This window comes from Hibiscus syriacus, unplaced genomic scaffold, assembly GCF_006381635.1.
Source record: "Hibiscus syriacus cultivar Baekdansim isolate YM2019G1 unplaced genomic scaffold, ASM638163v2 tig00002684_pilon, whole genome shotgun sequence".
Classification (NCBI taxonomy): Eukaryota; Viridiplantae; Streptophyta; class Magnoliopsida; order Malvales; family Malvaceae; genus Hibiscus; species Hibiscus syriacus.
Window position 1 is genome coordinate 368981 of NW_024061939.1, and position 72089 is coordinate 441069.

The 72089-nt window shown below is 36.4% G+C and overlaps 2 protein-coding genes across 2 annotated transcripts; both read left to right on the top strand.

The window, feature by feature from the left end:
• Positions 1-9281: 9281 nt before the first annotated feature.
• LOC120148589 lies at positions 9282-13027 on the top strand. The gene is made up of 7 exons (XM_039161669.1): positions 9282-9781; positions 9920-10177; positions 10286-10777; positions 10819-11116; positions 11309-11493; positions 11635-12649; positions 12731-13027. The coding sequence occupies exons 1-7, from the start codon at positions 9282-9284 to the stop codon at positions 13025-13027; spliced, it is 3045 nt and encodes a 1014-aa protein (XP_039017600.1).
• An 8370-nt stretch (positions 13028-21397) lies between these two features.
• Positions 21398-37380, top strand: LOC120148598. The gene is made up of 16 exons (XM_039161678.1): positions 21398-21627; positions 22119-22150; positions 22376-22461; positions 22527-22675; positions 28471-28834; positions 28926-29306; positions 32064-32345; positions 32535-32712; positions 32811-33039; positions 33325-33464; positions 33667-33956; positions 34160-34372; positions 34454-34942; positions 35423-36088; positions 36240-36773; positions 36970-37380. Exons 1-16 carry the CDS (start codon positions 21398-21400, stop codon positions 37192-37194), a joined length of 4488 nt encoding a protein of 1495 aa, XP_039017609.1. The 3' UTR covers positions 37195-37380.
• The last annotated feature ends 34709 nt before the right edge of the window (positions 37381-72089 follow it).

Here is a 72089-nt window from a genome sequence, read left to right on the forward strand (position 1 = left end):
AAGTATCAACAAATTCTAGAACTACATCTTCCTTAGTGACATGGTCTCTAATGAAGTGATGTCTTATTTCAATGTGTTTAGTTCTAGAGTGTTGGATGGGATTTTTAGTGAGACAAATAGCACTAGTATTGTCACACTTGATAGGAATAGTACCTACTTCAATTCCATAATCAAAAAGTTGTTGTTTCATCCATAAAACTTGTGCACAACAACTACCAGCTGAAATGTATTCGACTTCAGTGGTAGATAATGCAACACAATTTTGTTTCTTTGAAAACCAAGAAATCAGCATATTTCCAAGGAATTGGCAAGTACCGGAGGTGCTTTTCCTATCTAATTTGCATCCTCCATAATCCGCATCAGAAAAAGCATGCAAGCTAAAACTAGAGTCTCTGGGATACCAAAGTCCTAAACTAGGAGTGTCCTTAAGGTATCTAAAGATTCTCTTAATAGCTAGTAAATGTGATTCTTTAGGACATGATTGAAACCTAGCACACAAGCAAACACTAAACATAATATCCGGTCTACTTGCGGTTAGATAAAGCAATGAGCCAATCATGGATCTATATAATTTAACATCCACACATTTACCTCCTTCATCTAAGTCAAGCTTTGTTGAAGAGCTCATTGGAGTGTTATGAGGTTTCCCATTTTCCAGTCCAAACTTCTTGAGCATATCTTTGACGTACTTAGCTTGATTAATGAAGATGCCATCTTTTCTTTGCTTGCTTTGGAGTCCCAAGAAAAATGAGAGCTCCCCCATCATGCTCATCTCAAACTCACTTTGCATTAGCTTAGAAAATTCTTGACAAAGAACATCATTAGTAGAACCAAATATTATATCATCAACATAAATTTGAACTACTAATAAATCTTTACCTTTTCTTTTTAAAAACAATGTAGTGTCAACCTTTCCTTTAAAAAAAACCTTTTTCAATTAAAAAATTTGACAATCTTTCATACCAAGCTCTAGGAGCTTGTTTTAAACCATAAAGAGCTTTTGTCAATTTTAAAACATGATCCGGAAAATTTGAATCTTCAAAACCTGGAGGTTGTTCCACGTACACTTATTCTTTTATAAAACCATTTAAAAATGCACTTTTAACATCCATTTGATATAATTTAAATTCATGAAAACATGCAAATGCTAATAACATTCTAATTGCTTCCATCCTAGCTACGGGAACGTATGTTTCATCATAGTCTATGCCTTCTTCTTGAGTATAGCCTTGAGCAACAAGTCTAGCCTTGTTCCTCACTATATTACCACTTTCATCAAGTTTATTTCTAAAAACCCATCTAGTACCTACATTAGATTTATTACTAGGCCTTTCAACTAATGTCCATACTTTACTTCTTTCAAATTGATTTAATTCTTCTTGCATAGCCATAATCCAATGTTCATCTTTTAATGCTTCTTTGATGTTCTTAGGCTCTATGCATGAAATAAATGCAACATAATTACAGATATTTCTAAGAGAAGATCGAGTAATTACCCCTTTTGATGGATCACCTATAATTTCACCATCCTTGACATAGTTTTACTCTCTTGGAAAAGATACTTCCCTTTCTTCAATGGTTGGATTCTCGAGGGGATCATGAGTTTCCTCATCTTTTGTTTCTTCTTTTGATGATGATTCTCCAACGTCATGTCTAACGTCATTTGCTTGTACAATACCTACATCATCATTAACAGAAGAATCCTTCCTCGGAAGGGGATTATCATCGAAAACAACATGTATAGACTCTTCTACAACTAAAGTTCTTTTATTAAATACACGATAAGCTTTAGAATTTAAGGAATAACCCAGAAAAATTCCTTCATCACGTTTAGCATCAAATTTACCAAGATTTTCTTTACCGTTGTTTAAAACAAAACATTTACATCCAAAAGGATGAAAATAGCTAATGTTAGGCTTTTTATTTTTAAGAATTTCATATGGAGTTTTCTTTAAAATTGGCCTAATCATTACTCGATTTACAACATAACAAGCGGTATTTGTGGCTTTCGCCCAAAAATATTTTGGCAAATTATTTTCACAAAGCATGGTTCTAGCCATTTCTTCTAAAGTTCGATTTTTCCTCTCAACAACTCCATTTTGTTGAGGGGTTCTAGGTGCTGAAAAATTGTGGCTAATACCATTAGAATTACAAAACTCAATAATCCAAGATTTTCAAATTCAGTTCCATGATCACTTCTAACACTAGTGATAGAGTAACCTTTTCATTTTGGATTATTTTTGAAAATGTGATGAAATTTTCTAATGCTTCATCTTTAGTACTTAAGAATAGAACCCAAGTGTATCTAGAATAGTCATCTACCAAGACAAATGCATATTGTTTTCCTCCCAAGCTAGTAGTTCTAGTTGGCCCAAAAAGATCTAAATGGATCAATTGTAATACTCTACTAGTTGATACATCATTAATAGATTTAAAAGAAACTCATTTTTGTTTTCCTTTAGCACAAGCATCACAGATTTTATCATTATCAAATTTAAGCTTAGGCAACCCTCGAACTAAATCACCTTGAATTAGCCGTTGCAAAACACTCATACTAGCATGTCCTAGTCTCCTATGCCACAACCAACTATCATGTTCATCCTTAGCAACTAGGCATAAATTAGTCATATCAATAGAATCTAAATGCACCATGTAAATGTTTCCTATTCTATGACCAATAAGCATAATCCGATTAGATGCAATGTCAATAACTTTACAACCATTAATTTCAAACAAGACATTGAATCCCTTATCGCATAATTGACTACTACTTAATAGATTATGCTTTAATCCATTCACATATAAAACATTTTTAATTTGTATGGAAGAGGTATTACCTATTGTACCAATACCTTCAATGTGACCTTTTGAATTATCACCAAAAGTCACTTCTCCTCCATTTTTGACGTTAAGCTCTATGAACCGGCTTTTGTCTTCGGTCATGTGTCTTGAGCATCCACTATCAAGGTACCATGAATTTGAATTTGTTTCCCGTGCCTTGTAGCAATGCTCCTTTCCCTACAAACATAGATTAATTTTTTATTTTTGGTACCCAAATTCTTTTGGGTCCATATTCATTAGTTTCCAAAATCCTAGTTCCCTTAGGTATCCATTGTGTAGGATATCTTTATCTTTAGTAGTAATGAGTCCTTTAGGAACCCATATACTTCTAAAGATTTTACCATTTAAGGTTCGTTGAGGATTTCTATGATTGTAGTTTCTAAAATCTTTTCTAACAAAGTTGGATTTTGAATTTTCTCCTTTTTCAAAACGTTTTGTTCCAACTTTATCAAAGAAGTTTTAAGATCATCAATTTTCTTTTGATGATCATCATTGACCTTTGAAAGTAAATTTTGCAAATCTAAATTTTCTTTTCAAACTCTTCTAGTTTGATTTGCAAATCTTTGATTTTACTTTCAAGATCATTGTTGGTTTTGGATATGAGTTTATTTTCATTTTTCAACTTTGAAACATCATTTTTATATTTTAAAAATAATTTCTCATAATCCGAAGCCAACCCATTATATTCCTCTAATAGCTCATCATAAGATAAATCATCAAAATCAGATGAGTTAGAGGTTACCTTAGAATCTTCCCCAAATGCCATTAAGCACAAGTTTGCTACTTCTTGTTCTTCTTCATCGGAACCTTCTTCATCGCTCCATGTAGCCACATGAGCCTTGTGCTTATTCTTTGATTGACCCTTCTTCTTCAATTGTGGGCAATCATATTTGACATGCCTGGTTTTTTGCATTCATAGCAAATGATCGGGTCCTTCTCTTTTGGTTCATCTTTGAGGCCTTCATTTCGTTTGAATTTTCTTCCTCGGTAAGGTCTCATCATTTTTCTGAACCGTTTGGCAAATAATGCCATTTCCTCGTCATCATCATCATCATTAGAATCACTCTCATCTTTTGTGGATTTGAGAGCAACTCCAATGTTTTTCTTCTTCTCCTTCTCCTTGGTGTCTCTTCAACTTTATCAAGGTCCACCTCATCTTCAAGCATCATTTCATGAGTGAGGAGTGAACCGATAAGTTCTTCAAGAGTTAAGGACGATATGTCCTTAGACTCGATGATTGCCGTCTTCTTTGATTGCCATGATTTTGGGAGGGAGTAGACTAACTTCCTCACAAGCTTTTCATTTGAGATGATCTCTCCATATGATTTGAGACCATTGACAATCGTTGAAAATCTATCCGTCATAGCTTTGATGTCTTCATTTGGTTTCATCCTGAATTTTCATAGATATGCGTTAGAATACTAATTTTGATTTCTTTACCTCATCGGTACCTTCATGTGTGACTTGAAGCTTGTCCCATATTTCTTTGGCGGTTGTACACGATGAAACTCTTCCGTATTCATCTGGTCCAAGAGCACAAAAGATAATATGGATGGCTTTGGAGTTGAGCTGGAACATTTTTGTATCTCCTTCACTCCACAACCTTGGATGAGTGATAGGCTTAATGTATCATTCTTCTACGGCATTCCATGCTCCCATGTCACTTGCTTGAATGAAGTACATCATTCTATTCTTCCAATAGGCGTAGTTAGCTCCATTGAAGAAAGGAGGCTTGTTGACGGGCATCGAATCGAGACCGGAGTCGAAGTTTGAAGTGGAGGCCATTGATGACTTTGTAATCGATGTAACTCTTCCCGGATCGACTCAAGAGGCGATTAAACCTTCAAATGAGTTAGGCTCTGATACCAATTGTTGAGTTAATCGAATGACGAAATTGGCCAAGAGGGGGGTGAATTGGCAATAAAAATTTTGTGGAAGCTTTTGCAGAAAATTGAAAGTATTTGCACAGCGATTTACAGTGGTTCGACTTTCTCAAACAAAGTCTACGTCCACTACCTTAGCTATCCACACTAAGGATTTTCCAACAAATTCACTAATTTGTTCTTTCTTTTGAGGCCAAAGAGATAACCTTACAATTCCCTCAAGAGTATACCCCAACTCTTGAGAACACTCTTTTCTCAAAGAGAAGATTACAAATTTGCAAACTTACAAGAAAACCTCACAAGGTAAGATGTTTGCACAATTATAGAACAAAGAAAAGAACACTCAAAGATGAATACAATTGAGCACAAAAAGTGTTCTTGAAAGCAAAATGAATATTGAATGAAAATAGGCTTGAAATGCTCAAACTTGAGGTTTGATGCTTTCTCTTTGATTCTCTCTTGATTCTAGTTGCTTGATGTTTCTTGTTTTTGATCAATGGCTTCTAAGCTTGCTTAAATACACCTTGGATCACTTCTGAACGTTGGGGATGATTAGAGAAGATATTATAGCCGTTTTAGTGTGAAAACATTTAATAAAACAGCTTGGAGCGTGGGGGGAATCGGTTCCCCTCATAGGGAATCGGTTCCCTAAGTGTAAAATTCAAATATTTCGACCGTTGTACAAGGGGGAATCGGTACCCCCTTGGGGGGAATCGGTTCCCTCCGAGCATTCTGGAAATCTCGGAGCCAAACCATTCAGGGGGGAATCGGTTCCTCCTATGGGGGGGAATCGGTTCCCTCTGAGCAATCTGTAATTTTTGGCTTTGAATTGGTTCGAAATACTTTGTAAAATTATTTTGAAATTGTTTTATGATTAAAACTTAATTTTACACTTAAGTAAGGATTAAAAATGATTTTTGAAATATTTGGAGTAATGTTTTGATATTCGAATAGTTATATCGAATATACTTAGAAAATCATTTGGAAAATCTTAAAATCCATTTAACTTAATTTGTTATATCGAAATATTAAAATGTTTCAACAAACCCCCTTTTGTTTTTTCTTATCATGCATTAAAGATTTTAGAAAACCATTTTTTCATATAAAAGATTAACCCTTAGAGGCGGAATGAAATCTGAAGATAGTCTCTTCTATTTAGAAATCCATGTATGATTAGAAGGGACTTTTCATGCACGTAACGTAGGTCAAGGCTTACGAATATGAAATAAAGGGATAAATAGGCCCAAACAAGTGTTTAAGGGTGATCAAACTAAGGATCAATTGGTTCTGATGTCTTCAATCTTGCCTTACCTTATTTGAATCTTTTTGCAATTTGTATTTTATTTTCTTTATTTTTCTGGATCCCTCTAGACTGCCAATTTTTGGGTTTTCACCCTAGAGTTCATCTTCATTCTTTAATATCTTGTATTTCTTGATCTTCTTGTTGAATATGGATCTTTGTACTTGATCAACCTTGTGGTTTGAGGATCATTGAGTCATTTTATTTGGAGTGACTATTTTCTTGTGCTTCATGTCCGCTTTATTGTTGAATCTTGAACTTCATTTTGATTTGAATACATTATTTGTTCTCTTTATTCAGAGACTTCGTCATTTCCATTTGAGCATCATTTATTTCTTGCACTTGGAACATCTATTGTTGCTTTCGACTTGATTTGCTTCTCTAGCACTTTATATTTGATCCACCTTACGATACCTTGTTATTTCCATTTATTTCACAGATACTTTTTTTTTTGTAATAAAATTTGGACTGATGGTGTTCACTCATGCGAGAAGATTTCCTTTACCTTTCCCCCTAATGTGGAGGGTGATCCTTGGTTAGGTTTGAATCAAAAGAAAAATATCATAGGCTCAAATGGGGACAAGGGATATATTTTCTCTTTTTTTGAAGGGATAATGAAACAAATCCGTTCATCATTTCATCACAAAAGTTCTTGCAAAAGAGGTATCCCGAGGGGGATATATATTCAGGATTAACTTTTATTTAAATGAAATTAATGTAATTAATACATGATATAATTATTTCAATCGTTCCCTTTATTTATTCGTCTTCTTGATTCGAGCATGCCCCAATTATTTGAGCTTATCTTGAGAAAGATGATCCATGATGCATTATCTCGATTCTCCTGCAGGAATGATTCACGTACAAATGTATGTCTTGTTCTCAAGGTTTAATTGAGGATGGTTTTGCGTTTAAGAAGGTGAGGGTGTGACTTTGAATTCATGTCTTTGGAGAAGGGTAGTGTTATGAAAAGATTGACCTACATGAAAAGGTAATAGTATGAACTTGGTGCCTCGGAAAAGATAAGAGTATGGCTTTGGGGACTCAGAGAGGGGTAACGTCAAGACAAATTATTTTGGTAAAGAATCGAGTGGTCGTATGTTTGGTTTTGGATGGGATACGAGAGGTCTAATCTTTTCACTTGACAAAGATCTATAATTCTTGAAGAGTTGATAGAATCTTTAACCCATTTGGTACTCAAAGAACAAAAAGATTAAAAATTGATCCATTGTTTATAACCTTAAAAGGTGACATAAGTTCAAGCATCAAACTCTTTATAAAATATTTAAGAAAACAAAGAAAGAATAAAAACACATTCAAACAAGACAATGCCAGTGCAATAAGGTTTCATGGTGGATGTAAGAACTTCTTCTTAATTCACGTCAGAATGTCTCATTACGCGTTAAAGGTCAATGCCCCTTGATCAATCAAATTCTGGACCTTGCTCTTCTATGCCCCATGAATCTTAATGGTATGCCCTAAACTTCATTTATGGTGTTAACATCACATCCATGTCTCTTAATTGATCTCTAAGTGCGAACAGGATGACTTCAATTTACTTTCAAGATTTTTGCAATGGAATCCTCTACGAATCATTCTCATACTCCAAGATTGATGTATGTGTAAATGATTAAATATCATTCAATGTATAATGTAGAGATACGAATACACATATGCAAATATGAGAGTGTAAATATAGGATGCAAAGATACAAAATGAAAATGTAAAAGGTGACAATTCTAATTAGTGACCAGCATTAGGAAGACCTTTGTCAAAACAAAAACTCTCCTCATATCAGATAGTCAAATTTCACGAGCTTCATTTTCTTCATGTCTCTGTCCTGGTCTCTTCTCAATATATATGATGTTGGTATTTTTGAATCGTCTATTACATTCGATGATGTCGACCCATAGTAATTGTTGGATCTTTAAACTTCTATTGCTACGAGATTTTCCAAGAGGAAAATGATCTTCAGCTCTCGTATAGGTCTTCTCAGTCTTGTTCCAGTTAGCATCTGACCCTTTGATATCATCTCGATTTTCATGCCTTTGATGAGAGTCATGGATCTGCTTTAAGCTCTTCCTTTTTCAGTTAACTCTTTTGTAGACCATCGATCATTTGGATTTGACTACCTAATTATGGAGTCCATGTGTCAATACGAAAACCATCCATTTTTTGTAACCACTTTTTTTGAATTAACACCTCTTCGTCATGGTGATGAGAATGGTATGATGATGCAAATGCAAGAAAGAAAGGAAATCAAAACAGAAGACAAGCTAGAACCTAATAAAATAATTAACAGAATAGTAATACCTACCCTTACATGCTGTCTACCCAAACATGGTTTAATAGGTCTTACCCATACATGATCTCTACCCCAATGCTTTTGTTTGGCAAATAAATTCTAACCGCGTTCTTTTCTAGTTCGCATGCTTTGCAAGAAATGTAAAACCTAATCGCATATTTTTCTAGTTATCATGCTTTTTACAAAAAGTGAATCTAAGGAAAGGTTAGAGTGAGTTTCCTCTTTTAAAATTTGTGTAGTAATTGATGAAACACACCGTGTGATTAATGTCCGAATATTGTCTGGAAATTCGATATCTTGGAGGGTATTGTCAATAAAACTCCAGTCAAGATGGTTGTGGGCGTTTTCTAAATCAATTTTAATTGCCATAAAACCTCTATTCCCTTTATTCAACTGCATGGTAATGTCACAGACCGCCAGCCCAAGACCGAGCCCAGTTCGTTCAAGGCTGCCAGAGACTATCTTTGCCACGTTTTGGGCCTTCTAGAAGACCCAGCAGAGCTGGCCCATCCACCTTGGAGAGAGAAGAGGCATGATAATTATTTGAAATTATCTTAGAGATAATTCCCACTAATTATTCTTTAATTTAGAGTTATAGATAGAGTAGGGCTCTTTTCTGACCGTTGATGTAATTTAATCTTAACCGTTGATTGTAGTGGGCTCCAACTATAAAAGGAGGCTCACCCCCACCTCATTTATACACTTCAGATTGAGGAATACAAGTTAGCATTCACTCTAAACTCTCTCTTCTCCATTTGAGCGCCCATCTCTTTATTTTTCCCATTTCCTTTGTTTTCGCAACGTTCTAAGCATTCTTGCTTAGTGGAGGTTTGGGTTACTTAGCCGATTTTCGACCTTGAAAATGACTATAGCCGTATGAGCTTACTAGCAACAGTCTAGGCCCGTGACAAGTGGTATTAGAGCCTGTTTTGCTGATTTTTGTTGATTCGAGATGGCACCACAACATGGCGAAGCGACGGGTTCCGATGGGAATGGAACTCGCAATACTGGAAAGAAGAGAGCACCCTCGAAAGATGTTCTCACATCTATCCAGGAGAAGGTTACCAGGCTCGAGGATTCCATGACGGAAGCCAAGGTAGTGTTGGATGTGCTGGAGTCCGTAGACCTTGAGAGGCTGGGATCATTGGATCTCGATAAGCTGGAGTCCTTGGAGAGTATCAGGGAGGAGGTTCAGGATTCACTCAATGAGTTAGATGTGAAGGCAACTGATCGAGGTGATTCCTTAGAAGCCATGGTGGTGGCTTTAAGGAAGGAAGTTGAGGAACTCAAGAGCAAGGGTTCTGATTTTGAGGTGGTCGAGCTAAAGAGGGAGGTCGAGTTGCTCAAGACCGAGTTGTTGGTGTGCAAAGCTACGTTCGGGAATAACATAGCCACAGTTGCACCCAAAGCCTTGGGTGACATCCCTAAGCCAGAGAAGTTCAAAAGAACCAGGTCCGCCTAGGATGTTGAGAATTTCCTTTGGGGGTTGGGCCAGTACTTTGCAGCCACAGGAATCACGGAGGATGCCAGGAAAGTAAGCATCGCTAGTGTTTACTTATCAGAGGTTACCCTCATGTGGTGGCGACACAGATGCAATGATGTGAAGTGTGGGAATGCTGCCATAGAGACCTGGGCAGAATTCCAAGTTGAGTTCAAAGAACAGTTCTACCCAGAGTATACTGAGGATGAGGCGCGGTCTAAGTTGAGGCGTCTCAAGCAAGAAGGGTCACTGAGGGAGCATGTTCAAAAGTTTGTCGAACTAATGCTCCAAGTCCTAAATTTGAGTGAAGAGGACGGGTTCTTCACCTTCATGGATGGGTTGAAACCATGGGCAAAGAACGAGCTAAGGCAACGAGGAGTTAAGGAACTCTCGGTTGCCTTGACGACGGCCGAGTCAATCATTGAGCTTGGCGTCAAGAAGGTGGACTCCAAACCGAAGATGAAGTTCTGAGGCAGCAGTAGTGATAGGGACAAGGCATCCAAATCCGATAAAGATTCGAGTGGCACTGGCAAGCCATCGAATGGTAAGCACTCGGATAAGAAAGACAAGCAAATTATACAGTGTTATAACTGCAAGGGCCAAGGGCATTTGGCGAGGGACTATCCGCAGAAGAATAAACTCTCGGCCATCAAGGAGAAAGATGGGGAAGAGAGTGAGACTCTAAAGCTTGGCTCCATCCTTAGCACCATGGAGGTCAAGAAAGGTCGGAAGAAGAAGGGGTTGATGTTCGTTGACATCACCCTTGCTGGCCAGAAATTGAGTGCACTAGTGGACACCGGTGCCTCAGAGTTGTTCATGTCAGAACCAGTTGCAAAGATACTTGGTCTTTATGTTGAGAAAGTAAGTGGTTCTATCAAGACCGTCAATGCCAAAGAGGTTCCGATTGCGGGGGTCGTAAAGGGAATTGAGTTAACTGTTGAGGTTGGTCCGGAACGGAAGCCATCAAGGTGATTCCTCTTGATGACTTCGACTTCATGCTTGGGTTAAGTTTCTTGGACCATATCAATGCCTTCCCAGTACCTTTTGCCGATTGCTTGTGCATCCTGGATCCAAAGCAACAGTGCATTGTTCCAGTGAGCCGAAGGCCCGGAGTAGGAGCCAAAGTTCTATCCGCAATTCAATTCTCGAAGGCGGCATGTAAGGAGGAACCATCCTTCTTAGATGTCTTGGTATGTGATGAGCCAGTCACAACCAAGGAAGTTCCCGACGTGGTGAGCCACGTGTTGGCAGAATTCCAAGATGTGATGCATACCGAGTTGCCTAAGAAGTTGCCTCCAAAGAGGGAGGTGGATCACTAGATTGAGCTTGTGCCAAATGCGGAGCCACCCGCTTGAGCTCCTTACCGAATGGCTCCACCCGAGTTGGAGGAGATGCGCAGATAGTTTAAGGATCTCCTCGATGCCAGTTACATCCAACCATCCAAGTCCTCCTATGCTACCCCAGGGCTGTTTCAAAAGAAGCACGATGGTTCTTTGCAGATGTGCATCGATTACCGGGCTTTGAATAAGCTCATGGTGAATAACAAGTACCCGATTCCTCTCATTGCAGACTTGTTCGATCAGCTTGGTGGTGCAAGGTGGTTCACTAAGTTAGATTTGCGATCGGGCTATTACCAAGTCAGGATAGTCGAGGGAGATGAACCGAAGACAGCCTGTGTGACTAGGTACGGTTCATATGAATACCTTGTGATGCCCTTTGGCCTCACGAATGCTCCAGCCACTTTTTGCACCCTGATGAACAAAGTATTGCAACCTTTTCTGGATTGATTCGTTGTTGTCTACCTTGACGGCATCATCATCTACAGTAAGACGTTGGAGGAGCATGTTGAACACTTGAAGCAAGTGTTTCTGGTGTTGCAAGAGAATGAGCTCTTTGTCAAAGAGGAGAAGTGCTCATTCGCCAAAACGGAGGTTCCTTTCCTTGGCCACATTATTGGAGGTGGCAAGATCTGGATGGATAGGGACAAGGTTCAAGCCATTGATGAATGGAAAGTGCCAACCAAGGTGACGGAGCTGAGATCATTCCTGGGGTTGGCCAACTATTACCGGAGGTTTGTCAAAAGTTACTCAAAAATCGTCGTCCATTTAACCGAGTTATTGAAGAAAGACAAGGCGTGGGATTGGGGCCCGAAGTGTCAAAGTCCCTTTGACGAAATCAAGCTTGCTATGACAAGCGAGCCAGTTTTGGTGTTGCCAGATCACACCAAGCCCTTTGAAGTATTCACTGATGCATCCGACGTTGCCATTGGTGGGGTCCTGATGCAAGAGGGACATCCGGTTGCTTATGAAAGTTGGAAACTCAATGAGACCGAAAGGAGATACACGGTCCATGAGAAAGAGATGACTGCAGTTGTGCACTGTTTGCGCACATGGCGACATTACTTACTTGGGTCCAAGTTCGTGGTGTTTACAGACAATGTTGCCAACAGTTACTTCTTAACCCAGAAGAAGTTGTCACCGAAGCAGGCTCGTTGGCAAGAGTTCCTTGCCGAGTTTGACTTGTCCTTGGAGAACAAACCTGGGAAAGTGAATTCCGTGGCCAATGCCTTAAGTCGAAGGTGTGACATGGAGTTTGTGAGTTTACCGACGGGACAAATGCGGGAGCGCATCAAAGAGGGGTTGTCACATAATCCGATAGCCCCTTCATTGATTGAGCTTGCCAATGAGGGCAAGACTAGAAAGTTTTGGCTAGATGGAGGCTTGTTGTATGCTCGAGGACACTGCCTCTATGTGCCACAATTTAAAGGATTGCGAAAGGAGCTCATGAGGGAATGCCATGATTCCAAGTGGACAGGACATCCGGGGATCCACCGGACTTTGGCCTTGATAGCGGAGCACTATTATTGGCCGCACATGGGCAATGATGTCGAGGCCTATGTAAAGACCTGTCTTGTGTGCTAGCAAGACAAGATAGAGCAGAGGAGACTAGCTGGATTATTGCAGCCTCTACCTATCCCCAAGAAACCATGGGAAAGTCTTTCCATGGATTTCATTATTGGTTTGCCTGTTTCCGACGGATTTTCTAGCATCATGGTCGTGGTGGATAGATTTTCCAAGTATGGGACCTTTATTCCAGCATCCAAAGTTTTTCCAGCCGAGGAGGCCGCTCGTCTTTTTCTCAAGTACGTGGTGAAGTACTGGGGTGTTCCAAAGATGATTATCAGTGATCGGGACACAAGGTTTACTGGGAGGTTCTAGAAGGAGTTGTTCAAGTTGATGGGATCAAGCTTGAACTTCTCGAAAAGTGTTCATCCACAAACGAATGGGCAAACCAAGAGAGTGAATGCACTCGTCGAGACCTACTTGAGGCACTATGTGAGTACCACACAACGTGACTGGCCAAAATTGTTGGATGTAGCCCAGTTTTCCTACAATTTGTAGAGGAGTGAAGCGACCAATCAGAGTCCATTTGAGATTATTATCGGGCAACAGCCGCTTACACCAAATGCGGTTGTGACCGGGTACCAAGGGCCGAATCCAACAGCATACCAATTTGCCAAGGAGTGGCAAGAACAACATGAACTAGCCCGAGCTTGTTTGCTCAAGGCCGGGAAGCGAACCAAGAAGTGGGCAGATCGAAAGAGTCGGGATGTAAACTTTGAGGTTGGTGACCTAGTCCTTGCCAAATTAAGTGGTATCATGCGCAACCCATATCACAAAGGGCTTGTACGAAGATACGAGGAGCCATTCAAAGTTTTGAAGCGGGTAGGCACCATGGCCTACAAATTAGAATTACCTTTGACCATCAAAGCTCATCCTGTGTTCCATGTGAGTTTGTTGAAGACATACCATCAAGATGAGGAGGAGCTAGATCGAGGCAAGTCACACCGAGCGCCAGTCGGGGTAAAGGTCTCATACGAGAGAGAAGTAGAAGCTATCCATGCAGAGAGAGCCGTTCATGGAGTGGGAAAATGACCAAGGCATGAATACCTTGTTCAGTGGAAGGGACTTCCAGAGAGTGAGGGAAGTTGGGAACCTTCCGAAGCCTTGTGGCAATTCCGAGATAAGATAGACCGGTTTCACTCTAGTCGCGCAACGAGGGCGTCGCTAGAACTAGTGGGGGAGAATGTCATAGACCGCTAGCCCAAGACCAAGCCCAGTTCGTTCAAGGCTGCCAGAGACTATCTTTGCCATGTTTTGGGCCTTCTAGAAGACCCAACAGAGCTGGCCCATCCACCTTGGAGAGAGAAGAGGCATGATAATTATTTGAAATTATCTTAGAGATAATTCCCACTAATTATTCTTTAATTTAGAGTTATAGATAGAGTAGGGCTCTTTTCTGACCGTTGATGTAATTTAATCTTAACCGTTGATTGTAGGGGGCTCCAACTATAAAAGGAGGCTCACCCCCACCTCATTTACACACTTCAGATTGAGGAATACAAGTTAGCATTCACTCTAAACTCTCTCTTCTCCATTTGAGCGCCCATCTCTTTAACGTTCTAAGCATTCTTGCTTAGTGGAGGTTTGGGTTACTTAGCTGATTTTCGACCTTGAAAACGACTAAGGTCGCACGAGCTTACTAGCAGTAGTCTAGGCCCGTGACAGTATGCATAAAATCTTGAGCTATAATGATGTTTTTTGTAATTAATTTCCTAAGAACGAATCTAGTTTAGTTTTGACAGACCCACGTGGGAAGCAAAGGTTTTAAACGATTAACAATGAGTTTTGTGACCACTTTATAAATAACCGAGCAAAGATAATCGGTCGAAATTGAGAGATAAATTTTGGGGCTTTTATCTTAGGTATTATAATGACAAGTAATGTACGGTTTAACGATTCTTCGAACATACCTCCAGCAAATAGATCCTTCACAAATCTCTGTACACTTTTATTGACGATTGACCAATTTCGTTGGTAAAACACAGCGTGTATATCGTTGGCCCCCGGTGCTTTGAAAGCACCCAATTAGAAAACTACTTGTTTAATTTCTTCATCTGAAACCTCTCGGTTAACTCCTTCCAAAGAAGCTGTTGAAACGTTAGGGAAACAACCCCTAGTTGTGTACTTGTAGCCGTAAATGCTTATGCTAGTGAAAAGTTCTTTATAAAAAGAGAAAATAACCTCAGTGACCAAAAATCCCATATAATATACGATTTTGACCAATTTTTTTTGATTTGCCAAAATGACCAACAAAATCGCAATGTGATTTCTAATTCGCAACGCGATCTCCAGTATCGCAAATTCGCGCTGCATTTCGCGTTGCGATAGGTGAAAATCGCGTTGCGATTTTCCATTTTGCGTTGCGATAGTTGAAAACCGCGTTGCGGTTTTCCATTTCGCGTTGCGATAGTTGAAAATCGCGTTGCGGTTTTCCATTTCGCGTTGCGATAGTTGAAAATCGCGTTGCAGTTTTCCATTTCACGTTGCGATAGTCTACAGTGTCGTTGCGATTTTCCATTTCGCGTTGCGATAGTCTACAGTGTCGTTGCGGTTTTCCATTTCGCGTTGCGATAGTTTTAAAAATGGTATTGCATTTGTTTCTTAAGAATTTTCTCTAAAAAGGTAGTATCCGCGCGGATGTGTCGAAGACACGTATTACCACGACCACGACCATGACCACGACCCGAGACGAGACGGCAGCGACGGCGCGCGAGAGTTTCCCTTGTTCTCTTTCACTCAACAAGGAAGTGCAAAATCTAAACCTTAAATACCATTCCCAATATTGTTTCCAAAACTATGTGGGATTGAGCATTCCCAATAGTAATATCACGGATCTTACAGTATCATATCAAACTATATCACATAAGAAAATCTATGAGGAAGAGATATTTATACAATGTTCAACTCATAAATTATTTTATCAATTCATAGATAATAGAGTCTCTTTAAATATTTTGAAAGATCATCAAGCATAACATTCAGGATCATTAGTCTCACTCAATTACTAATCACTACCTCTCCTTCAAGCACCTCACCATCCTCTCTCCACTCTTAAGTCTAATCATTGTACAACATAATTCATTAAACAAATTATCTTGATCTCGCTATCTTTTTATATATCAACACGTAATTATTTAAGTCGAATAAAATGCAAAGACTAAATATATAGAATTTGGCTTATCTTTGAATGTATAAAAAGCTGAAACTACTATAGGATTCACCATATTAATGAGTTGAACATTGTATAAATATACTCTATTATCTAAGTCTTGGTAATGCTCAATCCCACATAGTTTTGGAAACACTATTGAGAATGGTATTTAAGGTTTGGATTTTGCACTTCCTTGTTGAGTGAAAGAGAACAAGGGGGACTCTCGCGCGCCGCCGCCGCCACCGTCTCGTGGTCGTGGTTGTGGTAATACGTGTCTTCGACACGTCCGCGCGGATACTCTCTTTTTAGAGAAAATTCTTAAGTGAATTGAAAATCGCAACGACACTGTAGACTATCGCAACGCGAAATGGAAAATTGTAACGACACTGTAGACTATCGCAACGCGAAATGGAAAACCGCAACGTCACTGTAGACTATCGCAACGCGAAATGGAAAATCGCAACGACACTGTAGACTATCGCAACGCGAAATGGAAAACCGCAACGCGATTTTCAACTATCGCAACGCGAAATGCAGCGCGAATTTGCGATACTGGAGATCGCGTTGCGAATTAGAAATTGCATTGCGATTTTGTTGGTCATTTTGACAAATCTAAAAAAAATTGGTTAAAATCGTAAATTATATGGGATTTTTGGTCACTGATGTTATTTTCTCTTATAAAAATCGACAACCATTTGTTTCAACTAATCTTGATCAGAGCACCAGCTGCCATCTTGTGTTTTGAGTGCATGCACGTGATTAGTTCTTCTCATTTGCATGGTACATGCATGGAAGTATTTCATATTTTTGTTGCCTTGCGTAATCAATTATTGTAAGGATTTCTATAGCCATAAACGCTCCTCTTTTGCTAGTAATTCATTGATTTCTATTTTTAAGTCTGCTTCTAGTTGGATCAGGCGGTTCGAGTGAGCTCGACGGAGGGCTGTACCGGTTCCAATAAGTTGAGCCAATAATGTTTTTTTCTTTCTTTCTAATATGTCCAAATGCTAATGTGTTACATTCCTTCACCTTCATCGTAAAGCTCTCAATATTTTTAAGAACATCCTGCCCATCATCCCAATAATTTCGCAAAAATCTGCAAACGCTAGATGGGCTTGCCATGTCGATATAAAACGGAAGGGTGTATCTTCCGTTCATCCACTCAAATTTGGATTGTGAAGTAGAAGTGGACAATGGTCGAATCCCATATGGTTCAAATGTGAAACAGGGGTCATGGGGAATCAGGTAACCTAATCCTCATTAAAGAGGCGGCGATCTCAACGCTTCTATAGCCCCTCACATTTCCATGTGAACTCAGCTCCTCTAAATTCAATTTCCAATAACTGAAAGTCGAAAATGAACTCCTGAAATAACTTGCTCACTCCAGACCCTCGATTTGATCCTTCTTTCTGTTTGTCTCTCTAAATGATTGAGTTAAAACCACCACCCAGCAACCAAGGCTCTTCCTTCCCTGGATTCAGATCTCTTAATAGGCCTCAGATTTCTTTATGTTTTGTGGCGTGCGGGCTGGCATAAATGACTGTAAAGTGAATCCATGAATTCGATCCTTCATCTTGTGCTCGACCATGTACAAATTGAGAGGAGATTTTTAATATCTCAACCTGAACTGATGCATTCCGTAGGATCCATATGCCTCCACTGAACTCATTCGCTTTAATCTGGAAAGAATTCAAAAACCTAGTCTTAAGTTCACTTTGTCCGCATTGAATCCACTGATCCTTATCTCAAAGAGTGCATCTATTTTTTGTTGATTCTGACGCCAAATTCTTTAAAAATTTTCTTGAAAGAGGGACTAACAGACCCTTGATTGATCATTAAAAGGATTATGCAAGAACTCTTATAAAATTCTTTATATTTTTGGATTTAGTGTACTCTTTTTAGAAGTTGAAAGTAAACTTGTTTTAGGTTAACTACTTCAAATACCACTCACCTTTAACCTCGGGCTCTAAAATGCCACTGATGTTTCAATTTTGTCAAATTTATCATTGACATTTATGTTTCACTACAATTATGCCACCCCGTCGTTAATGGCTTAAAGACACGATGACATGGCATATTCGCACCGTGACATTGCTCCTACACCAAAATGACATCGTTTAGGAGCAACGATTTTGATGCTCAAAAAACCCAAAACGATGTCGTTTTCTTAGAATCATTTTATGAAAAATGAAAAATTGATTTCCAAAAGATTCAAACCAAAGTCCTTTTTTAACAAATACCAAACACCCAACCACCAAGCTAACTTTATAATGCCATGGATCCCGAGTTAGGAGTTTTGGGCTAACATGAGACGGTAAGTAAATTCCTTAACTTATAAGAACTTTGACCCAAATTGAGATGGAATTTGGCTTGAGTTAAGTCCGTTGGGGAATAAAAAGGGTGTTTTTAGTCTACAGTTAGAATCAGAGGGACCAGTGAAGTAATTTCCCCATTAAAGATTTCAAAAGCTGAAGATGTTTTAATTGTGGTGTTGTCATGTTGTCCCCTCCCACTTTTCTCAACTATTCCTTGTCTTTTTCTCTTCCCATTCTTCATCTTCTTCTACTTTCTTAGGGAGATAAAACAAAGGTGAAAATTTTATATTAGTTCCAGCATTTTTCAGCAAGCCAAGGTAAAGATTTAATTCAGCAACTTCAGAGCTTTAAATTAAGCCTTCCACTTCACCTTTTCACCATGGGAACCAAAAACATGTTTTGTGGGGTTTAGCAAACTGTTGAGTTTTAATATGTTTTCCAGGGGTTTATAGGCTTAAGAAATGTTTTTAAAGCCCCATAAATCTCTACACTCAACTAGTAATCCTTGCAATTGGTTTTGTTTAGTGAAAGAGGTTGGAGAGATCTCCAAAGCTAGGATGAAGGAAAAGCTTACCTTGGGTTAAGCTTTTGACGTTTCTAGTAGCTTAGAATCAACAGTTAACTCACTCTTGACTCATCTTTGCCACATGTAGATCATTTAGATAAGTTTGGTAAGTTGTATAAGCTTGAAGCATATTCATGGTAGTTTGCATCATTTATGTGTTTTCAGTATGTTAAAGACCTCTTTATGCCCCTTAAAATCAAATAAAACACTTAGTCATCAGTTTGGGACCTTAATGGGGTGTTTGGGGATGAAAGATAGGATTTTCATGCTCAAAATAGAGCACCAGTAGCATGATATCGATATTGTATAAACAATATCGATACTGTTCATCAGTCAAGCATAAATTAGGCAGATTTATAAGGGTAGTATCGATACTCATTCATTGTGTATCGATACCAGGGCAGGAGTGTCGATACTCCCCATATGGGAATTGATACTGGGGAAATTTTTAAAACATCAAACCTCAATTTGATATTGATACTCGGTCAAGTATCGATACCCCAGTACCAAAGTATCGATACTCAACCTAGAGTATCAATATTGCCTTAACCCAGCAGCCACGTCAGACAGGGGGTATCGATACCAATAGGTGGGTATAGATACTAGGGTTCATTATCGATACTGAAGAGTCAGTATCGATACCCACGAATATATTTTGTTAAAGAATTCAAGGAATAAGGGATCAGACCCGAGGTACCCTAAATACTTAGAATAACAACAACTAAGACTTCAAGCGATAACAATAATAATAATTATTAGAGCAATAGAAACATTAACAGCTAGGGTTACATAAAACTAGCATTGTTTAACACTCGGGAAAAAATCAGGACACCCTAGTTACTCATAGCAGAAGTACGACAGTCAGTGGATCTAAGTCAGCTCCATCACACTTGAGTAGACAACTGGGCGCCAGATACCCCAAGACTGGATGAAGTGGTTGGCGGGTGCAAGTTTCCATGGTGTTCAGAACTGGACCGGTTAGCGAACCGGCCATGCTATCGTTTCAGTGGTTTAACCGATCAAACCGGTCCAATCGGTCGGAAGAACCGGACGATCATAATTATTTAAAAAATTAAATAAAAATACCAAAAATATTTAATAAAAAATATTTTTTTTATATCACAATTCATATTCAAAGCAAGTCATAACATATATAAGTTAAAAACCATAAAATCAAGTGAAACAAAATGATTCAAATTAACTACAACATAATATTTAAGGTAAAACATATTAAATAATAAATATAATTATATAACTATAATTAAAAAATAAATTTGGGGCTAAAAAAATCATAACAAAATGATATTGTTTGGTTTAATTTTTTCAAAAAACAATCCCACATGACTAAGAAACATAGAAGATCATCTCAACTAACTTCTATAAATAATAAAGGTAATTTGGCATTCAAAATCATGGAGCCTTTTGGTAAGCATTGAGTAAACTATTCTTTCACTTCAATCAAGCTCGAATTTTAGACTTCAATCGAGCTTCTAATTTTTTTTTGAGTTCAAGCATTTTCGAGTTAAAGTTTCAATATTATATTTCGAGTTCGAGTTAAACTTCATAATTTTTAACGTGAGTTTGAATCGAGTTGAGCTTACTTTTAAATTTTTCAAGTTCGAGTCGAGCTCAGCAATACTCGAGTTCGACTTGGCTCGTTTAACAAACAACGTTGTTTGGTTTAATTTGTTTAAAAAAAATGAAATTGGCGGTTTTTTCCCAGTTTTTTCCCGGTTTTCAGCCGGTCCGGTTTGAACGGTTCAGCGGTTCTGGCCGGTTCACTAGTAGCGGTTCAACCGGTCTAGATTGAATCGGACTAGGCAACGATTCCCGGTTGAACCAGCCGGTCCGGTCCGGTTTTCAAAACATAGCAAGTTTCTGATGACAGAATTCCAGATTCCCATCAGGTAGGCTAGAGGGGTGTGAGCTCCAAGATGATAGAATCCTTCTGCCGTACCATGATGTCTACCAATGTTTAGCAAATTAGGTCTCAGTATCTTATGTCTTCGTATGTTTCGACCTGTGCTGATAGTCAACTCTTTAAATAGATGCATATAGTATAATACTAGTTTTTAGTGAGACACTGAGCTCGTAAGCTCAGTGTTCAGAATGTGTTTCAGTGCGTAGGTTCTTAGGGGCAGATCATGGGGAGTTATCGTCAGTAGGTATTTTAGTGCAACATATCAGACCAACAATGACTATTAGAGTATGTCTTGAGTCTTCTTTAGAGGGCATATACTATTTATGGACCATTTGTATATTCAGTCATAACTTTGATTTATACTGGTACTCTATTTATTTTGGATATATTTTAAGAGTTCCCCATTATTTTGTAAACTCAAATATTTGTTATGATTTCCCTTAATAGTATGGATGAACTATTTCAATTAATTGAAAAGTTATTTTTTAAAGAAATTTTTGGGTCACTATTTCGGTAGTCTCGTATGACATTGAAATCTATAGAACTTCGAGTTAAACTGGATTAGTGTCTTACATTTAATGGTATCAAAGTGTTTAGGTTTAGTCGTTCCTAGGACCCGTAGGTTAGAGTCAGTGAGCGTTTGTATATGTACGTGCCTCTAGGGAGTCAATAGTACTATAATAACTGGAATAATGACAATAAACCATTTTCTTTCAAATTTCATATAAGTTCTATGTCAGACAACCCAACTTATAGCCAAGATGGTAGAGACGAGAGTCATGCCTCAGCATCACTGAATATTAGTAAGAGATTCATTTCGGATACCTACGACCAAGGTGCCCTAGTAGATACAAGAGTTGAGGAGGTGACCTTTTTTAGGGACCTCACCTCTGTGCTTAGACAGATAGCTAGGTCTCTCCCTAGTTCATCAGCAGCACCACCTCCCCCTCTAGTACCCTCAACGTAGTCACTAGCCACACCCCATGTGCCCCCGATAGAGTGAATCCATAGATACAAGACAACTGAGTTCTTCGGTACTAAGGATGACGATTATATAACAACGAACCAATAGCTCACAGAGACGTTTAGTACCCTCCGAAAGTTGCATATCACCCCACTAGGTAATTTGAAGTGCATCACCTCCTTGCTTAAGGGTGACACAATAGATTGATGGGAGACACTTGAGTTAGTGATGGAGCTAGAGAGACCGACTTGGGAGTAGTTCCTCGCAGGGTTCAGAGATAAGTATATTAGATAGATCCACACTGATGATTTGATAGAGGAGTTCTTCCACTTGACTCTGGGTGATCTCTCAGTGATGGAGTACGAGCGCGAGTTTCTTCTTCTTAGTAAATATACTAGAGAGCTGGTTTCGATCGAGGAACGTCTATGTTACCGATTTAGAGAGAGCCTTCATGGTGATATTTTGACCCATCTCATAATTGATCATCCAGGGTATTTGCCCAGCTAAACCCACCAGATGAAGGTAGTTAAAAGAGCCTTAGATAGGCAGTCTAGGTAGTCTAGTGAGGCTACAGATAGATCAAGAGAGCCACTGAGCCAGCAAGGATATCGTAGACTCTGAAAAAGAGGATCAGAGATAGTCAGGGCTCTTCGAGACCCCCAGCAGTAAATATGAGGATGAATGGGTAGAGTTCAGATAGAGGGGTTAGTTATGATACCCAGAGGTGATCATTATCCCTTGATTCAGGAGCTAGTACCCACATCGCGCTCAAAGGTTTTACTCGTCCTGTTTGTGCTCAGTGTCAAAACATGCACGTAGGGACTTGTCAGCAGGTTTTGAGGGTTGCTACAGTTACAGCTCATTGGGTCACTTTGCCCGTGATTGTCTGAGAATCTAGAGGGAGACTCCAGCTCCTACTCAGAGGTATGTATCTTCAGTTCATGGAGGACGAGGACTGACTAGAGGTGGTAATACTACTTCGGGGCAGCAGAATTGTGTGACAGCTAGACCAGTGACTGGTGCAGAGCCTAGATTGACCTCCAGACAGTATGCCATATAAGCCCGAGATGAGGTTGACATAGAAGACATGATATTAGGCACATTTACCATCTTTTCTTTTCCAGTTACCGCGTTGATAGAAACTAGATCCACTCATTTTTACATCTGCTCACTCATTCTTACATCTGCTCTGACCTAGTACAAGAAAAAGAAATACTAGCAGAGATCTTAGAGATAGGTGTTTGAGTCCCAAGCCCCTTAAGGTTACACATCCTGGTGGATAAAATTTTTAGACGATGCCCAGTAAGGATTCAGGATCAGGCTTTTCCAACAGATCTGATAGAGTTACCCTTCAAGGAGTTCGATTTGATCTTAGGGAATAATTGACTAACCGAACACGATGTCAGTTTGAGGTGTAAAGCCATACGACTTAATCTTATAGCAGTTGATGGAACGAAGTTGATGATGACCAGTGAGAGACCCCGTCAGAGAAGAATAGTATCAATCTTGAAGGCCCAAAGAATGATCGACCGTAAGTGTGAGGCCTTTTTGGCTCATGTGGCCAACACCCAAATTTCAGCACTTCACTCGGGGATTTTTCGAATGATGCAATGCTTTCCCGATGTGTTCCCAGAGGAGTTACTGGGTTTACCACCTAAGTATGAATTAGCGTTTGGCATTGAGGTAATGACAGTTTCAACCCCTGTGTTCATTACTCCCTATCGCATAACACCGACTGAGCTAAAGGAGCTGAAAGTCCAGATTCAAGAGTTGCTAGACAAGAGTTTCATTGGGTCGAGCATCTCGCCTTAAGGAGTGTGGTCTTATTCTTTAAAAAGTAAGATATGTCAATGAGGTTGTGCATCGACTACATACAATTAAATAAGTTAACCATCAAGAACTGTTACCCACTCCCCATAATAGATGACCTATTCGACCAACTTAGAGGAGCGTATATCTTTTCAAAGATTGACCTACGATCATGCTACTATTAGCTGAAAGTCAAGGATAAGGACATAGCAAATATAACTTTCAGAACAAGGTAAGATCATTATGAATTCCTGGTGATGTTGTTTGGACTCACCAACGCTCCGACGACATTCATAGATATTATGAACCATGTTTTCTACCCATACTTAGATCAGTTTATGGTGGTGTTTATAGAGGACATCTTGGTGTACTCCCGATCAGAGGATGAGTACGATCAGTATCTCCGTATTGTTCTTTAGACCCTCAGAGACAGAAAGTTGTATGTCAAATTCAAGAAGTGTGAATTTTGGCTACCAGAGGTATCCTTCTTAGGCAATTTCATGCCATCAGATTGCGTCAGGGTAGACCCTCAGAAAAGTTAGGCCATAGTTGAGTGGGAGCCACCTAAGAATGTGTCAGAGGTGCATAGTTTCATCGGGTTGGCCAGGTACTTTCATCGATTCGTTTAGGTTTTCTCAATGATAGTTGCCCCGCTAACCAAACTGATTCAAAAAAATAGTTCCCCTCGTTTGGGATGAAAAGCAACAAAAGAGCTTTGAACAGTTCAAGGTCATCTTAACCCAAGCACCGGTGTTGATCCAACCAGAGTCGGGTAAGGACTTCACAGTTTATAGTGATGCTTCATTGAATAAACTTGGATACATTATGATGCATGAGGGTAAGGTTGTGGCTTATGTGTCTCGTTAGTTTAAGCCCCATGAGTGTAATTACCCTACCCATGACCTAGAGTTAGCCGCAATGGTGTTCGCTTTGAAGATTTGGCGACATTATCTCTTCTGTGAGAAGTGTCACATCTTCACCGATCACAAGAGCCTCAAGTACCTTCTCACTTAGAAAGAGTTTAACCTCAAACAACGCAGATGGGTCGAGTTACTTAAGGACTGTGACTGCGTGATAGATTATAATCTAAGAAAGACGAAAGTGGTAGTATACGCCTTAAACAGGAAGTCAATTACTAAGTTGCGAGCTCTCTTGGCACGTGTGAGTTTATCCAGTGATGATGGATTACTAGCCGAGTTACAAGTTGAGCCATAGTTGGTGGGAGAAGTCAAGCAGTTACAAAGTTTAGATGATCGGTTAAGAAATCGAATCGATCAGGTTAGCTAGGGTGAGGCCCCAGGTTTCGAGCTTCGTAATAGAGATGTGATATACTTCAGGGGTCGGTTGTACGTACTCACAGACGCTCAGCTATGTAGTATGATTCTTCATGAAGCACACTACAGTCCACTCTACGTACACCCAGACAATAATAAGATGTATCAAGAGTTTCACTGATTGTTCTATTGGCTAGCCATGAAAAGGGAAGTGTCCGAGTTCGTAGTGAGATGCCTAGTGTGTTAATAGGTTAAGGTGGAACACCAGGTTCCCTCAGGTTTGCTTTAGCCTATTCATATTCCCTAGTGGAAATGGGATAGGGTGACCATGGACTTTGTGACCGGGTTACCAATGATCAGACAGAGACATGACATTATTTGGATCATAGTAGACCGCCTAACTAAATCAACTCACTTTCTCCTAGTTAGAATGACTATACCCTAGAAAGGTTAGCTCAGTTATACATCCGTGAGATAGTAAGGTTGCACGGTGTACCAGCTTCTAGTATTTTAAACAGAGATCCTTGGTTCACTTCTCGATTCTGGGAAGCTTTTCATGAGTCCCTAGGCACCTGACTACACTTCAGTACAAATTTCTATCCTCAGACAGATGGCCAGGTCAGAGCGAGTTATCTAGATCCTTGAGGATATCCTTAGGTGTTCTATCATCGACCTAGAGGGTAGTTGGGAGGACCTCTTTCCATTAGTGGAGTTTGCCTACAACAATAATTTCTAGTCGAGAATTCAGATGGCTCCGTACGAGGCCTTGTATGAGATCAACTGTAGGACTCCACTTTATTGAACATAGCTCAGTGAGGGTAAAATAGTGGGCTCTGACTTGATCACAGAGATAGAAGAGAAAGTCCAGTTGATTTAGAGCCAACTTAAAAAGACTTTATATAGACAGAGGTCTTACACATATTTGAAGCGTAAGGACATCGAGTTCTCAATTGGGGATAGGGTATTCCTCAATGTTTCCCTATGGAAGAAAGTGATTTGCTTCGGGCGCAAAGGAAAGTTAAGTCCTCGCTTTATAGGACCTTATTAAATAATTGAGAGAGTCGGACCAGTGGCCTACAGGTTAGCCTTACCACCAGAGTTGGAGTGCATCTACAATGTGTTCCATTTATCCATGCTCAAGAGATACTGTTCAGATCTTTTGCACATACCTTTAGAGCAGATTGAGGTTAGCCCATATCTGACCTATTTAGAAGAACCAATTAGAATTTTGGAAAGCGAAGTAAAAGAGTTAAGGAGCAAAAGGATTCATTTGGTGAAGGCACTATGGAGGAACCATGGGGTCGAGGAAGTAACTTGAGAAACTGAGGAAGATGTGCAACTTCAGTATTCTCACCTCTTCTTTTCAGATAAATTTCGAGGATGAAATTTTAATTAGGATGGGAGAGTTATAACGCCCCTGATCCTGGGTTAAGAGTTTTGGGTTAACCTGAGATGGGCCTTGAGTAAATTCCTTAGCTTATAAGAACTTTGACCCAAATTAAAATAGAATTAGGCTTGAGTTAAACCCGTTGGGAAATAAAGAGGGTGTTTTTAGTCTAATTTAGAATCACAGGGACCAGGGAAGTAATTTGTCCATTAAAGATTTCAAAAGCTAAAGATGTTTTAATTACGGTGATCTCACGTTGTCCCCTCCCACTTTTCTCAACTCTTCCTGTCTTCTTCTCCTCCTATTCTTCATATTCTTCTTCTTTCTTAGGGAGCTGATACAAAGGTGAAAACTTTAGATTAGTTCCAACAATTTTTAGCAAGCCAAGATAAGGATTTAATTCAGTATCTTCAGATCTTTAAATTAAGCCCTCAACTTCACCTTTTCACCATGGGAACCAAAAACAAGTTTTGTGGAGTTTAGTAAACTGTTGAGTTTTAATCTGTTTTCCAGAGTTTTATAGGCTTAAGAAATGTTTTTAAAGCCTTTTAAACCTCTACACTCAGCTAATAATCCTTGCAATTGGTTTTATTTAGTGAAAGAGGTTGGAGAGAGCTTCAAAGCTAGGAGAAGGAAAAACTTACCTTGGGTTTAGCTTTTGATGTTTCCAATACCTTAGAATCAACATGTAACTCACTCTTGACTAATATAACACATGTAGCTCATATATATGAGTTTGGTAAGTTGTATAAGCTTGAAGCATGTTCATGGTAGTTTACATTATTTGTGTGTTTTCAGTATGTTAAAGACCTTTTTATGCCCCTTAAAATCAAATAAAACTCTTAATCATCAGTTGAGGACCTCAATGAGGGTGTTTGGGGATGAAAAGATATGATTTTCGTACTCAAAACAGAGCACCCAACAACGACAATATCGATATTGTATGAAAAATATCGATATTGATATTTAGTCAAACATAAATTAGGAAGATTTATAAGGGTAATAGCGATACTCATTCATTAAGTATCGATACCAGGGCAGGAGTATCGATACTGCCCATAGGGGGTATCGATACTAGGGAAATATTTAAAACATCGAACCTCAATTTTACATCGATACTTAATCAAGTATCGATACCTCAATACCAAAGTATTGATACTCAATCTAATGTATCGATACTGCCTTATCCCAGCAACCACTTCAGACAGGGGGTATTGATACCAATAGGTGGGTATCGATACTGAGGAGTTAATATCGGTTCTCACGAACGGATTTTGTTAAATAATTCAAGGGATAAGGGATCAGACCCAAGGTGCCCCAAATACTCAGAATAATAGTAAAATAATACTTCAAGTGACAACAATAGTTATTATCATAACAATAGAAACAATAACAACTAGGGTTACATAAAACTAACATTGTTTAATGCTCATGAAACAGTCAGCATACCCGAGTTACTCTTAGCAGAAGTACGGCAATTAGTGGATCCAAGTCAGTGCCACGACACTTCAGAAGCCAACTAGGCGCCAGATGTCCCAAGACTTGACGAAGTGGTTGGCAAGTGCAAGTTTCTGATGACAGAATTCTGGATTCCCCTGGTAGGCTAGAGGGGTATGTGCTCCGAGATTAAAGAATCCTTCCGTCGCACCATGATGCCTGCCACAGTTTAGCAGATTAGGTCTCAGTATCTTATGTCTTCGTATGTTCCGACCTGTGCCGATAGTCAACTCTTTAAATGGATGCATATAGTATAGTTCAATGCATTTTTTTAGTGAGGTATTGAGCTCATAAGCTCAACATTCGGAATGTGTTTTAGTGCACAGGTTCTTAGGGACAGGTCATGGGGAGTTATCGTCGGCAAATATTTTAGTGCAGTAGACCAGACTAATAGTGACTATCAAAGTACGCCTTGAGTCTTCTTTATAGGGCATGTACTATTTATGAACCCTTTGTATATTCAGTCGTAACTTTGATTAATGATGGTACTCTATTTATTTTGGATATATTTTGGGAGGTCCCCACTATTTTGTAAACTAAGATATTTGTTAGGATTTCTTTTAATAGTATGGATGAACTATTTCAATTAATTGAAAATCAGTTTTTCTAAGAAAATTTTGGGTCACTATTTTGGTAGTCCCGTGATATTGAAATTCATAGATATTTAGGTCAAACTAGATTAGGGTGTTACAAACTTAATTACCTGATACATTTTTAACAAAAATAATATTTATTTTATATTATAGTTGTATACTTTCATCTTCTTCGTTAATCCAAATTTATGGTTTGCGAATCTGTTTACCTTCGATGGAGATGTCGAATTCTGATTTGTTTTTGCTTTGAGGATTTTTCCCTTGAATTCGTCATTTTTTAAGCTTTGAAACCAATATCACCATTGTTAATACATCCGCTACTCCGACTGAGAGAGTGACTGTGGTGGTGGAGAAGCTTGAAGTTACCGAGAAGGAGCCACAATCGTCACCACCTGCTCCCGTTCCGGAGCCTGAGGTGCCCGTGAAGCCTGCAACAGCTGTTGTTATTGAAAAAAATGGGAAGAAGTTGATGAGAAGGCCAAGGATAAAGAAAGTAAGATTACTGAATCGGTTTCTTTCGAAGAAGAAACTAATATCGTTGGTGAACTTCCCGGGGCTTAAAAGAAGGCTCTTTGATGAGCTTAAACAACTTATTCAAGAAGCGCTTAACAAGCACAAATTCACTGCCAAAGAAGAAGAAAAACCAGTAGCTGAGAAAAAATAGTAGAAGATGAAATAAAGAAGAGAAAGAGTAAGAGAAACCTACTGCTGCTGTTGAAATTTCAGCAGAGTCCAAGGTGGAAACTGAAGCACCAACCTCTTTTGAAGTTAAGGAAGAAGAAAAATCTTTTCCTCCACCAGTAGCAGCAGTTGAGGAGCCGACTGTCGAGGCGGTGATTGTGGAAACCGAAGTGGTTGGAAAGGTGACAACCGTAGACGATGACGGCGCCAAGACGATGGAGGCAATTGAGGAGTTTGTAGTAGCAGTCGCCACTCGTCCCGCAGAAACAAAGGAGGAGGCTGCCATTGAAGTTGCTCCTCCTCAAACCGGGGAGACAAAAGAAGCTGAAGTTACACCGCCACCAGCCGAGCATGTGTCTATATGGAGAATTCCACTCTTGGCAGAGGAGAAAAGCGATGTGATCCTGTTGAAATTCCTGAGGGCAAGAGATTTCAAGGTAAATGACACATTCACTATGATAAAAAACACTGTCCATTGACTAAAAGAATTCGGTATCGATTCCTTGCTTGATGAAGATTTAAGAGGAGAATTCAATGGGATGATGTAACAAGAAGTGTCGGTTCCGTTGTTTCCACTGATGTAAGAAGAAGAATAAGCCATTAAAGGGTGTTGCCGGAGTTAGCGATACTCCCCATTATACAACTATAATGTAAAATAAATATTAGTTTTGTTAAGAATATATCAGGTAATTAATTTACCTAGGTGGTGGGGTGTTTGGTATTTGTTAAAGAATGACTTTGGTTTGAATCCCTTGGAAAGTAATTTTTTTTATCAAATTATTCTAACAAAACGACATCGTTTTGAATATTTTTTTAGCATCAAAACAATTGTGCCTAAACGACATCATTTTGGTGAGTGAATTACCTCAGCAACGTCACGATGCGAAGATGTCATGTCATCGTGTCGTTAAGTCATTAACGGAGAGGTGACATAATTACAGTGAAACATAAACATAAATAATAAAATTGGTAAAAAGGTGAGTGGTATTTGAAGTAGTTAACCCTTAAAGAAAATTAAAAATATATTTCATTGTTAAAAAGTTTAAAATTATATGTTTCCATAAATAAAATAAAATTAAAAAAATACCAATAAATTAATCAAGAGATAAACTCGAATGATCTTATCAATTGAGTTGATTTTTGTGCATGAATTTCGAAGACTACATCAATTTATTCGCATGTTAGATTAATCCTAAACTCAAAGTATCCATTCAATTTTAAAATGATTTAATTTAATAATTTTTTTAATAATTTAAAATAATTATGAGATAATATTTATTTTTATACTGTGGGTAACCAAACAAGCCTTTTAAATTAAAAAATTACCAAAAAAATAAGATGTCTACATTGGAGCTCAACTTAATTGGTGTATACAATACAAACATGTTATTATTATTACATGAAATAAAATATACAATAATTATTTTTTAAAGTCAAATCTAATTAATTTTAAATTAAATTGGCGAGATTTCTGAAAATGATAGTTAAAGCATCAAACATCTTATACATCCAATATATTATTATACGATTGTCCACAGAAATTTTATTGTTGATGTGGTGCAATATCATATTACTAAATAATTTAATACTATATAATATATAGTTTCTTAAAAATAATTTATTAAAAATATTAAAAATAATATAAATAATTATATTAACAAAATAACGAGATATCAATAGATTATTTATGAATTATCAACGTTGTCAAAATGAAACGATTTAATGATTATTATATAAAAATTATTTTAAATTAAATAAAAATATTAAAAGTTAGATTTAATTATAAAATAAAATAAAATAAATAAAAATAAAAGATTAAAGATTAAAGATTAAATTTATTATTAATATACTTAACGAAAATTATGATTAAACTTTAAAAATAGATTCAAAGAAGGATATAATTTTTAATTTAATTTTTGTTTAATACCTTTTAGTATTAAATCTTTTAAAGTACCACTTTAGGCCACGTGGCTATCATAGAAAGCACAAAGTGTTACGTGGACCCAATTCTCACGACTGTCATAAAGCAACAAGGACAAAATCGTCAATGAATATTAAACTCCCAAAATACCCAATTTGTCTGAGTCTTCAACTGTCTTTTCTTCTTTATTACTCCCTCCCTCTTTGAGTTTCGGTTTTATGCCTTTGGTTCTTTGGGTATATTCTTTTAGCTTTGCTTCTCCATGTAGAAGAAAATTAAGGAAATAAATATCTTTCCTTTCTTAATTTTTGTTCAAATTTCTCTCTTCTAACATCCAACGATTTCTCAGGGGGGAATTTCTCTTTCAGGTTAACTTTAAAAGATTTGATATTTTCAATAGAAAAATGCTGTCTTTTCTGCATTTGTGTTGTTTTTGTGAAATTTATGTAGAATTTTACAATAGGTATTTCCTTTTTCTTCTTGGTGTGTTTTTGGTTTTTATTATTATTATTGATTGATTTGGTATGCTACTGTTTTTTTTATTTGAAGTTTTGATTTGTTGGTTTGATTTCTAATGATGGGTGTTTGTTAATTTCATGCAATTTTGGATCTGGAAATTGAGTTTACTATGGTTGATCTGTTATTCTCTTTTGCTATTGCTTCATAGTTTGCATTTTGGTTTTGTTCTAGAGGTTTTGCTTGTGTTGTTTATTTAGATCAACCATTAAACCTTCCTAGAAATGAATCTGTCTAAAGCCATTGTCTTCTTCTTCTCTATCTCTAATTCCGACACAGTTTTTTCCCTTTTGGCTCTAAGCATATGAATTTATTTCATTTTCCATTTTGGTTGGCTATCTAGTGATTGAGTTGTTTTTAATGTTGATCATTCATTTTTCTTTTGTTATCATATTTCCTCTACAGGGTATTTTATGCTGACACAACGAGTTTTAATGCAGCACATCGGTTCGCCTTTTTGTAGGAGATATGTTTGTAACTACAGCGAAGATGATGGTGGGATGATATGTTGTTATTGACAAACTCTCCACATAAATGGAACTAGATTCTAGAATCTAGAGCTTTCTGATTTCTTGTTAAAATATAGACTAGATGGAATAAAGTAGCTAGGAAGTTATTACCTCTTTCCTTTTGCTAACTTCTTTATAGACATTTGGAGAATCTTTGGCTCTTGTCGTAATCTGTTGGAGGGACTGTCACTTCAAAACTTGAATTTTCAATAACTTTTAGGAGTATTTATAGTGATCTCTGGATTTAAAGTGTTGTGGAGATGTTAAATTCACCTCAAGGACATAAGAAGAGCCTCCAAAAATCCATGCGAAAAGGCTCATCTGGTGCCTCATATAAAGATTTGTGGCATGCTGTGGGAGAAGGGTCCTTGCCTGATGTAGATTCAGCATTGGCGCTATTGAAGAAGAATGGAAGTAATATCAATTCGAGGAACAGTTTGGGTCTGACTCCTCTTCACATTGCAACTTGGAGAAACAACATTCCCATTATTCGAAGGCTTCTAGCTGCTGGTGCTGATCCTGATGCTAGGGTGTGTAATTCTTCTTATCCTTTTGTTGATCAAATGTTTTCAAGTTCGTTGTGGATGTCTATCAAGTATCCTGCTTTAGAACATCGATGATCTTGTTTTAAACATCATTAAGTCGTAGTGATGTCAGATGTATGATGGTGCAATTAGCTTCAAGCCACCTTTTTTGACTCTTCGTAATCCTTGTTCCAGGACGGAGAATCTGGATGGAGTAGCCTTCATAGGGCTCTGCATTTCGGTCATCTTGCTGTGGCGAGTGTTCTTCTCCAGTCTGGTGCTTCTATTACATTGGAAGATTCAAAATGTAGAACTCCTGTAGATCTCCTGTCAGGGCCTGTTTTGCAGGTTTTTGGAAGTGTGCAGCATTCAGGTACCTGTTACTGTCTTGGCATAATGGAAAGCCTCTTATTAATGTACGAAAATCAAATCTTTGTCAAAGTATAACATAGTATTTATTTGTGTTTTTAGTAGCTACTGAGGTGTTTAGCTGGGGAAGTGGTGTAAACTATCAACTTGGAACTGGAAATGCCCACATACAAAATTTACCTTGCAAACTTGATTCGTTTCATGGCTCTAAAATCAAGTTGATTTCTGCTGCTAAGTTTCACAGTATATCTGTCACAGCTAGTGGAGAAGTCTACACCTGGGGTTTTGGAAGGGGGGGCCGTCTTGGGCATCCTGACTTTGACATTCATAGGTAAAAGTTTTCTTGTGCTGTTGCATAATATAGGTATTAGCAGCTTAATGGTGCTTCAAGTAGGAACTCTAAATTAAATTCAAGCCACGGGAACTCTGGATATTGAATTTTGTTGGTTCAAAGTTTCGTCATATCTGTTTTGAAACACCATTCTGAAACTTTAAAAGTCTGGGATAGTTTTATTTGTTATTTTTATGTTGGGTATGGAAGATCATGTCACTCAACAAACCCAAACACGATGCGAGTCAACTATCGTGAACATATTTTTCCTTCTATACTTTTCAGTGGTCATGCTGCAGTTATCACTCCCCGCCAAGTGACTTCTGGTTTAGGGGCTCTTCGGGTGAAAGCAATTGCTGCAGCTAAACATCACACTGTAATTGCTACTAAGGGTGGGGATGTATTCACTTGGGGATCCAATAGAGGTAAAAACATACGGGTCATGCTAGCAAGAAACATTGACCATTTGAGATTGATGTTTTCCTCAAGTGAATTTTCGTTTATTCTCTGAACTGATTCAAAATTACTTCTACTTCTTGATCAGCTAGCTAACGTTCTGATTTTTGTTTCAAACAAATCACGTGCTTATCGACTAGAAATGTTGATTTTTACTTCTTTTTTGGGCAGAGGGTCAGCTGGGCTATACGTCTGTGGATACCCAACCAACACCACGTAGGGTAAGTTCACTTAGATCACGAATAGTTGCTGTTGCTGCTGCAAATAAGCATACTGCTGTTGTCTCTACATCTGGTGAAATTTTCACATGGGGCTGCAACCGAGAGGGTCAACTTGGCTATGGAACCTCTAATTCAGCATCAAATTACACACCAAGAATAGTTGAGTATTTGAAAGGCAAGGTCTTTGTAGGCATAGCGGCTGCAAAATATCACACAATTGTTTTGGGAGCTGATGGTGAGGTAAACATGCCAGAACTATTGATAATTGGATTGATCTCTATTTGCACTAATATTTAAACTCATATGCTTGCATTCAAAATGTTTGAATTTTTTTATAAGGACGAGTTCCAGCATCTTGGTTTCAGTTTTCATTTCACCGGTTACCGTGAAATACATTTTTCCCTTTCTCTATGGGACTAACCCCAGTAAAACTTGTACGGCAGGTATATACTTGGGGTCATCGACTAGTCTCACCTAGACGAGTTATCATTTCTAGAAATTTAAAAAAGAGTGGAAGCACCCCCATGAAATTCCATCGGAAGGAACGGCTTCATGTGGTTGCAATAGCTGCTGGGATGGTACATAGCGTTGCTTTGACTGACGATGGAGCATTATTTTATTGGGTTTCCTCGGATCCTGATCTTAGATGCCAACAGGTTCTATTCCTCTGTATTTTTTGTTTTTCCTTCCCTACAAGTGAAACATCTTATTCAGTTCCTCTGGATGAATTTGTACAGTTATATTCAATGTGTGGAAAAGAAATAGTAAGCATTTCTGCGGGCAAATACTGGACTGCGGTTGCCACTGCTACAGGTGATGTTTACATGTGGGATGGCAAGCAATGTACAGACAAACCACCTATCGCAACTCGGTTACATGGCGTTAAGAGGGCTACTTCAGTTTCAGTTGGTGAAACTCATCTTTTGACTATTAGTTCTCTCTACCACCCTGTGTATCCTCCCAATATGCGCAAAATTGATAAGGAACCGAAGTTGAAAGTTAATGATGAACTAGAAGAACTTGATGAGGAATGCATGTTTGATGATTCAGAGTCAAGTAGCATAACATACATGCATAAAATTGATTCTGAGCAGAAGCATATACCAAGCTTGAAGAGTCTTTGTGAGAAAGTCGCAGCAGAGTGTCTAGTGGAGCCAGGGAATGCAATTCAACTACTTGAAATTGCTGATTCTCTTGGAGCAGATGATCTGAAGAAGCATTGCGAGGTTTGCTCTTGAAAGGCCACAAAAATTACGTGTAGAAATTTTATTTAGTCTTCATAGGATCTGTTTTGAGCCTCACTTGTGATGTTTTTGTGGAAATTTTATGATAGTATGCCGAAATTTGAAACATTGTAGACCATTCAGGCTTTAGCTTGACGTTCCAAACCTCAGTGGCTGAAAAAGCAATATAAATCTAAAAGATTAGGATATGGTTTTCTTCTTGTTGTGCCTCCGAAGTCTGATCTATTCTTTAATTTTTCTCGGGTCTCCATATTGTATCGACATTTACTTCTCGTGCTACGTGTCATTTTTCTTTGTTTGGAATAATGTATGTAGTGGATACAAGTTGCATAGTTCCCGAAGAATTCTGACCTAAAGATTATCTGGCAGATTAGCTTATATGAATTGTATTCTTTAAGGTTTCTTGACATAAGGTTTTGCATGAATATACTCTGACTACAAAATTCGACTTCCGGAATGCAGGATATTATTATTCGGAACTTGGACTATATTTTAACAGTTTCATCTCAAGCTTTTGCTAGTGCTGCACCAGATGTTCTAGCTAATCTTGAGAAGTCATTAGACCTTAGATCATCTGAATCATGGAGTTACCGCCGGCTTCCCACTCCCACGGCAACCTTTCCGGTTATCATCAATAGCGAAGAGGAGGATAGTGAAGGTGAGGTTCTAAGGACCCGTAACAACAACAAGAATAAGAACCTTTTGGAAAATGAAGGAGACAGGTCAGATTCCTTTCTGCAACCTAAAGATGATCCTAATCTCGGTATTTCCAAACAAGTTCGAGCTTTGTGGAAGAAGTTGCAGCAGATTGAGGTGCTTGAAGTGAAGCAGTTGAGTGGATGCATCCTTGATGACCAGCAAATTGCAAAGTTGCAAACAAGACCTGTTATTGAAAATTCTCTTGCTGAGCTAGGTGTTCCAGTTGAAAGATTGCAGTTGAAAGGATCATCTTCGATTCCACCTGATGGAAAAGGAAATAAAAAGGCCGAGATTTCGAGAAAGCAGAAGAGGAAGAACAAACAAAGGGTAGATCAAGATGAGACAGCATCTGGTTTTAGTATTACTGACAAACTAAAATCTGTGAAGGACTTCCCTGACATTGAAATTCCCCAAGTTTTAATGAGTAAGGTTAGATTTCTTGAACTTATTATATGTACTGCATGTAAATATCTTTCAGAATGCATCTTTTGTAAATTACTGAAAGTAAAAAGAAGGTTAAATTCAGTAATTCACTTGAGCAATTCATCATATTTGTTGAAATCTTTGTGGCTTGTGACAGGAAGAAAATGCTAGGTCAGAAGGAGCTATGGCAAACAAAGCCTCGAAAGAGTCTGCTTTCTTTGTTAAGAAAAAGGAAAGTTCAGTGCCCGCAAAAGATAAGGGTACTCCGCAAACAGCAACCAAGAAGAAGAATAGGAAAGGTGGGCTCTCTATGTTTCTGAGTGGTGCTCTTGATGACACCCCCAAACAAGTGACTCCCCCGCCACCATCAACCCCCCGTAGTGAGGGCCCTGCATGGGGTGGTGCAAAGGTTTCAAAGGGATCTGCTTCACTTCGTGAAATTCAGGACGAGCAGAGCAAGCTACAGGTGAATCAGAAAACTGGAAGCAAAAATCAGGTGGAAGATCTTTCTTCCGATAACGTTGAAGGTAAAATCCTGCCGAGTTCATTTTTATCATCCAAGCCAATTCCAGTTGTCTCGGCTCAATCATCACAGGCATCCGATGTACAAAAAAGCACACCTCCTTGGGCTTCTTCTGGTACCCCTCCTCATCCTTCTCGTCTGTCTCTCAGGGACATCCAGATGCAGCAGGTATGTAAAGTACATGCATCCTTGTCTGGCTTCATATTTATATACTGAATGCAATCATTTTCTGCTTGCCTGGTATTGTTCTAATCATGGCCCCTTTCGTGTATGTATCTTCTGCAAATCGGCTCTATGCACTTATTCAATCGTGCAATTTTGCACGACCCACGTTTTTCATTCTGGTGCCTCTAACTAAATGCAGTTGAAGCAAGAGCAGAGTTTTTCTAACAGTCCGAAGATGAAAATGTCTGGGTTTTCAGTAACTTCAGGTCAAGGGTCATCATCTGATTCCCCAGGGATGAACCGCTGGTTCAAACCGGAGGTGGAAGCACCTTCATTAATTCGTTCTATTCAGATCGAAGAGAGGGCTATGAAGGACTTTAAACGCTTCTACAGCAGCGTCAAAGTTATAAAAAACCAGTCATAAAAGAACCAACTGAAACTTGGCTGTTTCAGGTGGCACCAAGGAATTTATTTCTCACCTGTGGTTAAATGTAAATTTGACTGTACAGATGTTCTTACTGTGCATTTAACCTCCTTTCTAAGGTTAATTTCAACATAACATTGTTTTTTAGATCATGGAAGATCTTTTAAGTTTTTCTTGATCTAACTTCCGAAAATAATGTTCATCTTTGTGAACTCATTTCTTGGATTTTTAGCTCATGGACTTTGTACAATCAGAAAGCAATAAATTGAGCCTTGCAACTTTGTCAAATACTGGGATTTTCCCACCCAATTTAGGATGCAATATGATCCTATGAGGAACCTGTGATTGAGGCAGGACAAACTAATTCAAGGCTGTGTAAATAAACCGAGGTATGATTGTGTTCGTTGTTGTTTTTGAAGGAGTTTACGTTTAATTTGTGTTCATTTACGTGTTATTTTATTTGTTTTTTAAGATATTCATATTTGTTCAGTGTTTATAAGCATATTCGTTTAAAATTCGCGAACATATTCATTTAAGGTTTGTTTAATGTTTAATAACTAACCTTTATCCTTTTTTTTTATTTGCAAACCAAAGGAAATGGTAGAATTATTGCACTAGTCCTTAAGCTCCTCGAATTTTAATGTTTGAATTCTAAAATTTACCTTGTATTTAATTTAGTTCATACTTTCATTAATATTTAATGTTTGAATTCAAAAATTTACCTTGTATTTAATTTAGTTCATACTTTCATTAATATTTAAAATGTAAAAAAAAACTGAATAAACAAGTTTGTTCGTGAATGTAATCAAATTTGTCTACGTTTGTTTGTTAAGGGAACATAAAAAATTTGTTCATACACGTCTATCCAACTTAATAAATGAACATTATACAAACGATTCACTAATAATTTATCAAAAATTACGTTTATTTATACTTCTATCCAAGACATGGGGGGGTGCTAATATGCAATATGGTCCCATTAAGGAACCTGAGAAGGAAGTTATATCTTAAACATAATAAGTTGGCAATAGGGAAGAAAGATTAATGAGTGGGAAAATGGAAGTACCAAGTTCTTGGAAAACAAAATAGCAACACCCAAAGATCTTCCAACCCTTTTCCCTTTGGCCCAAAATGGAAGAAATGATTAGTCAACAACATTGATTGGAATATTATGATGTATATATATATATATATATATTGCTTTTGCAATGAAAGGACTTCAATAGGAAACACATGCATGTTCCAAATAGAAAAAGGAAAAGAGGGCACAAAGAAACGATTGATTAGAAACATAGTAGACCCTTTAATGGAGACAGTGGTGGGTTGAGTATGTGAGGGAAAAAGTTGAAGGTTTAAAAAGAAAATTCCAAATTTTTGATGTGATATCATACTATTAACAACCCATTGAGTATTCTTATTTCTTTCTGTTGCGTGAACTTTTAAGTTCATAAATTGATATTGTTTTTTTTAGATACCGACAGGAGGATTCCAAAGTTGAGTCCCATGGGCTTGGCCCTCCTTAATCCTTCCAATACTCATTTTAGGTATTCTTCCTAAAATTACAATTTTGGTCCCTCCAAAATAATATAATTCACCTTTTAATATAATCTCCTGGTTCACCCTTGTTCGAAGGTGCGTCTCACTCAGTTCGAACATAACCACAATTAATCAATAAGAAAAGATTGCCTAGTTTCACGTAGCATCAAACTAAGCAGGCTTGGATTATAACATCAATAATAATTTCCACAATTAATCAATAAGAAGAGATTGTCTAGTTTCACATAGCATCAGACCAAGCATGCTTAAATTATAAAACTCTTGGGTTGTCGACAGGGAAGGTCAAGGAACATAAAGAATCGTGGTGGTGGAACGACGAAGTCCAAACTAAGGTGAAGACAAAGCAAACTTGCTTCAAGGAGTTTCTACAATGCAATGACGACGAAGAAAGATCGAGAGCTAAACAAAGATACAAGGAGGCAAAGCGGGAAGCCAAGAAAACAGTGGCTAAAGCAAAGGATAAGGCATACGAGGAAATGTACAAGAGATTAGACACCAAGGAAGGACAAAACGACATCTTCAGGCTTGCAAAATCCAGGGAGAATAGGAAAAAGGATCTAGGTAGCATTAGGTTTATTAAGGACAACAATAGTGTTCTTTTAGTGAAAGATCATGATATTAAGAGAGTGTGGGGTAGTTATTTCTTTGGCTTATTTAATGACGGTGCCTCTCCCTGTAGAGATAGTACCGTTGATGGGTCAGCCGACCATCTTACTACGACCAATGACTGCCCTACAAGTAGGATTCAGATTGAGGAAGTTAAAATGACTCTTAGAAAGATGGGGAGGGACAAAGCTGTCGGTCCAGATCAAATTCCTATCACTGTGCGGTTGGCCCTAGGAGAAGAGGGAGTTAAGTGGTTGACCCACATCTTTAATATTATTTTAGAGAATGCCAAGATGCCAGAGGAGTGGAGAGAGTCTACGGTGATACCAATCTATAAGAATTAAAGGAGATCCCCAACGTTGTGGTAACTACAGAGGTATTAAACTATTCAGTCATACCATGAAGCTATGGGAAAGGGTGATAGAGGCTAGGTTGAGACATGTTACTAGGGTTTCGGAAAACCAATTTGGCTTTATGCCAGACAGGTCTACTACGGAGGCGATTCATCTACTTCGACGGCTTATAGAGAAATATAGGGAAAAAAATAGAGATCTTCACATGGCGTTCATTGAACTTGAGAAGGCGTATTATAGTGTTCCCCGCGATACGATCTGGAAGACCTTGGAATCGAGACGGATCCCAACTGCTTATATCTGGGTGATTCGTGATATGTACTGTAGATCTACTACATACTTCAGGACTACAGTTGGTGACACAGAGGCTTTCCCGGTGGAAATTGGACTCCACCAGGGGTCGGCTCTTAGCCCTTACATCTTCGCCTTGATTATGGACGGCATCTATTGTGCGACACCAGACGGTGTTCCATGGTGTATGCTTTTCGGTGACGACATTGTCCTAGTTGCTGAAACAAAAACTGAGCTGAATAGTAGACTGGCTACCTGGAAGAATGCTTTGGAAGAAAAAGGTCTAAGGATCAATATTGAAAAGACAGAGTATTTATGTTCAAACTTCAGTGGGAACCAAAACGTTGAAGATGTAGAAGTATGCATCGAAGGACACGTTCTCCCCTAAAAAGATTGTTTCAAGTACCTAGGGTCTATGATACATAAAGATGGGGGTGTAGATGATGACGTTACAAACCGTATAAAGGCGAGATGGCTAAAGTGGAGGGCTGCTACTGGAGTTTTGTGTGACAAGAAGGTACCTCTAAAACTAAAGGGAAAATTTTATAGAATGGCAATAAGACCAGCGCTGTTGTATGGATCAGAATGTTGGGCAATCAAGAAGGGTCACGTAATGAGGATGGAGGCCATAGAAATGAGAATGCTTCGATGGACATGTGGTAGGACTTTGTGGAACATGACACCAAACTCTGCAATTAGGATGTCCTTGGGGGTGGTGCATGTATCCGAAAAATTAAGGGAGGGAAGACTACGGTGGTCTGGGCATGTCCTTAGGCGACAACCATCATATGCGGTCAGGAGGGTAGAGTCGATTACAGTCGATGGTGCCAGAAGGAGAGGACGACCAAGGAGGAAGTGGGTAGACTGCTTGAGATCTGATTTGAAGGATTTAACCCTTACCGAGGACATGACCTCTGATAGGAAAGTATGGAGACTTAAGACCAGGGTAGCCGAGTAGTGTGGGCCACAACCATAGGGTGTAGCATCTATATCTTCTTTTTTAATGCCTTTGTAGTAATTTCCATGACTTCTACTTTTTATTCGTTTCTGTCATTGGAAATTATGAAGGCTTAGAACTAGGGTAGCGGAGTAGTGTTGCCTTAGTTTAGGTTTTAACTCATTTGACTTTAGCCGGGACTTACGTTTCTGTCTATATGCAGAGATTACGCAGAGATTTATTTGCAGGGATTACTTCCCATTACAGACACGCATATGAAGACTGCAAATGAAGACTGTTTCAATTATGTATTCATTTATTTATACATGCATTGTATTTTATCTTTATTTTTAATTTTCTATCTGCCGGAAGTCTTCCACGGAAGCTGCTCTCAACCTGGCGTTGGGGGTAGCCTACTACCCTACCTCCCCTTTACCCCATTGTATATGGGAATAGGGTTTTGTTGTTGTGGAGGTAGTTTTACAACACGAGTTGTTTTACTATTAATCAAGCGAAAACCTTTTCTCTCACGTTACTCTGTGGCATTCTCTCTCTCTTAGGATATTGTGTGACCGTGAATTAGACTTTTTAATAACTTATAACGTTTGAACATAAAATAATTTTATTTTTCATAAAAAACATTACTAAGCTTGAGAGGTGACCTACACATTATCATTTCGATGCCCACTTTTATTATCGAAGTGCTTAGAGATATTTTCGTAGTTTTATCTACGTAGGAGTTTTTGATAATTTATCACTCTTGAAGGTGTTTTAGCCACATTAATACATTTAAGCTTCCCTTTTCGATTTAACCTGTTATTACAATTCATCCCTTAATCCATGAGTAATTTAGAATTCATACATTGACTTTTTAAGGAGGGAGTGTCGATAGTCAACCATAGAGTATTGATACTCTTAGATAGTATGGATACCAAAATGACATCTTATGGTCTAGCTTTTGATGACGGCATCGATACCTAAATTTTAAATCGACGTTGAATAGACAATATTGATACGCCATGTATGGGTATCTATACTTCCAACATAATTTGCCTAGATTTTTACTCGTATTCATATGATATTGATATTTGAAGAACAATACTAATACTAAAGCCAAAAAATGACAATTTTCAAGTTCAAGAATTCTCTAAAACCTCTATAAACACTCTAAATAAGATTTACTCGATCTCTAAGGCTTATGTGGGTTATATGAGATCATTTAACATTCACCTGTCCTACATTTAACAACAAGAGCATCAAATTGAATAAACAATATGCTTGGCACTCAAACACTCAACATTCACCCACCAACAAGCAAAGCATCACATTACGAATGTCAAGCAACATTTCAAATTTAGAAATGTACTCCATTAATGTACAAACCTAAAATGAAGCTCCTTTCTCAATTACTACCCATTTTCTCCTTCCCTCTTACACTAAATCTCTCTCCAACTTTTTGTACTAGTCGAACAAGTAACCTAGATTACCAACATGATCAAAAGGCTAGAAAGAGTATGAAAATGAACTTATGATGCTAAATACGTGATTGAATCAGCTGAGTTATCTCATGGGTCAAAACCCCTCTAAAACCCCAAGTTGGCAGCCCCATCTTCCATTGAAGACGGTGAACTTATCATCAAGATATGCTCATTTTCACCCCTTACCTTCACAAAACACAGATGAAATTCTAGTTCAAGAAAACTGCCTTACGCTTCTATCAAGGTTTAGAGAGGGAGAAATATGAGGCAAATGCAATGGGAAAGATAAACAAAATACAACTAATTTTTCCCAAAATTAAAAGATTTTTAGCTTTATTATCCTCTCATGGTCTAGTTGCATATGTGTCCATGTTCATTCGATCTCAAGTCAAAAATTATAAATGAACCAAAGCACATAGAGATAGATTGTCACTTCATTATGGAGAAGCTTCAAAGAAGTCTTATACAAACAGAACATGTTACTACGATAGAGCAATTAGCAGATATAATGACAAAAGCACTAAGCTCTCAACAACATAGTTATTTGTCTCCCAAGTTGGGGATTAAAAACCTATTTAATCTTTCAATTTGAGGGAGAGTGTGGAAATTCGGAGGTTATGTTAGCTAGAGCTGTTAGGAATAAGTTACAACTAGTTAGAAAATTGGTTGAAACAGTTGTATATATTGGATAGTTTTTAATTGTCTGTTATAACTGAAGTATTTTTTTACAAAGTTTAGCGTATTCCCATTATCTTTCAATTCAAGCATTGAAAAATATTAAAAATATTAATTATGTTTAACTTTATACTTTTTATGTTATATTAATTAAATTAATATTTATAATATTAAATAGATAAGAAAACAGTCGAATTTAATTTAACTGTCGTGGTAAAAAAACATTAAATTATTCAAAGTTGCATGGATATAAAGCACACATCGGTTGGAATTATTAACATATGTTGGATTAAGTTATTTAGGATATAATCATTTAATTTCCTCAAGCAATGTGCAATCACCAAGATATTCTCTAAGTGGTAGATGAAAGGATCATTTTCTTAATATTTATTTATTTGTTATTAATATGAGTTAAGTATAGGACAATATTTGTTCGAAGATAAATTCTCAACCTTTTGACATTGGACGCTCACACCCCTGACATCTATGGTGCTCAAACTCAGATCCTCAAGTAATAACAACAATTCATTTACCACGGAGGTCACTTGGTTAGTGTATTTTCTTAATAATTATATTTAAATAAGTGTAAAACAGAATATAATATATTCAGTATTTGTATATTTAAAACTTTTATTAAAAAAATTAAACTCATCAAATGAGTTTCATGCTAAAAGAGAATGTTATTTTTTTCCAAAAGTTTTGAGTTTGTACAACTACATCTGCAAGGTGTGTTTTCATTTGGTTAAGAAAATTCTAAATAGATATATATTATCTTATAATCACACTAGACTATTAAAAAATATTCATTAAAAATTTATATTATTACATCTTTATACATATTGAGAAGTAATAATGGTTCTAGATATGTAGCATTTCCACCCCTAGCTGTTAGTAAAAGTGATTCTTTGGGTTTTCCTCCGGTGCATGTTTATGATTTTTTTTTAGAAATTGACACAAAAGAGAGTGTTATAAAAAGTTAAATGCTTATTTTCATTGTGGATCCAGTGGTCATTTTCGGAGAAATTGACCACATCTAGCTTATACAAAGCGATCACCTACTCTAACTCCTAAACGTTCACAAGCTTATGTTCAGACCCCAACTAGAGGTCGTAGCCAGGTGAGAGCTTATGGATCTGCTTCTAGGATTAATAATAGAGCTTGTTCACAATAGAGTAGTAAGATATTTGTATCTGAGGCTAGGCAGCTAGCTCTTGTGTATGCTACCAGACGTCGAGCTAATAAAGACAAACCAGAGGTATCACATGTACTTTTACTATTTAATATGTTATATATTTTGTATTGCTAGACAATAGTTCCACCCTCTCATATATATCGATTTCTATATCTTGTGACCTTCATATTTTGATCGAAGACACTGAGAGTGTAGTCATCGTTATGAGCCTAATAAGCTAGTCAGTGGTTGTAAATAAAGGTTTTGACATTGTCCTCTAAAGGTTTAGGAAATTTTTTTAGCCAATCTTATAGAGCTTCCTTTGGCAAAGTTCAAATTGATTCTGGGGATGGATTGGTTGAGTGAGCATCGGGTCAATTTGGATTGTGAATACAAGAGGTCTACTTTAAAGACTTTTGATGGTCAGATTGTGGTATTAATTGGTAAGCATCGAGGTTATCTTTCTAATATCCTATCAGCTTTGGCTGTTGACTGAATGATTAAAAAAGGACATGAGACTTTTATTTCCTGTATTCTAAATACTAGAGTTTTCTTATCCAAAATTGAAGAAATTTGTACCATCTATGAGTTCCCCGATGTCTTCCCTGAGGAGTTGCTAGGGTTACCTTTGGATAAAGACGTAGAGTTTGAGTTTGATATTGAGACTCATCCAGGTTATGCCCCTATTTCTATGGCACCGTACCATATGGCTCTGAATGAACTTAAGGAGCTAAAGGTTTATTTGCAAGAGTTATTCGATAGAGGTTTTGTTAGGCACAATAATTCACCATGGGGAGCTTTGGTTTTATTTGTAAAGAAGAAGGATGAATCTCATAGACTGTGCATAGACTACCAAAAGTTAAACAAGCTTAAAGTTAAGAATAAATATCCTCTGCCTCGGATTGATGACCTATTGGATCAGTTGAGGGGAGCCACTGTAGTCTCAAATATTGATCTTCGATTTGGGTATTGTCAGTTAAAGGTATAGGTTACTGATGTTGCGAAGACTGCTATTCGTACTCGATAGAGACATTAAAGTTTCTGGTGATGCAATTTGGTTGACCAATGTTGCAGCAACTTTCATAGATTTGATGAACCGTCTGTTATGACCCTATTTGTGGTAGTTTTCATTGATGATATTATGGTATATTCCTAGAGTGAGATAAAATATAATGAGAATTTGAGGATAGTTTTACGGATTCTGAAAGAGCATCACTTGTATGCTAAATTTAGTAAGTGTGAATTATGGCATTGAGAAGTGATTTTTCTTGGGAATATCGTGTCTACTAAGGGTATTCAGGTGGATCCGAATAAGATCGAAGTCATTGTGAGTTGGAAGAAACACAAGAATGTCTCTGAGATCCGTAATTTGTTTGGGTTTAGCTGGGTATTATAGGCTCTTTATGGAGGGTTCTCCATCATTGTCGCCCTTTTAACGAAGTTGCTCAGGAAAAATATTCCTTTTAATTGGGGAGAGGCTCAAAAGGAGAGCATTGATAAATTGAAGATATCTTTGACTTAGGCTCTTGTTCTGATTTATCCCGAGCTTGGAAAAGACTACAATTTATAGTGATGCTTTATGCTCTAGACTTGGTTGTGTTCTGATACAGGAGGGGGTAGATGTGTATGCGTCCTGTCAGTTGAGGGCACATGAGTGTAATTATCTGACCCATGATTTAGAGTTAGCAAGTGTGATCTTTGCCATAAAGATCTGGAGACACTATCTATATGGGGAGAAGTGTTATATCTTTATTGATCACATGAGTTTGAAGTATCTTCTTACCCAAAAGGAATTTAATTTGAGGCATCATCGTTGGCTCGAGCTTCTTAAGGATTATGACTTCGAGATTGATTATCACCAGGGTAAAGCTAATGGTGTCACTGATACGTTGAGTCGTAAGGTGATATCTTATATGGGATCATTTTTTGCTAGGATGAAATTATATCATGATGGTATTTTGCTAGCTGAGTTATATGTCATGCCTACCCTGGCCGATGAGATCAAGGCCAAACAATTGTTAGGTATATTATTACTTTCCATTACTGAGCAAGTTGAGTAGAGTTCCACCTCGAATTATGCTTTTAAAAATGATGGAGTGTTGTCTCTCAAGGGTCGTTATTATATGCCTGATGATGTAGAGTTCAGACAAGCTATCATTCATGAGGCTCATAGTAGTCTATATGCTATGCACCGAGGTGGGGATAAGATGTTCTATAATTTGAGATAGAGATACTTATGGGTTGCTATGAAAAAATATTTTTGATTTTGTGGCCAAGTTAAGGCAGAGCACCAATATCTGTTTGGTTTATTGCAACTTATCAAGATTCCAGAATGGAAGTGAGAGCGTATTACTATGGATTTTGCTATTGGAATGCCCCTAAATCCTTTGGAAAAGGATTCTATCTGGGTGATTATTGATAGACTCACCAAGTCTGTTCATTTTTTCCCCGTTTAAGTGAACTATTCTCTGAACAAACTAGCTAGACTAAACATCTCAAAGATTTTTAGATTATGTGGGATCCTTGAATCTATCATTTTTATTGAGATATGAGATTTATTTCGAGGTTATTGAAGGCTTTGCTTGAGGCTCTAGGTACTCATCTGAATTTCAGTACAACTTTTCATCCGTAAACTGATGGTCAATCTGAGAGAGTGATTTAGGTCTTGGAGGACATGTTACGGGGTTGTATGATTGACTTTCGTGGTAGTGGGGGGACTTCTTACTTTTTGTAGAGTTTGCTTATAATAAAAGTTATTAGGCCAATATTCATATGAAACCATATAAGGCTCTGTATGGGTGTAGATGTCGCAATCTTATCTATTAGATCGAGCTGCGTGATAGAAAGACTTTGGGTCTAGAGTTATACTCTGAGGCTGAGGATACTGTCAGATTGATTCATGATCGTCTGAGGGAGGATTTTAATAGAAAACGTCCTATACTGATTAGAGGGGGAAGGACATTGAGTTTCAGGTTGGGGATCAGGTTTTTTTAAGGTATCTCATTGGAAGAAAGTGTTAATATTTGGACGTGAGGATAAGTTGAGTCCAAGATATATTAGGCAATATTGTATTCTAAATAAATTTAGACCTATTGCTTATTAGTTAGCGTTGCCTCCCCAGCTTAGTCATATTCATGATGTTTTTCTGAGGAGCATGTTAAGATTCTGGATAGAGATGAGATATTTTTTTAAAACATGTGTATTCCGATGGTGAAGGTCCAATTGAGTAACCATGGTCCCGTAGAAGCTACTTGGGAGATAGATGAGTCAATGAAGGACCAGTTTCAACATCTGTTTGCTTCAGGTAAATTTCGAGGACACAATTTTCTTTATAGAGAGTTGTAACACCCCCTAATTTTATTTACTTTTAATTTTATTTTATCTAATTAATTTTAGGGACCAAATTTTTTATTTTATAAGTTTTAAGATAGTTTTTGAAAATCCTAAAAGTTCAGGGGCCCAATTGGGATTTACCTTTTTTGTAGTTACAAAGAAAAAATATGTAAAAAGGGGTAGGAGTGGCCGATGGGATTTGAACTTAGGCCTTGGGGTAATGGTCACCCATGCCCTAGCCACTAGTCTAGGGCACTGTTTGGGTATTATTTTAAACCCAATAATTATTTAGTGATTCATACGTGATTTTAAAACCCCCCAAATCATTCCAATTCCATTCGAATCAAATCCCAAAACATAACCCCTTCCCCATCGCCCCAACTACCTTTACTTGTCGTCACCTTTGGCTACCATGATTGACACCACCGTGAATGTCACATAACCTCGATCAAAACCCCTCAATCAATTCATAGAATGTCACCGTCGATTGCCATGAATTAGCCATCGAGCTTTGTCAGAATTAAATCACTGCCCTGGATATTTTCACGATTTTGAGTTGATTTCGCGACAGTCATGCTACACTATTGTTGTCACTGAGTTCCCCACTCAGTTCTGACAAACCCCACCCATTTGGTTCATCACTGCCATTGTTTCCTCCGTCACCTTCGTGGGTATCCGAGACTCTCCCGATCGCTCGTCTGCTCGACCTAGTTTCTCCTGATCCATCATACCATGTGTGCCCGTGAATATTCATTCAAGTGCTGTTGTGGAGCGTAGTGAGGCCGATGCTCAGTAGATCTTCCAGACTAATCCTTTTTTAGGTGTGTTCTTTGTGTGCTATTTAATTGTTTTATCTGTTCTGAAATATGTTGGGTCACCTAAATTAATTTATAAATGTTTTACGTTATCGATATCATGTTTTCTTGTTTTACTGATTATAAATAACACTTGTCCAATACATGCTCTCTAGTTATTTGTTTTACTAGAAAATCAAAATATGTCTGGTTTATGGATAATGGAACTATGGTTTACTTTATGAAATTGTTTACTAGGATATTATTTGGGTAGGATTATGAAATATGGAGGTTTATCTCTGATCAAGCTGGTAAATCCTTATGGACCTTTGGTGACCCTTGGGTAGGCTCTTAGGCCTCCCTTAGGTTGGCTCATACACCCAATGGACCCAGGGTAAGTCCTTATGGATGCAGTTATGGGGAGCTACATATGGTGTACGGTTGGAGTGTAATTAATTGTTTTTACTAAAACTTTACTGTGACTTTTAGGAAATTTTTACTAAACTATTTTGTGAAATTTACCAGTATGATTTAGCATGCACTTATTGAAACACACTAAGCTCCCTAGTTCACTCCCCCAAACTGTTCCCCTTTCCAAAATTGTTGGATATGCACCCCGGATTAGGTTTTTTGACAATCGACACATTCCATACTATACCTTTTGTTGTAATGTTTTCACCTTCCGAACTGCCTTAATTTTGGTGACATGTGCCTATATTTTGTTATACTTGTTTTACAATATATTTTTTTCTACTACTAATGTGTTGTTGATTGCTACACTTAACGATATTTGATATTTGTTTTACTTATGATTTTCATGTTTTACAATCGTTATGGATACAATATGATTTTAAAATATCAAAGAATGTTTTGAGAAATCTAACGTAATTCGCTAGACCTAGTTGTGACACATAGTCAAGGTCTAAGGAGTTAAATACTCGATATGGATAGTCGGCCAATAAATCGGATACTGATGATTAATTCAAAGAAAAAAAGAAAGCTAAGTGATTAGAAGGAAAATGGGTCAAACTATTGCACTAGGATTATATATCCTTTGTAAATAAGAAAGGTTTTTGTCAATAATATATTGGAGGAACTTGTGGCACTGCAGGAGGCTAGTTTGAAGTAATTAAATGACACATTTTAAAAAATATATATGTTTCAAAAAGACAAACTATAACACAAATATGCCGTAGGTTAGGTTATTTATTCAAGTATAAAAACTTACATGATATTTGTTAAAAAAATTGGATAAAAATATTAAGTTTAATAATGAGTTTAGATAAAAAAAATTAAAAATTAAACTCGTTTAAAATATAGGTCAAACTTAAAGGAAGGTTTTGAGCTTGACCTAACCAGATTACCTTTTCATTTTATAATATAATATTATTCTTTTATTTTTTATATCAAATTTTAATAATACTCCACTGTATTTATTAAAAAAATACGTTATGTATTTTATAGTTTAAAAGTTTAACAAAAAATATATAAGAAACGACTAAATATAAACAATAAAGATTTTTTTAGAAAAATATGATTGTACTTAAACTAATCATTTATAAATATAGACGGTCTTTAACATTATATTTATAATTGAACTTCAACAGCTACATATAATATTAATATCATGGGTAAAGTACAGATATAGTCCCTCGACATAAGACATTCTTGTGTTGAGTCCCTTGACTACTAAAAGTTATATAATGGTCATCCGACTATAGGGTATTGCTTTGTTGAGTTCACCGGCTATTAATAGTTACAAAATACGCACACGACTATTAATTGTTCCAAACACGTTCTTTTCTATTAAAAGATTGGCAACCGTCTAAGCTAGATAACATGTTGACTGATATATGAAAAAAATCTGATCCTGGGAGTTTTTAAGTTGTATTTTTTGGTTCAACTCTCCATGTACATTATGTTGTCGAGCCAGTGCTTGAAACATTGTGTTGTCGAGCCAGTGCTTGAAACATTGTGTTGTCGAGCCAGTGCTTGAAAGCAATAGCGGTGCCGATAAAAAAAATTAAAATACGATTTTACAATATCTCAGTCAATAGGTTAACGTGCAGCTCAGATGACCATTAATTTTTTAATGGAAAAGGATGAGTTTGGAACATAAAAATTGTCAGATGATCATTTTGTAACTTTTAACTTAATAAAACAACACTCTATAGTCGAGGGATCATTTTATAATTTTTAATAGTTGGGAGACTAAACAAAGAAACCCTTATAACCGAGAGACCATTTATATATTTTACCCTTATATTATACACAAATTAGGACTAAACCCACTAGGAGCACCCCCTTTCTTTCCCTAGATTCCCCTCTTCTCCCTCCTATCTAGATATAATTAGGAACAGATTCAGAATTTGTAATATATATATATATATATATATCAATTAGCATTTAAGAAAGCATAATTTTGGCTCAAAAAATGCACTTCAAAATAAAAGCAATGTGAAGATAACTTTTTGAAGGATAAAATTAGTAGTGTAAGCAAAGCTCTCTCCTAACACATTAGAACTCCCCACAAAGAAAATGGTGACAGTAAAATGATGTCATGGATGGAACATCTGAACTAACAAAGTACACATGGAAAATGATAGGTATTGTTCATTTAAATAAGGTGGCCTTTAAGTATTGGTGTAAGGGTTACCCTACCCTACATCAAATGTGTGAGTTTCAACATTGCAATATTGAGAAACAATAAGAGACATAAAATTACAGTGCGGTTTAGACACCCCGGCAATATTGTTAGGGATTGTAGGCGTCAAAAGAATCCAACAGTTCCTTGCAAGCTAAAAAAAGGGTTCATTGCCATTCCCGTGGAACAATTAAGTAGACATGTCAACAACAAACGAATTAGTTATTAAATGAGAATTTTAGAGCCAATTTTCTTATTTAATGAGTCGTATGAAACACAGGATTTGTAACATTTGTAATTTTGATACTTTAATTTATCTAAAATCAATCGACTCTTAATTATATTGAATTTATATCAATTAGATATTCAAAATTCGAACTTCATTAGTTATGGTTAATAGAATTTGATTTATTATCTAATTCATTAGGACCCGAATTGAATAATTAGCGAGTGGTGTTGTGTGTTATTAACAAAAAGAATTGATAGTACTTGGGGTTCTTAGATAGAAAATAGACCCAAATTAAGGTAGTGGAAATTGATGAATCATTTTACACCCTTGATCAACATTAGTTAGCTTGATAAAGCATTCTTAGCCAATCTTTTCTTAAGTGAACTAAACCTTCTTCTCCAATTTCCTTCTACCTTGACGAAAACCTAAGTGTGGTAAGGGTGCAAAATCTGCTTGGTTCATTGATATCGATATAGGACACTCTTTTTCCTCCATTTAGGTATAGGAAAGTTTTTCAATAAGACCCTTATCGATATCATCTTCAGTATGTATGGTTTTGATTAAATAAATATATGTTTCAAAAACTCTTCAAGCCCATTATCTAATTAAAGGAAACAGTGTGAGAATTTTCTAGATTACTACTTAAATTATCTTACATTCACTGATTAATCGTTTGCGATGTAATGAGATAGCGGGTTGCATTCGTATTGCATTTGATGTTGTATGAATACATTTGTATGGATATATCATGTCTAAATTATTGTTTACCATGAATTAATTGTATATTATACTTTGTGTTGTTTGATTCACATTTAGACGGCGCACTTAGCTCTACAACTCACCCCTAGTTTTCTTCTTTTTAGATTCATTTGATTGTTAGTATCGTTCTGGTACTTAGAGAATCATCTAGCAACAATTTTCATTTTATACAATATGATTATCATCGAACTTTTGTTATATATTAAAATTCTTTTATCAAAATTTGAAGTGTTATGTATTTGAAATTTTGGGATATTATTTATATGAGACATTGAACTATATTTTGTCATGTATTACTATATAAATATTTAGTATTTATTTATGAGTTTATTAATCGATGCTTTTTTATTCAGGCTTAATATCAAAATAAATGTCCAAAATATACTGTTTTTCACAAATATATGTATAATTTTTTTGATTCATCCAGTTGTATAACGTTACAAACATTACTATTTTAGATACTTCGATTGTAACGAACATTATAAAACCTCATTAAGTGACACGTGCCGCAATTTTAGAAATTTGAAATTTTTATTTTTCTTAAAAATAAAAATATTAAAATTAAAAAAATTCCATTTTCTTCCCCAATCTGCGTTTCACCCACCTTCACCCTCCTCTTCTTCCATGGCTTTGCCAGGGCCAAACAACCAAACGACCGATTAAACGGTCGACTAAATAGCCGGCTTTCATAGTCGGGTAAATGACCGATTACCACGACCAATCAAATAAATTTAAGGGATTGAGTAATTGGAATTTTAGGAGTTGAAATTTAGGGATTTGAGAATTTTAGGTTTTGAGATCATAATAAGGGTTGTGATCGGCCAGTTGGTGGTTGACGACGTATGGGTGCCCAGTCGTTGGTGAATGGGTAACCGAATATGACCAGTGATTAGAGTAAATGAGACTAGAATAAGAAAATTTTAAGAATTTGGGTTTTTTAATATTTTAGAAAAAAATGGGGATTTTTTGAAAATAAAAATACTTTTAAGTTTTTAAAAAATATTTTTTAAACAGAGTTACCTAAAGTGGTAATGTTTGTAACGTTAAGTATCTGAATGAGTCAAAAAATAGTTTAGATAACCTTTCGAGAAAAGCAGTATAATTTGGCACTTATTTTGGTATTAAGGCTTTATTTTATAATCTATTTTGATAAACATTGATGATTTTTAAAAATGTTACAAAATTATAAATTTATGTTAGTGTAATCTTTAAAATACGATCGTAACGTTTAGATGAGGTCTATGGGTCAGATAATAAGAAGTCAAAGTGTTCAATGCTAGAGTCGTGGAGTTCATGGAAATTTTCAATTAAACGAATACCATGTACGTGTTCAATAGGGTGAACAAAGTTTGGTAAAAAAATTATGACTCATCGATCATTGTAGACGATGATTGGTGATGGTCGGTAAAATAGCTAGTCTCAGCAAACAATGGTTAGAATCTAGACCATTTGAGAGAAAGAGAGAAGAAGAAAGAAGAAAAAGAAAAAAGAAAAAATAAGTTTTATATATATTCAAAACGATGTCTTTTTGGTATCAATTTGGTTTTTCTAACAAAACATCATTTTATTTCCGCGTGTCATGTCATAATGTCATTAATTATTTAATGGTGAAGTATCCAAAACAAGAGCTAGTCAGAAGTTGAATGATTAAATTAAAAAAATTATAAATTTTATTAACCAAAATAATAGTATGATAAAACTTTAGCGTTTGGATACTTACGTGACGGAGTGTTGACAAGAGTAATGGGGTGGACAAAGAGACTCTTGTCTTATGGCGGTAGAGAATTGTTTTTCAAATTGGTAACTCATGCTCTACCCTAGTACGCAATGTCTTGTTATCAGTTACCGAAAAATCTTTTGAAAGAGATTATTATAATTATGTGTCGATATTGGTGGATAGGAAAATCAGATAAAAGGGGTTGGTCGCTTTTATACTGGAAAGACATTTGTAAGCCGAAGAGGGTGGGTGGTCTAGGCTTCAGAAACATCAAATCATTCTATCTTGCAATGTTAGGAAGACAATTATGAAGCTTTATAAAAGAACCCGATTCACTATTTGCTTCTGTGTTTCAGGCTAAGTATTACTCTGACGATGATCTTTTACATCCAAAACTTGGATGTAGTAGTTCTTAAGCATGGAAAGGTCTCTATAAGACGTTACAGGCATTATTACCGACTTTCTTTTGGAGAGTGGAATGTAATAGTGGTACTAATCTATTTCATTATAAATGTGGAGGTACAAAGCCATTAACCCTTGCAGGTACCTACAACATACCACAATTATGGGATGTTCAATGCGGAAACTTTATGCATAAGGATCGACCGCTATGGAGACAAGACAAGGTAAGTGAGTGTTTTGACAATTAGGATGCTGAACAAATTCTTCAAACCCCAATTACGCATTGCTTCACCGATTGTATAGTTTGGGGGAACCATGATTCAGGTATGTATTTTGTTCACTCCTTAACACCCTAAATCAGTACGACACATAGTCGATCGATCAGAATGCGACACGGAACCAATGGAGTGACTAACCCAAATTTTTCTTTAATTTCATGATTTAAATTGTTTTGTTCAAAAACACTTAATATAATAAAGCAACCACATTTGTATAAAATGGTATACATCAGAAGCTCCCAAAATAATAATTCAAAATATACAAACCATTGTTTAAAATAAGTTACGACTCAAATATACAAAATAAAGGGGTTTACAAATATACAAGCCCTTTTCAGAATAATCTGAGATGTACTCAGCTCTAAATCTCAGTTTGGATATAGGGTGAACCGAACACTCCTCAAAATGATCCACATACTAGCATGCGTAAGGAAACAAATTCCAAACACTGAGTTGACTAACCTTGTGTCATACTAACAACTAAGTCATACTAAAAGTGTTCATTACTTGATCAAACTATCTGGAAAAATATAATAGTGATTGTACTCATATACTATACTTTTTACTTTATGGTAGACATCATGGTGCGACTAAGGGTTTTACGCCTCGGAGCTCACGCACCCCTCTAGTCTACCAAGGATAAGGCCCAAAATCTCTACATCGGACACAACACCCTCGACTAACCCACCCCTGGTGAGTGTCAGACCTTGCGTCCTAGTTAGTCAGTTTATAGTGCATTGCGCACTACCTAAGGATATCCAGACTGATTCTATTATTCGATACTAGTATCATTTCTAAAGTAACCCTAGTGTCCTAATCATTTCCTGAGTATTCAAACAAGGCTAGTTTTATGTCACCTAAATTTAACACGTTTCTAATTCAATTAGACATTATTTTTGTTCTCACTTGTAGTTTTATTTTAGAGTAATTAGAGCATTTGGGAAACCTCATTTACCTTTTAAAAAAATCTCTTGTTCTTCTTGCCCAAAAAATGAACGAGGGTATCGATACTCACATTTCAGTATAGATACCTTAAGGCTAAATCAAGTTGGAATTGAGTGATTAGTATCGATATTGCTAGACCAGTATCGATACTCATGATCTAGGGTACCGATACCATCTGAGGTATCAATATTAAAATTGGGTTCGATGTTTGAAAATATAATTTGGGTATCAATACCTTATTGAGAGTATCGATACTGATATCGATACTTCCATGAGTATCGGTGCCAAAAATGGATATTGGAATCTGCTGAGTTGCCCTGGTATTGATACTACCCGGCGAGTATCGATACCTTACCTATAATATCGATACTCATTGCTTGAGTATCGATCTTCTAGCTCAAAAACCCGTCTTTATTTAACACTTAAAGAGTAATATCGGTATTGTTATTCTAGTACCGATACTCATGCCTAGACATGCCTTAATTAGGCATGAAAATCACTCAAAAATGCCATACCGAGGTCCCCAACCATTATTAGAGTTTTATGTGATATAAAGGGGTCATATTTAAAGCTTAGAAACATGCTGTAACACTAAACATAGAAGATACCATGAAATTAATTCATAATGCTTCACACTAACTCCTAAGATACATTGCCTTTCTATGACCCTAATTACTATGAAGAAGTTGTAAGTATGTTACCTTGAGCTCCTGGCTGCTAAAAGTCCCCAAATCTCCCTAGGGATATCTTATCTTTTCTTTTTGCCCTTGATTTTTCTCTCACTTCTTTCACTAATCAAAGGTAAGAAAAAGAATTAAAAACTTTACTAAGTGGTTGGATTAGACATATAAATACTTCCTATAAATTGAATCCTTAAAAAACAACCTAGAATTTATAGTTTCCCTTAAACCTCCCAGAAACCCATTTTTGGTTTCCATGGCTAAAACTTATGATATGAAGCTTAAATGGGAGCTTCAAAGGTGGAAATTCATATTCTTACCTTAGTTTAACCAAACTAAACTTGCAATGCTTGAAATCTTCACTTTGGAATAGAAAAGGAAGAGAATAAATGTGAGATGAAAAAATAGGTGTTTGGTGAACTAATGGGGGAGTAGATTCACGTAAACAAGCATAAAATAAGGGGTTTTCTTCTTTTAATTTGTACCAATGGGTAAATTGTACTTTTCTCCCTCTACTTTCTATTTCATAAAGTACTCGTCAACCTTCATAAATTCTCTTGGGCCCAATTCAAGCCCACTATCATTAAACTTGGTCTAAAATATTTTAATAAGTCATTTTGCTTAATTATTGGGTCTAGGGTTAACCTAAACTGCTAACACAAGATTTAGGGTGTTACAACTCTCCCCTCCTAATAAGAAATTTTGTCCTTGAAATTTACCTGAATAGAAGAGATGTGGATACTTGAGTTGCATGTCTTCATTGGTTTCCCAAGTAGCTTCCTTGACTCTATGATTCCTCTAATGCACCTTTACTAAGGGAATTTTCTTGTTCCTTAATTCTTTCACCTCATTGGATAAAAATCTTGATGGGTTCCTCTTCTTAAGTCATTTTAAGGCTCAACTTGAATTGCTCTAAGGATAGGACATGCGATGGGTCGGAACAATACCTTCAAATCATGGAAACATGGAACACATTATGAATGTTCTCCAACTCTAGGGTAGGGCTAGATGATAAGCTACTGGTTTGATTCTCTCAATCACCTCATAAGGACTAATGAAACGCGGGGTCAACTTCTCATTGTGACCAAACCGAAATACCTTGTTCTAGAAAGACACCTTTAGGATTACCTTATCGCCCACAACAAACTCGATTTTCTTGTATTTTAAATACGATCTATGCCTATCCGAAGCCTATTTCAATATGTTCTAAATCATTCTGACCTTTTCTTCAGTTTCTATGATGAGCTCTGGTCCTACTATTTTCCCTTCACTAAGTTTGCTCCAGCAAATATGAGTCCTATACTTTTGCCCATACAGAGCTTCGTACGAGGCCATCTGAATGCTCGACTAATAACTATTATTGTACGCGGACTCCAATAAAGGTAGTTAATCCTCCCAATTACCCTCAAGACCTATGACAATGTACCTAAGCATGTCTTTTTAGAACTTGAATAACGTGATCTGACTGACTAACTATCTGAGGATGGAAGGCGGCGCTAAAGTGCAATTTGGTGCCTAGGGAATCATGAAGAGCCCTCTAAAATTGAGAAGTGAACCTAGGGTCTATGTCTAAGATGATCAAAGTTGGAACACCATGCAATCACACTATCTCATGAATTTAGAGCTGCGCTAACCTCTTTAGGGTGAAATCCATCTTAACCGGTAAGAAGTGAGTGGATTTGGTCAATCGATCAACTATCACCCAAACTACGTTGTTCTTGTGTCTCGCCATCGGTAACCCAATCACAAAATCTATAGTTACTATATCCCACTTCCTCTATAATATCTGAATTAGATACAATAACCTTGAGGGAACCTGATGTTCTGCCTAAACTTGCTGACACACCAGACATTTTGAAACAAACTTAGACACTTCTCTCTTCATCCCCGACTAAAAGTACAATGGTCAAAGTTCTTAGTACATCTTATTACTACTAGGATGAACCGAAAATGGACTACAATGGGCCTCATGCAAGATCTTGTTACACAACTACTCGACCTCGGTACAAATAATCATCCCCTAGAAAACAATATATCACCATCTCGCAACTCAAACCCTAGGGCTTCGCCTCAGTGGGCTTGCTCCACGCAAGCCCTTATACGAATGCCAAAACTTTGTAATCTTTTAACCTTACTCACTAACTTGGGTTATACTCGAAGATCGACTAACAATCTCCCATCACCATATATACTCATGTGCGTTAATAAGCCTCCCAGCTCTGACGTCGACTTTCGAATCAATATATCAGCTACGACGTTTGCTTTCCCCGGGTTGTAATCGATAGTGTAGTCATAGCCCTTTAACAACTCTACCCATCTATATTTCCTAAAGTTTAAATCTTTTAGGGTAAACAAATACTTTAAGCTCTTATGGTTAGTAAAGATGTGTCAATTCTCCCCGAATACATAGTGCTCCAAATCTTGAGCGTGAAGACTGCAGCTGCAAGCTCTAGATCATGGGTGGGGTAATTCCACTCGTGAGGTTTAAGCTAATTGGATGCGTATGCCACTACCATACCCTCTTGCATCAACATACATCCTATGTTGTTTAACGAAGCATCACTAAACACGGTGAACTTTTTTCCTGACTCTGGTGGGATTAACACTAGTACTTGGGTCAAAAGGTTTTTAACTACTAGAAACTGCTCTCCTACTTCTCATCTCGCATAATTGGCACTCATTTCTAAAGTAACTTAGTCATTGGGGCTGCTATCGTCGAAAAACCCTTTACAAATCAACAATAATAGCTAGCAAAACCTAAGAAATTGCGCGCTTCAATTACGCTATTTGGCGGTTTCCACCCAAGTATCACACGAATATTCTATTGATCCACTCGAATAGTATCCACTTCTACAACATGTCCCAAAAATGAAACCTCGGACAACCAAAACTTGTACTTCCCAAATTAAGCAAATAGTTGTCAGTCTGGAAGGGTATGAAGAACTATAAAGAGATGTTAGTTGTGCTCATCCTCTGATCACGGGTATACCAAAATGTATTCTATGAATACCACCATAAACTATTCAAAGTACGGGTAGAAAACTTGGTTCATGAGGTCCATGAATACTGTCGGTGCGTTGGTGAGTCCAAATGACATTACAAGGAACTCATAGTGATCGTATCTTGTCTTGAATGTTGTTTTCTCTATATCAATTTCTTTAACCTTTAACTGATAGTACCCAAATCTCAGGTCTATAGTGGAGAAAATACATGCTCACTTAAGTTGGTCGAAGAAGACACTGATTCTGGATGGGGATTAGAATTCTTGATTGATACCTTGTTTAACTGACGATAATCAATGCACAGCCTAATCAATCCATCCTTCTTCTTAACGAAGAGAACCAAAGCTCTCTAAGGGGAAATATTTGGCTGGATGAAACCATTTTTTAGCAACTCTTGGATTTGCATTTTCAGCCTTTTAGTTTTGTCGATGCCATGCGGTAGGGGGCAATGTACACCGAAGCGGACCCTGGCAATACTTCAATACTGAACTAGAACTCCCGGTCTAGCGGTAAACTCGAACTCTTCCAGAAACACATCTGAAAATATTGGACGGTCCAAATGTCCCCTAAACTTGGAATCATAACTTTAGTGACAATTATATGAGCAAAGAAGGCTTCGTAACCCTACTCCAACATCCTTTATGCCTTAAGGGTCGATAAAACCCTTGCACAGTTAGGCTTCTCGCCAAAAATCAAGATCTTGGTCTAATCATACTTATTGAGTTTAAGCTTTCGAAGCTTAGACCTTAAGCTCGCATCATGCTTCAACAATCAATCTATACCCAAAATCAAATCGAGCTCTCTAGAAGACAACTCCATAAGGTCAGCTGGAAAGGTCTCACCTCGAATTTCAACCGGACATTTATAATGGACCTTGTCCACTAGAACATCTAGTCCTAAAAGTTTAGACACTCAAGCTACTATCTCAAGGTTCTCAGCTGGGATATTTCTCTCTTGAACTAAGTCATAACAGATATAGGAGTGGGTGGATCCTGGATCAACTAGTGCAGTAATTGGAATAAAAAATATGGTAAAAATAACTAAGATCACGTTAGTGGCATCACAATCCTCCTGAGCTCGGAGTACTTATTGATGAGCTGTAACTTTGGGCTCAACACTGACCCTAGATTGGGTTGCCCCTCTACCAACCTGACCAGATGAAAAACTCCCACCTCTCTTGGACGGCTAGGAAGGTCCTGATGACCCTGTCGCTCATCTGATCTGACCAGAAGTAGCCTCTGCCTTAGAATTTCTCTTCCCTAAAACACTCTCTACAGCTTTCACCTGACAGACTAACTCGACAAACACTCTCGGCGGATTAGCAACTATATAACTCAAAATGTCAAGATGAAGGCTCTCCATGTACCTCATATAATGATGGTACTCCAAAGATACTAACTCTGGAATGTACAGGCTCATACGGAGGAATTCTACCTCATATTCAAATACCTATCGATCCCCCGGGTCAACTGAGTAAACTGGTCTCTCAAAGCATTCATATGCGCCTCTCCAATGTACTTTTGACGAAACTCCTCTAAGAATTGATCCTAAGTGGGTATTTAGCAAATGCATGTAGTATAGTATAGTTATTAGTGAGATACTAAGCTCGTAAGCTCAACATTCAGAATGTGTTTAACTGTATAGGTTCCTAGGGGTAAATCATGGGGAGTTATCTTCGCCAGCCATTCTAGTGAAGCAGTACAGACCAGTAGAGACCATCAGAGTATGTCTTGAGTAATCTTTAGAGGGCATGTACTGTTATGGACCCTTGTTATGTATTCAGTAGTAACCTTTTTGGAACTCAGTAATTTTTATTATTTTGTTGATGTATTTTGGGAGCTACCAATTATTTTATAAACCCATTTTATTACATTTTATTTTTTCACTATGGATTAAATATTTTCTGTGATTATAAACAAATTTAAAAGAAAAATTTTGGGTCACTAATTCGGTAATCCCATGTAACATTGTAATCCATGGATCTTTGGGTCAAACTAGATTAGGGTGTTACAATGAACAAGTTGTAAGCATGTTACCTTGAGCTCTTAGTTGCTAAAAGTTTCCAAATCACCCAAGGGAAAACTTCTCTTTTTCTCTTGCCCTTGAGCTTTTTCCCACATCTTTCAATAATCAAAGGTAAGAAAAAGAATTACTAACTTGACTAAGTGGTTGGATTAGAGATATAAATACTTCATATAACTTGAATCCTTCAAAAACAACCTATAATTTATAGTTTCCCTTAAACCTCCCAAAACCAATTTTTGGTTTCTATTGCTAAATCTTGTGATATAGTGATTAAATGGGAGCTTGAAAAGTGGGGATTTATATTCTTACCTTAGTTTAACCAAACTAAACTTGCAATGCTTGAAATCTTCACTTTGGAAAGGAAGAGGAAGATAAGAAAGATGAGATGAAGAGATTAGTGTTTGGTGAGCTAATGGGGGAGTAGGTTCACGTTAACAAGCATAAAATTGGTAATTTTCAACTTTTAATTTGAACCATGGGTAAATTGCACTTTTTTTCCCTCTACTTTCTATTTCATAAAATACTCATCACCCTTCATAAATTCTCTTGGGCCCAACTCACGTCCAATATCGCTAAACTTGGTCCAGACTATTTTTAATAGGTCATTTTGCTCAATTATTGGATCTAAGGTTAACCCAAACTACTAACCCAGGATTTGGGGTGTTATAGCTCCATTTATAGTGGCTTTACCGGCCAACTCACGCAAATGAAACAATTTCATCTCTTCGCAGGACCATAGCAAAGATAAGAGTTCTTCCCAAGGTACGTATCTTTTCTTGAAGGTTGGCGTGAGAGGCTCTATCGATCGAAAGTAAAGTGCAAGTGGTTGGACTAGGCGATGGGATTTCTCATTTCTTTAATATAGATATTAAGACCATAGTCCATGTGTTTCGGGATTGTTCATTTGTGAAGGAAGTTTTCAGGGATACAGGTCTATGAGGTACGTTCCATACATCAATTTATCCTTCTTCTTTATTATGGTTGGAATCATCTCTTGCTATGCTTGGACTTGATGAGTTTGCAAGCTTTCTAGTTATATTATGGAATATTTGGAATAGAAGGAATTTCTTGGTTCATGATGGACATTTACAACCTACTTAGGTCATTGGGACCAATGCAAAGGCCTTGTATTCTAATTTTCTCCTTATGGGAATGATACCCTTATCCAATGTGCCACGGGCTTCTACTCTGAACCATTGAAGGTCGCCGTCTGGTCTAACTATAAAGATAAATGTTGATGGTGCTTACAATCTGCTAACGAAGAATGCAACCGTGGGTGATGTTGTCTGTGATGCATTTGGTTCCATTCTCGGTGGCCTAGCTAGTTTAAATTAGCTTCATAGCCTTGTTGCAACTTTTAATTTGGCTTTGGTTGAGGGCTGGAGGGACATCATTGTTGAGATTGATTACACCATGGTAGTCAATCTGTACAACAATTTGAGTTGTGCATATTCTATGATTGGTGTCTATTTACAACCTATACGGGACAATTATAATGTTTTCAATAGTTGTTCTGTAACATATGTTTGTAGGGAAACTAATAAGGTTGCTCATACGTTAGCTAAACGAGCCCTTAATTGTAATGATTTCATTTTCTTCGGGGTTGAGTATCCTCATTTCATTGCAAATGTTGTAAAGAATGATTTGTTCTCGTATTGATTAACGAATCTTGGGTAATCTTTTCCCCTTGTAGGACCCCAACCTTGCGTTGGTAGAAGGGTTTTTAATGAGGCTTGACTTTCTTTCAGAAAAAAAGTATCCAAAACAAGAGTCATTCAAAAGTTGAATGATTAAATTAAAAAATTATAAATTTTATTAACCAAAATAATAATAAGAATAAAATTGGGAGATAAATTTATAATTTACCCAATAATAATAACCAACATAATTTTACTAATTCTTGTTTCTCCTTTAAGCAGGGACGGAGCCAGGATTTTAGTTTAGGGGGCCAAGTATAATTAACAATTGAAAATGGGGGACAAAATCAAAATTTAAAGATCTAAATTGGTAATTACCCCTATAATAACACACAATTTAGTGAGACCTATAAATTAAAATAATTGAATTGCCCGTCCAGCTCAGTTGGTAGAGCGCAATGCTCTTAATCTTGTGGTCGTGGGATTGAGTCCCACGGTGGGCAATTAATAATTCTGATTGTCGGAGGTCTCCCACGGAAGCTGCTCTCAACCTGGCATTGGGACAGCCTACTATCCTACCTCCCCTTTACCCCATTACATATGAGAATAGGGTCAGCCAATTTTAATTTTTTTAGCTATAAATTAATATAATTATTCAAATTATCACATTCTATAATTATACGTGATTATATTTAAATTAAAGCATAATATGATTTTTTAATTACTTTGTGCAGTATTAAATAGAGCTAGTTTGTATAATTAAAAATTACAAATTAGAACTTCAAAAACATTCCATCACTTTACACTGTCAGCAACAAGCAAAAACATAAATAAAAATGATTTACTAATTAACCAGGTAATGATGCGTTTCTGAGATACCTTTTCTTTGTTTATTATATTATACATAATGTCTTTCTTTTGCCTTGCAAGGCACCTCAAATTTATCATATATTTTTCCTCCCTCTCTTCCCTAATTTAAGGATAAAAAAATGATATAAAATAAGAGTAATAAAAAATATTAAAAAATAATAATAATTTTAATTGAACAATCTAATATTTTAATTTTTAATATTTTTGGTTAAACTAAAAATATTATAAAGAAGATAATATTTTCAGCCGAAAATATTATAAAGAATGTGTGCAATTAAAAATCGCTAAGGTAATATTAAAATTTTAAATTAGATTACAGTCTCTTGACATTACCTATCAGTCAAATAACTACTACTATTATTTATATAAAAATCAAAAAGAATATTTAATTTCCATATTTTACATTAAATATAACACGCTCTTTTTAATGTGAATGAAAAAAGCAATAAACAAATCACTTTCGTACTCATGAAACTTAAAACATAAATGAATAACACTTTTTTCTTAATACATAACTTCATTTATAATTAAAAAAACTAATAACATAGCAATTGAAATTTAAGGCTAAACCCTAAATCCAAAACCCTAAACCATTAAGCTTTTCTAATATCCAAAATTCTGTATCTTGATAAAAAAAACTAACATTATTCCAACAATTATAAAAATAATTAAAATATCAATAGAATATTTTTTAATTAATACAGTGTTGAAAATAAGATTACCCTAATAAAACAATGAATCATCTCATTAGATCCTACAAAGATAGATATGCTGGAAAAGGATTAAATATTAGAAGTGATGACGAAATCAACCCCGAAAGATAATAAAAGTGGCAAAAGTAAGATTAAAAATCTGTACAAGACAACGATAAAAATATTACAAAACGAAATAAAAGCTTCGACCACGCGATAATTACAAGGTAATATATGCTTAGAATCTTTCTTAACCTAACAACACACCCGAGAAACACAATTACTAGAACCCATAACCTTAAGGAAGAATAACACTCTCTTTAACCACTAAGGCTATATATTAAATCCCTTAAATAAGATTAAAAAATTTAAACATTATAAATGAAACAAATTAAACTAAGAAAATTACCCTTTAATAGATGTTTATTATACTTAATCCAAATTAGTATACAATATATACATAATAATGAAATTTGATGCTAAAACATGAGAAGGTTAATATATGAAATTCCAAATGTAGTGGAGAGCCATATTTGTGACCTCTTGAGTTTCCCATGCCCTTTGATCTCTCACAAAGAGAAAAGCCATAGAAGAAGACAACACCATTCTTCCAAAAACCAACAGCCTTTTTCTCACTATTTTAAGCTTATAGTGACCTGTCTATCATTTGCTTTTTCCACATTTCATGTCTTCTTTTTCCTTCCCTTCCTTTCCTTGTGTCTCCCCATTCTTGGATATTACTATAACTATCATTCATCCATCTCATTTCATTTCATTCTTTGAGCATAAGAGAGAGAAAAAAAAATAAAGCAAAGAACTTGATTCCACCCCCCCCTTTCTTTTTGCAGCCTTGTTTTGATCGTTTGAATCCTGAGAAAAAAAAGGGGTGTTTAGAATGAAGTTTGATACAAGGGCGCAGCTCTCTCTCTTTCTGTGCTTTAAGTTTGCTTGATATGTGTATTCTACCTGTTTGAGAATATGTCACTATGATAAAGAAGAAGGGGGTGTTTTGTTGAAGAAGAAAAGAGGGTGTATGGAATGAAGTTTGATCCAAGATCATTCCGATATCTTTCAAGTTTCTTCCTTTCAAGTTGTTGATTAATTGTTGTGATTCTGATGATATCAATGGATCTCGGACCAGGCTTCATTCCTCACACCATTCTTTTCCATTGCTTCACCACCTCACCTACACTCAACCCAAGCCTCTTCCATCCATCTCCGATCCAGGTTTGAATATATATATATATATATATATATATATATATAATATATATTAACAGTAGGAAATGAGAATACATTCAACTAAAAACACAAGCTGATAATTTTAACCGTATATTTTACTCTCCAACAATATTAAATCAATGTAAAACTAGAAATTTTGTACATTGTATAAGTTGTATAAGTGAATCCTAACCATATATATATATATGTGAAAGAATTGTTTTCTTGCTTTTGCCAATTTTTTTCTCATAGATCTGATTTGCATATTTGATTTCTTTGATATTCTTGTAGAATTAACAATAACCATATGTTTTTTTTCTTATGGTTGATAAGATATTCTTTGATATTCGATACAAATGTTTGGCCAATTCAATCTTAGACACAAACACATGTAATATATGTAAAAATGAAGTTTTCTTTGAGACTAATTATTGCATTTGATTCATATTTGAGTTTTTTTTTTCATTTTCTTCTTTTGGAATATTCGAAGACAAATGATATAGGACAAGAGAAACATTTGTCTTTTACATTAATTTATTTATTTCAGAATAAAAATTCTAAAACAATGTTTCTCATGGTATTCTTGTCACTTAAACTATCATGTCAGATGGAGAAAATTACATAAATCCTAAACGGAATTATTCAAGTTTAATGGTATAATATGCACGAACCAACTTATCTCAGTGGTTAAAGGAATCGTTGTTATTTCTAGAAGTCATGCATTCGAGCACCAGTAGCTACAGTAGGATTATTGAGCATTCATTGTCAAATGATTGAAAATATTTAGAACATATAATACTTTATAATCACCTTAGATTAATAAAAAAAAGTTTAATGCTATAAGTTATAGAGCATCTTAAGAATAAAAGTATATAATTTTTTACGTTTTTATCTTCTATGTACCGTTTATGTTGCGTTCATGATTGTTACCCCAAGTAATATCCTCTTCGAACGTCAACTACGTTTGGTATAAGTGGTTGGGGTTCAAGAATTTAAATTTGTAAGATCATGTTTAAATCCTACTGCCATCACTCTTGATGTGCAATCTATAAATTCCTATATAAATCTCAATTGGATCTCAAGTATGCCCTGATCCTAAACTGGGAACCACTCCTGACCTAAATTTTTTTGTACTAAAAAAATGTCATCTTCGAACTTTAAATTTAACTTTTTTAGTATATAACATATATTATCTTTGAGATTTTGATTCTGAATTTTTGCATAATAAAATATATTTTACCATTACACTTAATTCTTATAAAATATGTAATACCATTTAATCATTTATAATTTTCACGTTCATGGTGATTATTTTTTTATCATGTGGTAAGATAAGATTATACAATATATAAATGATGATAACATTATTTATTTATTTATCTATACCATCATTTATTTTTATTAAAAATTCTTTAAAAATATCAAAAATTATAAAACAATAAAATATTTAAAATAAAATATATTAAAAAAAATCAATCGATTAGCATCACCAAGGATGGATCTATGGGGGTTGACGAAAGTGCGCCCCTAAAAATTTTAAACTCTCATATAATTTAGATATTTTCTATATATTTTTTTTGATAATATGATTTTACCCCTAAAATTTTATAAGTTAATCTCTTCATAGAATTTTATAAGTTCGTCCCCTAGCATAAGATTTTATCAACCAATGCAACTTTACTTTTTTATTTTATTTTATTTTATTTAACCTAAACCTTCAAAATACTCTTCATTTTATCATAAGATAGAAATTCATTTATTTATTGTATAAATTTCTCTTCATTTCATCACTTAAATTTCTCTTCATTTCATCACTTGTATTTATTTCCCTCCCATTTGTGTACCTAGTTTCAGTGTGGATTTTCTTAAAATTACTCGAATTTATTTTTATTTTTAATTAGAACAAACTTTTCAATTGATACAACATTATAGATTACTTTGATTTATTGATTTATTACAACAATCTTCTGTGGTAAAACTTATACTTTAAACCATATATTTTTCTCATACAAAGTGACAATCATTCTCTATGTGCTTAGTACGCTCATGAAAAATTGGATTTGCAGCAATTTAATCGCAACTTTACTATCGCATAAGACTGTATAGGCCTTTTATCTTCAATTTCAAGTTCAGTCAACAACCATTTTAACCATATTATCTCAGCTGTTGTTGATGCCAAACTGCTATAATCTGCTTTAGCCGATGACCGAGCAACCGTATTTTACTTCTTAGACTTCCAAGAAATTAAAAGATTCGCCCAACGTGATGCAGTAGCCAGTAATAGATTTTCGAGACATGGGGTAGGATGCCCAATCTAATTCGCAGTACGCTATAAGTTCACATTTACTTGTGGCTTCCATCAATATTCCCTGTCCTGGACTGTTTTTAATATATGGTACTATTCTGAGAGCAACTTCAAAGTTTGAGCTCTTTCGATCTTGCATAAGTTGGCTTAGATGTTGGACAACAAAGGTGACTTTTTGGCCTTGTGTGTGTTAGGTAAATAAGTCATCCTATCCATCTCTGAAACATTGTTTTCTTCTGTCCTTTAGTCTCCACAATCTTGTTGTGATCCTTCATCAAGCTCTATTGTGGTAAGCTTTAAGTTCTGCACTAAAGGAGTACCTGCTTGTTTAGCTCCTCTTAGTCCCGTACTTTCAACAAGTTCAAGGGCATACTTCCTTTGGTTAATCAATATCCCTTCTGTTGTTCTTAAGATTTCTGATCGTAGGAAGTATTTTAACTCCACTAGGTCTTTCATTTTGAAGCTTTGATTCAGCATCTCATTAAGCTCATTGATCAAATCCATAATATTCCCAGTGATCATTAGATCATCCATGTATATAAGCATTACAACCAGCTTATCTCATTCTTTCTTCGAAAATAGAGAATAGTCATATCTACTTTGTTTGTAACCGACATTCAACAAAATTTTTGTCAACTTTAAATTTCATTGTCTCTGAGCCCGTACAAGGACTTTTGCAGCTTACAAACTATGTATTCCCCCTGGCTACAAAATCCTTCAGGCAAACGCATATAGATTTCTTTATCAAGATCACCTATAAAGAAAGTATTGTGAACATCCATTTGGTGAAGAGACCAATGAAATATGGCTTCAAGGGCAAGAACAAGGCACACAATAGTCTGTTTTGCAACCGAAGAGAAGGTATCACCATAATCAATGCCTTTCCGTTGAGTATAACTCTTAGCTACAAGTCGTGCTTTATACCATTCAATAGCACTAGACGCCTTGTACTTGATTTGATATACCCATTTACACCCAATGAGAGACTTTTTCGAAGTCAAAAGGACAACTTTCCATGTACTATTTGATTCCAAAGCCAATATTTCCTCTTTCATGGCCTGAACCCACAAAGTATCTTTAATGGCTTCTGAGTATGAACTAGGTTCAATAGTAGTTAAAGTTGAGGACAAAAAAAGTCTGTGTCTGATGTGGTAAGTGAGAATAATTAATAGAATTTGAGATTGAATATATCCCTAAAGATGAATGAACTGAAGTAGATTGATAAGAATAAACAAACCCATGTAACCAAGCTGGTGGCCGAGACATTTAAGACGATTTACAATTAACGGATGAATTTGGGATAAAAACTAGAGGCTATTGTAAATGGTCAGAAGCATTAGGTCAAGAACTTTGTGGGACACTACAAATATGTGACGAGGATTTTTTTGGGACTATAGAAATGTTTGGGGAAGACTGTTGTGGATGCAAATGAATAGGAGTACCTGTTGAAGTATAGTGTTATCAAGAATGTGAAATTCTAAGCAAGGAATGAAAAACTAAACAGGAAAAAAGTTGTAGAATTATTGACAAAAGAAAAAGTGAATGTAGTTTCATGAAAAGTGAAACCCCTAGAATTAGACTATGCGTTACGACTAGATCCAACAAATTATTTTAGTAATCCCAAAATATTTTCAAAACGTGACCTTAAATTTCCAAATCATTTTTAAATCAGAATCATAATAATGAAATCAAATCCAATAACATAAAACATAAAATTCATGAGTAAAGTGAAATAACAGATAGCGTCAAATATAGTAATAACAAGTATCAAATATAATCCATGCATCAGGAATAAACCAAAAGACATCATAAAAGTAGTGTAAGAAATATACGCACATGTCACCCAAAATAAAGACAGTTTGGAAGATGGAAACATTATAACAAAATATGATATTGAATGTGTCGATCCTCTAAGTACCATGTTTGGGGTGTCTAACCAAGAATAATTAAAAGAGGAAAATTAGAGGAGTGAGCTAGGGAGCCAAGTATGTTCCAAGAAGTGCATATTAAAACATACTGGAAAGTTTCATAAAATAATTCAATATAGTATCATAAAAATAATAGTGAGGTTTATTTAAAAACAAATTACTACCCACCACTTGTACACCAAAATGTAGTTCCCTGGAATTACATCCACAAGGACATACCATACACCAATGAGTATAGGAGCCAAACTAAGCGAGTACCTTAGGGTCTATGGGCCTACACAAGGGTCACCTTAGGTCCGTAAGGAATTACCAGCTTGATTGGAGTTGAACCTCCATAACTTTAGAATCCTACCCAAACAATATCCCAATAAAACAGTTCAAATAGTAAACAATAGTTATATGATCAATAAATTAGGCATATTTATATTTTTCAGTAAAAATCGGTAACCAGAGAGCGTAAATTGGGCAAACGTAGCTCATAAATGATAAATCATGAAATCATAATTTTGATCAGATAAAATATTCATAACTCGAATCAGATAACAAATCATATTTTAGAACATATAAAATAGTCATATAGCACACAAGGAACACACTTAAAAAGGATAAGTCTGGGAGATCTATTGAGTACCGGCCCCGTTATGCTTTACAGCAGCACTTGAACCTAAACCACAACAAATTCATGTTTCTACTAAAGTAAATTTTAAATATAGATATTTATAGTGTTTATAAAGCTATACAGGTAATCACATGCTCACTGGGTCAGACGGATCATGAGGAGATGGGTTGGGCTGACGAGCAGTTGGGAGAATCTCGAGTACCTTCTACTGAACCTATTTTGTTATAATAACTTTGAGGGAAAAATGTTCATTGGACTTGATTGAACTTATTCAAATTCCAAATTAACTTGAAAAATGTTTTAAATATTTTCCAACTTAGTTGAACCTTTTCAAAAACATACTCGACTGGTTTCACACTTTAAAGTCAAGTTTCCAAGCATTTTTGGCTCAAAATATCAATTCCTTAGTAAAAGGATCAATCCTTTGGATTCCAATAAGTTTTGGATCGATCCCTCGAGGAAAAGGATCGATCCCTTTACCAAAAGGATCAATCCCTTCCCCTAAATGATCAACCCTTTTCCTATAACGCTTGAATTATTTGAAAAAAATATCTATCCCTTTCACAAAAGAATCGATCCATTGTCTATTAAATGTTGTTTTTGACTATATGTACCGAATATAATTGATCCTCAACAGTTCCAAAACATCTCCAATGGCTAGAAATGGTCACAAACACATTCCAACAAATAAAAACAAGTTAAGGACACTTAAAAATGTGACACAACACCTATCCAAGTATTCATCATCAAGAAAAAATCTTTTTTTTATTTCTTTTTCTCTTTTACGTAGTGTGTTTGGTCTTTATTAAATATATTTGTATCTATTCTTTGTGAGTTTAATTCTTGTAAACACCTACCCTTGAGAGGTTTTCTTGTTTACATCTTTATCCTTGTAAAAATGTGAGTGGTTCTAGTTTAGCCATTGAAAACTAGGGAGTTGTAAAATGTTACTCTTGAGCCTAGAAAAGAAAAGGACAAATTAGTCAATTTGTTAGAAATCCTTAGTGTGGATCTAAGGTAGTGGATGTAGACTTTAGTTGATAAAGTCGACCAACTGTGAATCGTTCTGTAAATTTTACTATAATTTCTTTGCATATCCAAAATTTTTAATTGGAAAATTCACCACCTCTTGGCAACTTATTCGGTTGATCCTTAGAACCTAAAAAATCCTAATAATTGGTATTAGAGAGGGTCTCTATCGACAATTTAATAACTTTGAGAAGGTACTTAGAGAGCTCTATCAACTTCTACAATCAACCGATAAAGATGGCTTCAACCTCCAGCTCTTACTACATTGAAGATTCTCAATCGATCAACAAGCCACCGTATTTCAATGGAGAAAAATATGTCTATTGGAAGACTCAAATGATGCTCTTCATTCAAGAAAATGATATAGGATCTTGGAACTCAATAATGAAGGGTTATTCTTCTCCATCCAATGAGATGGAAGATTTGGGTACCAAAATCCAAAGAAATGTCTCTTGTAGGTATGTTGGAGCAATGAAGAGAAATGCTAAAATATTTGAATTCTCTAGTCACACAAAAAAAAAAGATGGGTAACCTCTAAACTTACTGTTTATTAATTTTGTAATTTAGTTGCCTATTTTGATTTTTTTAGAACAAGATTTTGAGTATGATGGTTATATGTCATTTGTTTTCTCATGCATAATGAAAAATGTATTATGATTGACATGTTTTAAAATTAAATGTTTTTATCAAAGTTTAATTCATCATAATTTTTCTTCAC

What these genes read in the sequence shown, in the direction of transcription:
- LOC120148589 (XM_039161669.1), top strand. Translation starts at nt 9,282, where the DNA reads ATGGCACCACAACATGGCGAAGCGACGGGTTCCGATGGGAATGGAACT. An exon ending in GAGAAGTTCAAAAGAACCAG is followed by an intron (nt 9,782 to 9,919) that starts GTCCGCCTAGGA and finishes GTGGCGACACAG; the next exon opens with ATGCAATGATGTGAAGTGTG. An exon ending in TGGGCAAAGAACGAGCTAAG is followed by an intron (nt 10,178 to 10,285) that starts GCAACGAGGAGT and finishes GTTCTGAGGCAG; the next exon opens with CAGTAGTGATAGGGACAAGG.
- LOC120148598 (XM_039161678.1), top strand. Translation starts at nt 21,398, where the DNA reads ATGTCAGACAACCCAACTTATAGCCAAGATGGTAGAGACGAGAGTCAT. An exon ending in CCCCCTCTAGTACCCTCAAC is followed by an intron (nt 21,628 to 22,118) that starts GTAGTCACTAGC and finishes TTGATCATCCAG; the next exon opens with GGTATTTGCCCAGCTAAACC. An exon ending in CCCAAGTTTTAATGAGTAAG is followed by an intron (nt 36,089 to 36,239) that starts GTTAGATTTCTT and finishes GGCTTGTGACAG; the next exon opens with GAAGAAAATGCTAGGTCAGA.